Here is a 72089-nt window from a genome sequence, read left to right as displayed (position 1 = left end):
TTTAATTAAGCCAATGAGTTTTTCATATTACCCTAATGCCCGTAATAATTGTTATGTTTCTATTATTTTCTTTGTTAAACACACTTGTAGTTTTAAATGACAGCAAGTCAAGCTAGCAATTTGTAAAGATGTGTGAATAAGGAAATTGCTCTATTCATATGTTCATAATGAACAGGGAGATAACATAATAATGCTTTGTATTCTCTCACCCTCCAACAAGAGGAAAGGAAAGCAAAGGAGGTGGCCTGGATAATTTCCTGCAACCCTCCCTTTGTTCTTAAGCCTTTTTAGCAGTATTTATTGAGGAATGCAAAGGAAGAAAAATCATCCAAGCCAAGCTTTGAACATACCATTTTAGTGACACAGCTTCCAAGAACAAGAAAAAGCTCATTCATTAGAACAAAATGCTGGAAAAAAGCCAACGTACAACTGCACACATTACTGCAGTTGTTCTGTACCACATCATACCACTACTACTCCATTTAACATATTACTGCTAAAATGTGTGCAAACTTAAGTTGTTCCAGCCTTAAATTATACCTCTGTCAACAATGGAAGTAAAAACTATTTAAGACACTTCAGTGTTCAAGAAGCTCACTGTCTGGTTAAATAGCGGGAAAGCAAAGGGCTTAGGAGCTATTGAGAGTTGCTACCTCCTTTTGATTTTTAAAGACTTCATAGACGCACCTGACAGAGGTCAAGAGGGAGGGAAAAGAGAGCCTTAGTGACATTGGCACTGTCATCTTTCCTTTCCCAGGTTTCAGAGTAAGTTGCATACTCATAATCACAGAAGGGGTTCAGCTACTCCACTACCCTTCCATCGTCCCTCCCCACCTAATGAGTTAAATCTGCCCTTTCTGCCTTATTTTTCACAGATCCTTGAAACATCACTAAATGTACATATTCTGGGGGGGAGGGAGGGGGAATCACCTTTTAGTAGACAGCTTGTCAAATAAACAATGCTTACTTACTTATTTAAAGAGATTTTATAACTGCTTGTTGCTATTCAATCAAGTTTCTTGATTTTTTCCCCACTGTTTATAGGTAAACCATAATGGTCAAACATTGATAGTAATTATGCATAAAATTCTGAACAGCAGATACATGAACATATATTCACGCCAATTTGCTCACTTTACCTGTTATTAATCTTCCAAGTTCTGTCAAAATTTCTATTCCAACCTGAAGAAATTTTCAAAGATAATCCTACATTTACATGGATAAGATTAAAAGTCAGGACATAAACAAAATAAAGAAGAGCAACACATCAGAAGTAAGACTCCTCACTCCACCCAGGTTTCCTGGAATTGAATATGTCTCAGAGATCTACTCCTTATAATTTTATGCCACCCAGCTTTTCTACCTGCTACCTCCCCTTGCCCCCAGTTATTTATTCTATTTGAGTTCACTTTTGCAAAACAGGTAATTTATTAAAGGGCTTTGGCAATTTGACCCTTTATCATGTCAGGAATGTCTTAGGCCTAGCTTAGCTTTTCTTGATGGCATTTCTTTCCAATTATAGCATCTAACTTTCACAATTTTCAAGTGCCTTCAATTACCATTTGAAATGAAAAGTTGTATTTTATGTTTAGGGCTATTCTATAATTACATGCTTTGTGAGAACTTTATTACAATGTCCTAAATACTAAAATGAAGTCGTTCACTTCACAATTTTATGCAATTGAAAATGCCTGCAAAATGCTAACAGGAAGCTTTATGTCAGTTTAAAAGCTAAGGGAGGCAGCATAAACTTTCTATTACATCACGAAGTTTTTTTATTTCTTTCACAGCTTTTAATTCACTTTAAAATACATTTATGGTGCACAAACCAAACGCACTCCCCCACCTTCAAAGTGTAAAAGGTATTTATATTGAAAATATTTATCACGTCATTTCAGTAACATGATTCATCAGAAGATATGAATGAACCTGACATATCCCAATGAGGCATATCACAAAACAATGCATCGCCCAGAGCTAGTTTGAAATTTCATAGAATTTTGGGTGTAAAATTGGTTTAAATACAACATACAGTTTGTTATAAAACACTATCAAAATTTTGATTATTAAGATTTGTTCTCTTAAGGGAATTACGCACTTAACAGGCTGACAGCACTCTGATAGTATAAATATATTCCATTTAAAATATGGTGGGATTTTTGTATGTTTGAGGACTTGCTAAATTTGGCAGTACTTTTGGATAGCTTAATTGTTTGTGTTGCCAACAGGTCCAAGCAGTTTGGTTTTCATTTGTTTGCTGATGCTGGTATTTTGCTTCATTTCTGGGTTTAAATTAAGTCTTTTCTTTGGTTTTGGTTTGCAGGTTTATTTTTGAAGCCTTAAAACATAGTAGTTTGAATTTAACGTCCCTGTCCTGGTTTGAGGAAACCACACCACCTTTCTTTTGCTTATAAACCTATTTTACACCCCTTCTTAAATCCTGTAATTCAAAACCTGTAATTCAAAACCAATTCAAACCAAATTGGGTACATTGGTACCCATGTACCAATACCAGGCTTTTAAATTACAAACCATTTACAATACATTTAAAGCAAAATTTTCAAAGTTCTGTGTGTGGACTTCAGGCCCACTTCAAAATTTTAAAGGTATAATTTGGATTTATTTGAAATAGGGATGTTAATATATGGAGCTAATGTTAATACAAGGAGGTAAGAAACTTTTCAGAAAAGTGTTCAACTAAATGCTTTTATTTGAGGGGACAAAGCTGACATATTCATCGCAAAACTTCTTTGATGTATGTAGCTCTTCTATAGCTTAACATGTTTTGTGTACTGAATTAAATCTGCTTGTTCTATTTTCACCACCAGAAAGTATGCACAAGCACTCATAGGGGAAGGGGGAGTCTAGAAAGGTTGGTGTCAGTGTGACTCATGATTTTAGTAAGAAACTATGGATCTCACACTAACAGGTCTAAAATTAAAATTAAATCACCAGTCAATTGCCTGAATCTCCTAATGAAAGGAAAATATACACATTTGTTCTATTTTAAAGCATAATTTCGACAGTTGTATGTACATCTATATGCAACAGTCTTTTCTACAGTAAGAAGTTCAAGGAAATATACTGCTGATACTGAGATAGCTAAACCTTTATATTTACTTAGAATAAAATAAACAATGTTTTCTTATTTACAAGTATTTTAGCTTAAGTTTTACCAATGCAAGCAATTGTTCTGCTTTGCATGGTAAATACACAGTGATGTATTTGACCTTAGCAAAAATAACCAAAAGTAGCAATAAAAAAAAATACACTATACGTGGTAAAGTCCCAGAGCTATTGAACTTCAATATGGTTATTAAAACCATTGTGTTTTTCATTACTTAGAAATATTAGCCTCTTCTTACTCTCACCAATACATTTGGGGGTACACATTCTCTGGCAGGCTTAGCACTGCTTTAGCAAGTGCTGCATGTTTTCTGTGATTATGTCCTGAAACATCCCTTGAGTGTTCATAGCATGACGTAGCCCCAGGCACAAGCTGTACTGATACATTTTATTTACTTCCATTAGAGGTCTTGGGAAAGACAGCAATGTCTCAATAGACCGTTGAAGACAGCATAATCATTCAAAATACTGGTGATTTACTTTGATTAAACATTTCATCCCTGAACTCAATTCCAGAATTCAGAGTCACAACTGTGAGCCTCATCGACAAGTGAACAGGTGGTTGGGATGTTCTCTTCCTATCAGTCTTAAAGCTAGAACAATGTCTGGGTTTTAGTTGTGATTCTAAGTGCTATTGCAACACTATCAACCCCTTTACTTCACTGAACTCATAGCTGAGCAGTTTTAGCATCCTCTCCTTAAATTACTTTTAATGGTCTTTTACCGATCTGTTCCGCCAGGATGGTGATTTTCCTGAGGTGTCTGGGAAAGAAACGGTAGTGCTACTGAGGTACATGTCATCACTGGATAGTCCTTGTAAGTCAGTTTTTAAAGATTAAGGAATAGCAAATCACAGGTACGCTTAAGTTAAACATATTAATAACTTCACTAACCAATACTGTGCCAATACTTTGCCAAATTTGGGCCGTTGTCTTCACTTGCAGATTTTGTTTACCTATCTATCTATATAGTTGCCCTTACTGCAATATCGGAGTATCTTCATATAATGTAGTATTTCCCCATAACTACCTTATCAACTAAGAGAGACAGATCTTAAAGAGTATTTATAATATGCATTATCCACAATCCTCATTAACTAGACCTAATATCTTCTCACAGTATTGTGCAAAACCTTGCAGAAATACTGAGCTGACTTCTGCAGTAGAGCTGCCTTCTTTTCAAGGGACAGCTTGGAGCGGCTGACACCACGTTGGATCCGACCATCCCACATTCCCCAGTGGGCTGTCTGAGCTGCAGGCTAAATCCCATACACAGGCGTTTTCCAAACTGCGTACAGAAATGAAATTGTGGTCACGAAATTGTGGTCAAAACCACAAATGTAAACAGCTTAGACACATTTGAAGCTATTTACGGAAGTACCCTCTAAATTTATAGCCTATTTATCTCATGTCTGTCTTTTCAAAACACAAGCTGGCACTTGGCTTTAGTTAAGGTAGCAGTGTTATTAAATGCTGCCCACCCAGCAAGGACAGGACAGTTCCCCAGCAGTGGCAATCCTTGGGACCCCTGCCTGCCAACTGACAAGGGAGGGGCTCAGCTGAAAGCTCAGGGTGTACAAAGTCACTACGTGTCGCAGCAGCAGGAAGGTAGAACCTCTTCTGCCTGCCTGAGTTGCCTCTGCAGACACGGAAAATCTAAGTTTTTATCTCTATGTCATTATTGCTGTGTTGTAAAATAAACTAAAAGATCTACATCACATTAAGACAGAATTATTTCTGATAACTGAACTGAATGCAGAATAGGCATGCAGAATAGGCTGAAGAGAATTTATAAAAATCTTGTTTTGAGTGAAATGTTGCTGTCCACTAATAGATAATCAAGACTAACTCCTGCAGGAAATAAGATCTGAGATTTTCGTCCTTATACACAGAGGACAAAGTGAAATGTTCAGACTGAGTTTAGTATTCTGTGTGCTCCCTTTACAGGGGAGCAGAGAATAGAATTAAATGGGATTAAGACCCAGAAGCAAGCTTAGAAACATCTGACTATTTATGACTTCTATGATGGAAGCCCTCTTACCTGCTCTGGACATAATTAAATTTCTGGTATCCTAGAGTTACCAATGTAAATATCTTTTCCTATTGTTGAGTTCATTGACTCCACAATCCACACTGAAGTCTATAGCTCTATGCAGCATCTCATTCATCGTCATGGTTCAATTCAGTAATTTCCTATTGAGCAATTGTTGAGTACATATCTAAACCTATAAGCAATCTACTTGTTATTTCATCCCTTTTCTATCAGAACATCTTTCAATTTTTTTAACTTCTACATTTATGAAAGTCAGAGATAGATTTCCATGCTAATAAACAGGGATTTTTCTATCAATCCCATTACGTTCCTCTGTAGCCACCTTTTTGGCAACTATATATGCAAAAAATGATCACAACTATTTACCTTAATAGACTTATCAGTTATGGTATTTTCTGCTTCACAATAAATAGTGAAAGGATTTTTCCTCATCTGTATCATTGAATGGGAAGTTTGTAATAGCTATATGGACTAGTATTTTTCCCAAGAGTAACATACATTCAGGTTCTCAGTTGTCTTTTTTTTTTTTTTTAAAAATACTTTTCCCTATCTAAGAACTTCTTGGCAAACAGTAAAATCCCAGTAAAAGCAGCAATTCCACAAATTCATTTCTCCAGAATATCAGCATACTATAAGCAGTAGTCCATAAGTTGTCCCGCTATCAACACTGAAACTCAGAAATTCATTTGTCCAGTCCTATAATACAGCTGATAAGCAAGTAAGTTCAAAGTTTAACAAAGGTTTGTTGGTCTAGAACTAGAATTCAAGTTCTGAAGCATCTGTAGACAGAACTTCAACAGTGCAGAGTTTACTACATTTTTGAAACTTCATAAGCATTTTTTAGACAAATTAAATATGGCCTTGTATATTTTCAAATGTCATGTTTTTTCTTCTTGCTACTATTCTACTTTAGCTACAATCAAAGCAGCATTATTCAAATTTATCTTACTGTTTATTTAGCTAGTTTATATCTCAGCTTCCTAGTATCTAAATTTACTTCCGGTACCCTACTTCAGCAAGTTACTTAAATAACAACAGGTAAATGATTTATATATTTGCATATATTTAAGAAGCATCTGTATTGTCAGGAGCACATACCCACAAGAAACATCATCACTAAGTGTAGTCATCATTGCACATGCTCTACTCATATTAGTTCTCTTGTGTTAAGAGGAATCCAACACCATCAAAGAAGTACTTCCCTCTCTTGATGGATTGCTAGTATTCCAAGAGACCTTTCCATTTTAACCCATCATTACTAGAACACAGACTGCATTTTTTGCATTCCAAACATAAACATGGCATAAATTTTACTGGAATACATCTTAGTAACGTTATATGGGTCACAAATAAAAGTCCTGAGACGACAGCTAAAGGAGGAAGGGATAATGAACTGCTTGATGAACATGCAAAACCATGTAAGAAGATGACATTTCAGCAAGGAACTTTTTCTTTGGCTATAGGAAAAAACAAAACAAAACAAACCAGAATATTTTTGAAATTTCTGCAACAGACTCCACAGCTTGAATGGTGTCTCCAACTTTGAATACAATTTCCTACATCCTCCAGATTTTTGCAACCACACCTTACTTTGTGTTTGTATAGCTTACGTGTACAAAGACTATCAGTAACTATGGTGTAAGAATGCTTAATGGAATGGGCAATAAGAAGTGTCTCTGTCAGGCACTGTCCTGCAAATAATCCACTAGAGGAAAGAAATGTGCTACAGTATTCAAATCACCTATTTCCCCTCCTTCAAGCTATTTAAGATCACTAAGGGATTGCTAGGATTAACAACTGACCACTAAAACGAGAAGGCATTTTTTTATTTTATACTTTTGTTTTGATATTACACTAGCTTTAGCATTTATCTCCCTCTTTGATACATTAAATTATAATGGATTAGTATGTAGTACAATACATTTAGGCAAAAAGAACCAGCACTCCTAGATACCAAGAGGTACAGTTCTATGAATTAATATTCTTCTATTATGGTATTTTCACTATTCATACTGACTTTATTAGACACCAGCATCTGGAGAACTATTAAAAATGGCAAATTATAAACAGCACCAAATTACTCTGCAAAGCAGTTGTCAGCAGGCACTGGAATATACTCTGAAAAGACCTCATTTTTTTCCCACCTTCCTAACTATGTTAAATAGAAACCAGAGAATATTTCATATCATTTGTTCCTTAATGCCTGTTTCTGTTCTGACTCCATACTTTCTCTCCGCCTCACTGTCTGAGTGCGTACATATTGACACCATTCTTCTTGATTCATAAGGACGATACATAATCAGAGTGCAATAAACCACTGCTCATTCAACTCATAGGAGGAACCATTTTTAAAAAATTTTACTTATATACTATATATATATGGAGGCTATAAAAAATCTACTCTGTTGTAAGCAATTCAGGCTAAGTTAGCAACAACTGTGAAATATAACTCTTAACTGTTAATAGCACTACTTTTTCCTTCCAGCCTTTACTTCCGTCATCACCTGTATCAATCTCTGCCTTGATCTGTGATTTCCAATGATTAAGCCAGAGCATTAAGTGGAAAGTATTTCCTCTTTTGTTGAGATAGCAGCAGCAACAACATAATTTTTTCATTAATGCCACAACACAATTTCACGACTCAGAATTATACTTAAGTGCAACTAAGCTGATTGTAAATTGACCATTTAAAAGAACATTTATTGGAATACCAAACACAGCAAAAATCAGTCATTTTCAAGGTAATTGCTCATTAAATCATAGGTATGAAAAGAGAAAATTTCAGTACTGAGCAAACAAGTTGAGAAGAATTTTCATTCTTTCACAAAAGAAGAATTCCATCATTGCAAGCACCTGTCCTTTACCACTTCTCTCATACTTGCTTGTAATTCAGTGCTGGCAGCTTCAGCTGCCAAAAGGCTTTTGTTAGTCTGGAAGGGACTACTTGATTTAAAATTGAGGTTGTATCAGCTTTTAAGTGATGTTGAAAACAGGGACAGATATACTTAGTATAGTACTGGTCGAGAAGCACTGCTATTACATTAATGGTCACTGAACAAGTGTTTTTATAACTAAATTTCAATCAAGCCGTTGAGTATTACACTTCCTATGGATTTCAACAGGTTAATGAATCAACATCCTGGAAACAACATGTGACAATATATACATTTGTCAGCATACATACTGAATCACAGAGTCATCTTTAACCAGCTCTATTTTAAGGCAATCACAATAGTAACCTACTACTTTAGTGACTTCTCACAGTGTTGGCCTATGACAATGTGCATTTTTCATGCCTGATGATTCGTTACAGAAATGTCACAGAATATGTGGAAAGACTATGTTTACAAAAAGCCACACTGACTGGATCGTGAATCATAAGAGCTTTGTTGGAAGTACTGCAGAAGAAAGCATGGTGTTAGATTTAAAGATGGATTTACACAAGTTGTTGATTATTTTCTGCAGTAGCTGCTTTCTCCTAAGTCTAGTTAGACATATGGTTAAGATGAAGACAATGCAACCTGGTATGCAATAGCATGAATATAATAAAATTTGATTCTGTCTCCTGGGAAAGCATTCTAATTTTTGCAATGTGAAGCATCTCTGAAGGTAAGCAGTGAAAGAGACTTGCCCGATGTCAGAATTTTATTTTGATGTTTGTTCTGAAGAGGTTTTCTTCTAATAAAAGGTGTTTCTAATAAGTGAAATGCATCAAAATGCCCTTTCATGATGCACTATATTTCCCTGTCCATTACATCATATTCAACAGAAATCCTTATTAAAACTACAGTTGAACTGCTAGGAAATTCAAATTCCCATATTTGTCATGCAGAGGCAAAGTAAAAAATGAATTTATTTCATCACTTCTCTTGCCTTAATTCCCTTAATTTTCAACACCTGATATATTGTCTACAGAAGAGTTGAACTAAGTGCACAAGCACATTTCTATTAAGGATATCCTTTTGCTAAAGGGCAGTTATAAGCCGTAAAGCTATTATTTCTCCTCTGAAAATGAAAGTAGCGTGCTCTCTCTCTCTCTAGATGAAAAAAAATTTTAAGCCCAGATCCTTAGAACTCACTGCTGATGCTATAATGAAAGCAGCACGTCTATACCCAGAGAAGATACAATAAATAATAAAATAATGCTGCTCAGTTCTTTGCCAGTGTTTTGTAGATCTGTACTGCTTCGCAATGGACAGGTTTGTCAAGAGGACACAATGAATAACAGGTAAACTCATTATCAGACAAACAGATGAGTTTCCTTATACAGGTTAAAGTTCAGCTGTATCCTTTAATTCCTTCATAGTGTATTTGTAAGAGAGTTGAGAAATAGGATTTTTACTTTATTTAACCTAATGAAAAGAATGTATCAATTATATCAGATACTTCTGCTAAAGTACCTATGTACTTTTCCTACATCCGGTGTCAATATTGAGTATATGTTTACTTCTTCAAGTGTACTTGCAAACTTTCTTTTTTTTTTTTTGCAGAAGATTCAACATAGTGTCTATCAGACAGAGTAAAGATTGCTCAGAGGCACTGCGGACACTAGAGAAAAAGAGTTTGGAATAAGCAGAAGAGGGCAGCATCTTACCATGTTTTAAAGTCTATAGGCTTCTTAAAGCTGAGACATTATAGGAGGCATATTTTGTTGAAAGCTAATTTTGTTCAAAGATGACCTACATTCGTTAAAAATTTCCCTTCCGTTAACACACAATATATCACCTTGCTAGTTAGGCATTTAAAAAAAACTAACTCCATAAGCTAATTGCTACTAACAGCTGATAACATTTGCAAAAGCAAAGCAACTTACCTTTGTACATCCAACCACAGCTTCCATTTAACTGTGTTAAAAAGGAAATTTCTAAATGGAAGAAGCAATAGTAATGCTGGAGCTCAAAAACAGAGTCCAAACAAAGCACTAGGTCTGAATTCTACGAAGTTTTATTGCACAGCTCTTTCTAATATTTAAGCAATTGTTTAAAATCCTAAGTGGAGAACGCATTAAGACCATACGTGACAAGTATAACTATAATATTCAAATGTTTCTGCACAATGCAACCTATATGACACTAGTGCTCCTAATAATCATAGTTATATGTTCATAAATATCATATAGGAAATGCATGTCTATGAATGTTTATATTTGTTACATATTGCATGAAATGTACAGGGGTTGAAACAAACTTTGTTAGCTACTGAGATTAATACGTAAAATGAGATTTTTGCCAACTAGCAACAGAATATCAAATAATGGATTAGAGAAATTATACTGTCAAAAGTATTTTTCTAAAGAAAAACATTCACTAATCTTTGTAACACTTCTAAGACTGCATCCACTTTTCTGTGCTATATGGCCGTATTCCTCACAAACCCTGAATTGCCTATAAACTCATTCTCTTAGAATTTTAGCTTCAGATGCACACAGTTGTGCTCCCTTATAAGAATATTCCTTGCATTTTTTTGCAAAAGTCTCTCATCTAATTTTATTTGCTCAATCCACATGCCTAGAGCTGTCTTACTATAGGAAGCCAATTAGCAAATGAATATTTTCAAAAGCAGTAATAGTAAATGAACTTTTATAATACATTTGAGGAAATCAGAACAATAATTTTATGTTTATAAATATTTCTAAAAACAAGCAGTACATTAATGCCTTATATGCTGATGAATTTGTTTACTTGGTAAGTTTATGAAAGTGCTGTTTGTTTAAAAACATGAAGTATGACAAAACTTATGAATCTGCACAAATGACCTCCCATATGTCACATGAAATAACTTCCGCAGTGATAGGTTGTGCAGTGAGGTTTTACATTGAAATTGCTAGAACTGCATTTGAGACAGCTTCTTGCAGGGATTGTTTAAAACAACTGAATTAACGTTGAACAATTCAAGCATTCTTAAAAACATAGGCACATATATGTATTTTAATTTGTTTAATTAAAGATTTCTATTTAATGAATATGTCACGATGTCACAGAATGCTACATAGTCCTTCACCATTATTGTAGAAATCAGCTTAAGACAGATAAGCCTTCACAGATTAAAATAGCTCTCACTTGAAATGGGAAGGTTTTGCTGGTGAAGACTCTTGCCCTCGGAAGCTGCTCACATGGACTTTTGGCCATTGCATTCCATTTTGCCCAGCAGAAAGCAGTAAGAAAAAAAAATGGTGAAAGCATGAGCTGATTCTGTGCCTTGTTATTCTGGAGCAAGGCTGGCCACGTGATGCCACTGGAAGTCTTAGCCCCATGAACAGAATGCAAGACAAGAACTAACATTATGTCTATGTGTAACATTTACCCTTCGTGTTAATGTGATGTTCACTTATTCTCCACACCTATGTCATTTTTTCCTCTGCTTGAGCACTGCTTTTGGTTTTCTTTAAATTCATTGCGTTAAAAATGATAAATTGATTGTTTCATCCACGTAAGTTATTTGATTTTTATATACAACAGCAACATAAAATCATTATAAAGACATATATTCAAACTGTTTTTTAAATAACATTAATGCCTTGTCAACTGTCTGTCATAACATTTAAGTACCTTCCACTCCTTATTGGCATCAGATGAGAAAAGCTATACATCAGCCCACGATGTATTTCATACACCATCTGCAAAGCACTGCCAGTGCTACATGCCCTAGCATGTATTTTCCCTAGCTGGTAAGTCAGGCAGCTTCCAGTCACACCGTGTAGTCTCATGGTTCAGTCAGCTCCTGAAGCAGTAGAGAAGTCATAGTAAGTAACTGAGGTAACAATCCCAGTCTGACGGGTGCCTGCAGCACTTCCCAGGCCCCTTCTTGAGAGCTAACTCAGGCAGAACTAGCCTTGTCCCTCTGTCCCTGAAGGGAAAACATGCTGAGAACTGAAAAAAATTTAGGTCCATACCATAAGAGCCTGGCACCAATATCTTCTGGTTAGCTTTTTTTCTGTTTGTGCTTCCCCCACCCAAAAAGTGATTTTTCCTCTCCTTTTTTCATCATATTCTCCAGTTCTATATATTTCTCTTTCAAAGCTAAAACCAGAGCCTGCAGTCTCTTCTGCCCTGCCACACCTAAACAGTTCCCATTTATGTTCATTGTGGCCATGCAAAAATCAAGAGAAATTTTGTAGTGTCTGCTGAGAAAATCTCCAGATAGATGGACCGGGCACAGAGAGCCTGAGAGGGAGAGGGTAGGAGTCGCACAGAACAAAATCCACCCATGGCAACAGAGGCAAAGCTCCATTACGCGTTTTCAGCGGTGAAGAGCGTGGCCCTGCTGGTGACCAGCCTGTAATAGCTTGCCTTGGGCTTTTTTTGCAGACTTCATATTTATGCTATTTTAAGGTAATTGCAATGCATTATTTATCTTGCTTGAAACTTTTCTAAAATTTACTTAACCAAGCCGTCCAGTACGAATCACTTTTCCTTCTTCCAACATTCATCTTTAATACACTCCCCTAATCAAATAATCAGTAAGGACACAAAACTTTCAAGTAGAATAACCTAATTTGTTTGAATAACAGACAAATTAAAACAAATACAATTGGAAAATGAGGTAACATTAATAGAATCTAAATTATAAACCTGCATTTCCCTACACAAAAAAAATAAATAAATTGAAGACTAAATTCTTCTGTTTAGTACAGAATTTCTTCTTAGCATTTAAGCCATGCATTTACCCTAAAGGATAATTGATTAATTGCTTCAAGAAGCAAAAATTTAAAAGTAATGAAGATGCGATTCTTATTGAGAAACAACCACGAGATATTTCAGTTACAGTGAAATATTGTTTTAACAACTACTTTGTTATTTGAAAACATTGATCTCTACAGACAGGTGGTCTTGGAAGATACGAATTTATCTTAAAATTCCATACCTGAGATCAAGCAAGGTAGAAACAGGTGGTTTCCATAATGAACTACCTTATTATCTATTATTCATTTATTCTATGCTAAAATGCTTACATCTATCACTTGCTTAGTTTGTGGTATCCTTCCACATTCTGAATTTCTGCTAACAATACCATTTTCTCCTATCTCATTTAGGAAGAAAGCTGTGTGCTGCTTTTTGTGTGTAAAACAGATGAGTGAGGCACTAGACCAGTTCATCTCATGACTACACTTAATCGTGTCCCAGAGCTTTAAGGAATATCAAATAGTCTGGGTTGTTGTCAATATACTAAGAGAGTTTGATAATTCCTTTTCATTCATTTCCAGTCACTGAACCATTTTAAACACTCAACAGCCAGAGGACTCGTTATCACAGTACTTAATAGCCTCACTAACGTTATGTGATGACTAGGTATTGACCTTTCCAGTGCCATTTAAGGGACATTCCCAGATGAAGGACTCTAATAAATGGTTCAGTTGGGATGAAATAGGAAAATAAACTAAAGGATCAGAGAGAGCTGTATCTAGTCTCCCAGGACCTGCATAGCTAATAACCATCACATGATTCTGTATTGAAAATTTGCTGATTTTGGTTTTCCACTTGGCATTCAAAATTCAGTATATGCTAAAAGCCTATTTATTGCTGTTAATAGAAAAGTTTTTCCTTGTTTTTTGTTGATGCTGTTTTAAATGTCTTCTATATTTTAGTTTGGTTTCAAGTTGATTGCATAATGTTCATAAATTTGTCATGGCTTAATGAGTGCAATTACAATAGGGGCATTTTAGGTTTTAATACCCCTCTTGCTAGAGGCAGCGTATGTACTTTTTTCACCATATTTTATTTATTTCTTTTGTGTCCGACATGTCTGGCGGATATTATGGTTAGAATTAAAAAAATAAAATATTAAGTAGGAAAGAGGATAAATAGTGGCTTAATTAAAAATAAAGGAAAGAAAACAGTACCTTAAGATGATTATTGCTTCCAGCAGATTTATAAATTATCATATAACTGGTAATTATATATGCTATAAGCTCTTGGTTAGAGCTTAAAAAGCTGTATTGGTTAAACGTCTATTGAACATGGCTCTCTGGCTCTGCACTGGAGTACGACGCAATTTGCACGGTCACCCTAGGAAAGAACAGGCAGTCTAAACGCACATAATTTACATTTAGTTTGGGGGTTTTGTTTTGGGGTCTTTTGGGGGGTTTTTTTGGGGGTGGTGGTTTGTTTTGTTTGTTTGTTTGTTTTTTAAATCACTCGTTTTGTCCAAAGAATTAGATAAGTCTGGAACACAAGAATTACCACAAAACTCAGAGCACAAGTAACAGATTTAAAGAGACAGAAAAACACTTTATATTGCCTCATTCCACTGTTACAAGGACTCCCCAAAAAACACAAGAGACTGGGAAAATTATGCAACATTAACATACGGTAGAAAAAGAGACAACTAGTTAATGAGCTCTCATCTCATGTGAAAAATATTCTTGACCATACATGCTGCTCTAATTTCTTGTTTACAAAACCACAGTATTCATCAGCGCTTGAATCTTGCCATTTTCAAGGACTTTTCAAACACCACAAAAATGCCAAATTTGCAAGAATGCAAGAATTATGTCAAGTAGACCATGCACTGTCTCTGTTTGGATGAGTTTTATTTCAGATAAGCTAACAGGAGACTTTGAAATCAGTATGGCAAAAATGTTCTTCTCCCAACAATTTTGCATGGTAGGAAATTGTAGTCAGATGGCTTTTTAGTGTAGTATCAGTTTTTAAATCTTTAATGAAATTACCCTTACAAGCATCCTGTAAAACTGTGAAGTGTTATCTATTCTATTTGAGTAACAGAGGTACTAAAACCTAAATGACTTTGAGAAAAACTGGTGAAAAAAAGCTTAAGCCGAAATTTCTTAAGCCCTAGTCTAGTGGCTTATTTACCATGCTTTCTCTGGGAAATGTGATTAAATAAAAAAATCAATAAAGATTTAGGTTTGCCAGATAAAACACAAAAGCTTGCAAGTCTGCTGACAAGAATTCAGGGCATGAGGCCAAGTTTTTTCAGCTACTTTGAGTGGATCAGTTAATAGCATGAAAACAACATAATAAGGAGAAAATTAGACATCTGCTTCAGGTGTAGTCATGAGGTATGTCCTCAAGGACTTCACTTTTACTTCTCCCAGTGCTAAGAGCACATGAAGAATTCCTGACCCCATTAACAGGAATGGTGAAACTCCCTTTACTTCAGACTGGCTACAGGTTCCCCCATACTCCAGTAGGGGTAGTGTAGAACACTGAACATGAAATTCACATCTCACTCTCTAGCAGACTCCCTCACCCACTGGTTTTAAACGCTGCAAAGAGAGACAAGTTTGAACACTAAAATTCTGGGCTGCACAGAGGCCCCTGAAACATTTGGTGTCTTCTAGGTCAGCATAATAACCTAATAATGCTTCAGAATTAGCAACGACAGTAACTCTGTCTAAATGTCTGTAGTCTATTTATATTTTACTTATCAGTGGTAAATAAAAACTTCATTATCACCATTGGGGTTTTCTGACGGTATAGTTTTTTGTGTCTGTTTCTGTTTTTAAGCAGACAGGGCATAGTGAACTACCATTATTCTGCATAAAAAACAATTAGTGACTGGTTTAAATGTAATTAATCCTAATTTATAGCTGGCTATACATGTTTCCCCTTCAGCCTAGTAATTATGGATTGGTTTACAAGAACAACTAATTGTTTATTTTTTAATGTACCTTTACCATACATATGTACATTCCAAATCAGTGTAATGGTATAGAATGAACAATTAAAAACTATTAGAAAAATATGAGTTACCTATGAATGGAATTCCCTGCAGTATAAAAAGAGTATTAGGAATAGCTTAATGCAAGAGTTGCGTAATGATTAAAGATCAGATCTGAAAGAGCATCGGAATTTGCTATCCTATAACCCTCTCTAGGAATTCCTATATCTATGTAATATTACAAATGACTTGCAGAGAATGAGCCAGGACTGACTGCTCATCATGTCTTCAGATAGACGAATAAGGTGTCAGCAAAGACGCTAGTAGATGGGAAATTCCGACCAGACAAAATTCACATGATGTGTAGTTCAGCTGTGGACTGCCCTGTCACAAAACGTGATGGACACAAAATATTAACCTCTCTGGTCTCTGGCTTGAAGCCTGAGAATGGGAGGGAAATCCACTGAGGGTTACTGTATAAACCAAAACTACCTCTGGCTCAGGAAGTCTCTGCTCCACAAATTCTTACTTGTCCCTTGACATCCACTTTTGGCCACTGTCAGAAACAAGAGAATTAAATGGGTCTTTAGAGTGATCCAATGCTGTCACTTTTTTTACCTCTATTAGGCTTAGGCGACACTTTTATATTGGGGAACCAATAACGTATGTGAACTCACTTAAGCGACCCTGTGAAAGGGTGTCTTCTCCTTACATTATTTCCAACCTCTGCTTCAGGAAGACAATGATTGCCAGATAAGGTAAAAAAAAAAAAAAAAAAGAGCAATCTTTATATGATCAAAAAAGATAGCTGAACAGCTGTGTTAAAGACAACTATGTAACAATAGAGTATGTGAAAATACAAGTATAGCCCCTATATTTTGAAAACCAAAAATTCATCAAATAGAAGTTCCTAGGAAGAGAGAGACAGAAAAAAAATCAAGGTTTCTAGCAATAGCAGTAATTATTGAAAGTATGCTGCTGTTATATTTCTTCAGTCAGATATATCATCTAATATATTACTGATTTAGCCTAAACAGTTTAATCCAAAAAGGTGCTCTGATCTGAAATAAGGCTCTGTGTGGCAGCCTGATGCATTGCAGCTATACATATGTCTGTGACTGCTTGGTTATTAGTAGTGCCACCAGCAGAACAGCACTACATTTAGATTTTTAATACCCTGTTGCTATGGCTTACTTTAGAAAGAGCATGATATATCAGCCAAGGCACATTTTAACCTTCTTTAGCAGCCAACTCTTTTAGACCAAGCCAAACAATGAACTGCAATCTTTTAGCCTTGGTTTGGATTTTGGCCAAGGACAGGTTCATTTAAATCATGGTGCAGTTATCCAACTAAAACAAGGGTTTACACACCACTTTGATTTATGTACTACCTCACTTTTTCAGTGGTGCTGACACCTCTGAAATTTTCATATATTTGGAATGCTAAATTGCATTTATTAACTTTTTCTTAATCACCTTTTGAGGACTTGTAGAAGTAGCCTATTGACTACAAAGTTGAAAAACACCAGAGTATAAGACCGTGTGGGCTCGGACTATGGCTTGTGCATCTCCCCCAAATCCCGAATCACTACAGAAAAGTTTCTAGGGAGAGAGATACAGGTATGAAGGAATCCAGATGCATACAGCATTATTTAAGCATTTTGATGCTATCTTCATTTAAATATATTAGCAATTACTTCCAGTCTCATGCCAATATTTGGCATAATCTGCATGCTAATTACAATGCTATTCTAACAGTATTAGAATAAGAAGCATTTCAAAAATAAATAATAAAAAAAAAGACTAAGATGACAAATATACTCAATACTTAGTTTAACAAACCCGTGAACTACTGCCACATATCTCTGTGGCAGACACTTTATCAGCATGCGTTTGTCCTTGCTTTACCTACACCAGGATGACGCTTCTCCCACAAGAATGTAACCAACCTTGGAGTAAAGGTGCAAATAACACTGTTTCGTTATGTCATCTGCTGCTTATTAACAGGCAGAGCCCTGACACCCACTTACACCATAATTATAACCATAGGGCAAACCTGATTTGCTGCCTCATATCACATTTGCAACTTAAATTCTTCCACATTTGAAAAGGCTGACATTCTGCTTGCCTCAAAGTGGCAACATGCAAGCACATACCCAGTTTTCTATTTTAAGGAAAAACAATATGACATTTGGTCAGACTTCTACGATAAGCACAAGCTTCTGAACTCTGTGTACTACATTTCATTCAGGTGCTGTATCTATAGCAAAATAGTAGGACAAATACAACTATCAACCTGCTGGCACAGAGTTCATGTTTTTAAGGTATTTATCAAAAAAGGATTAACATTTGATTTCCCATTGGTCACAAAGCCCTAAGAGTATTTTACTCAAAACACTAAAGCAAACCTCTACAAAACCTTAACTTAGAATTAACCTTGAAGACAAAACCAGCACCACTTTATACAACATTTTATACTTTTTTTCTGACCAAAGCAATTCTGTCTTCTAGCTGAATAAAGTGAACTTCAACATCATAGATGTGTGTGATCAGCATGATGCTTTTTAATAATAAATAAAAGAAAGATTTATGAATGGCCAGCCACTGTTGACAATTCACTTTTCTTTACTGATTTTGCTTTCAAGCGAAATTGCCCAAACAAGATCTTTCTTGTTATTTTAAATATATTATTTTTATACAGTTACACTGAAAGCTAACTCATAAAATAGCTTTACAGATGAATAAAGTTATTTTTAAGAGTAAATCGGCAAATTAGATACTCCATTTCAGAGCATTCAGTTTTTCACTGATACAATACTAAGTTTCGTGTTTGCTTTACTCAACCCCCCACTTTTTCCAAGAGATTTACAATATTTCTCTATAAACTGTGTTAGCCCAGAAGACAGTTTCAATCTTTCAGAGGAACATAAATTATAACTTTCTGTAGCAGTTTTCCTTTATGCAGGAAAAGATTCTTTTTAAAATCTGGCCAGGCCTTCAAACCAGTCACTTACTCATGAATAATTTTATATCACCAAGCACACAAATCCCACTGAACAATATACTAAGCAATTGTCATAACTTTTTTCCTGCCTTCATTTAGAGAAAAGGCACTATCAAGAAAGTTATTTGTAAACCATGGCTTTGTATATTTTATTTTTTTGTTTTGCTACAGGTTAAGGTTTTCTTGGCATTTTGAGAAAAATCATGAAAGATAGAGATAAAAGGGTTCCCTACAGCTTAAATATCTAAATAACTTACATGATACCTGCAATATACAGGACATGCTGAGTCTGAAATTCTTCTGTGTGTGTATATATATTTACAACTTAGAGGGCAAGAATGCGTTAGTATAAAATAAATCCTGGGCAGACACTCAGAAGTACTGAGCACACGACATCAACAATTACGAAATATTACCTCTGAGTCCAGACTAAAAAAATACTGAAAACTTTCAAGATGCAATGAAATTTCCTAGCAATTTCAAAAGATGCTTTATAAGGGAAACAAATCCTAAACGTAAAAATACTAACTTAATAACTCTGATCCATCATTTTCCTGTACATTAAAAAAAATTAAAACATCCTATTTTGTTTTTACAATATTGTGTCTGGACAGTGCTTTCTAATATTATAGTAAGCCGTAGCTTCAGAGCTGAGACAAAGAGTCAAAATGTTAGAAACATTTATTTTTTTCCAAGCAGCCCATAAAGATTGCTCTTTAAAATTTTAAATGCAAATTTTTTCATAGATGTTTATTGGTTGTCCCTAGGTTTAAGCATAATGATTTACTGTCTTTGCAACAGTGCTGTAAATGTAAATTTATCACAGTTATTTTGTTGCCTGTCTCAGTTAAGTTTAACAGCTTATTTTATGAGGTTTTGGATGAAAGTGGAAAAATTAGATATTAGAATGCATGGCATACAATGTAATTATTCAAACTGTTATTTTAATATTTCTTGAACATTGTATGTCATAATTTACAGTTGCATTACAAGGACTATCTGGTTAGATATCTCTAGAATTTGAGTTTCAAATGTTTGTTCCTCTCAAATGGGTGGAGAAGGGGAGGAGGGAAAGGGACTACTGAATATAGGTGTTATACAATCACCTGTGGTGACCTAAAAGCTCTTTTTAGAATGTATGTATTTTATCACCATTTTATGTGTTTCTAGACCAACAAATTTTTTTTTGGATGTGCGTGGAGCTCCAGTTCCTCCTGTTTGTTCCCCAGGCTGTGTGCATTGGTATACATACACTTGAGGTGGTTGGTCTTCTGGTTCTCATCTTGAGAGGCAGCTAAGGGACATTTGTCTCCGCTCTGTATGCTGCTACTGTATGCTTACACATGAAGGATCTTTATAGTTTAACTAAATGTACAAGATAAGCTACATTAAGTATGCATTTTAGAGTATGAAAATGTAGATAACTGAGGAATTGACAAATACATCCACCCAAAATCCATTCCGTGCCTAAACTAAGTCAAAATTAGAGAAGGTCAAATAACCATTTTCACCATGTTTTTTTAACTTTGCACATTTCTATGGTAAAGCTGGTTAAACAGTTCATAGATGTGAACTCATTAAAATTTTAATTTTCTTTTGCTTTGCTATTCTTTTAATTACTCATCAAATAACTTCCAGAAGAGAAAGAATAAAAGACCAAAACCAAAAAACCGTACTAGATGTTTCTTTTTATGAAAAAACAGCAATAGGCCCAAACTGAATATCTGTATTTGTGGTCTTAAAATTAAATTGTATAAACTTTCACATGTTTCCCAGTTTGTTATGAGGCAGACCAATCTCAAAGAGACAGAAAACAGAAACAAACACCCCAACTTTTTGCATATTGTCTCACTCTAGTGATAATATAAACCACAAATTACGTTATCAGATGACTTTCTGAAATGAATGTGCAACTGACATTCTGAATTTAGTGTGCAATTCTAGTCACTGATATACAGATTAACACATTAATATTAACAGATCTGCAGTAATTAGTACCAATTAATGTAAAGGATAAGTTAATTTACAAAGCATATCATTCAATATACAAGCCAATGTGTGCCAAACAGTATTATACTAATTCGATAGCCCTTATTTTAAAAGTCTTATTAACCGTGGTTGTGTAATCTGACTGTTTAGGGGCTAAGATCACTTGAAATATGTTTTTCAAATCCAGGCAGCTGCAACTACAGTTCAGTTATAGATCTAATTTCATTTTTACTGTATTATGAGAAGCTTTACATAGGAGACAAATGACTACGAAGAGAAATATTTCTTGACAGTTTCTTTCCAAGTTTAAACTCTTTCTGTTATAGATTTCAAGCCAGTAGACATTATCAAACTTAAATTCTTTACAAAAGTAAATATTTTTGCTTCAGTAGTCTTTGATCTTATTTCAATAAGAATTACTACAGAGCCTCAAGTGCTTTGAGTTGACTCAGAATAAACTCAGAAGTAGTTGCTGCAAGTCTTCACATAGCAGGTTTTGTTCTTGTTGCAATATAAATATTACCAAATACACTTATTTTCCCCACAACTTATTAATATGAGCCAAATATTTGTAAGATGATATACAAATGTTGTATGTGATTCCTTAAATAACTAATGATGAGTACATTTTATTTGTAAACTAGCATAAATCCAGAATATAACCATATAACTAGAATATAGTGACTAAAACCTAGGGACGGTGTTCTAAAATTGGAGTTTTGCAGTAACATCAAAGGATTGGACCCAATTGTAGAGAACACATACAGGAAATAATAGTAGTGGGTGATGTAATTTATGACTCATCTAGGGTGTAACTGTTCTTGATTGTCAACATTTGTTTGGACATTAAACACTGCAAAAGTAGAAAGAGAATTTACCGACATTGAACAGACGTAGCATATACAAAATAACTGCATTTGTGCACTAGGAAGATTTGTTCCAACACACTGACCTTCTAAAATTGTCAACAGAGAGTTAAGACTATATTCTTATAAAAGTGTCAACAAAATTTTTTTTCTTTTCCTCCACACCAAGATATTAGTCATTGTGGTTCAGGTTTTAAGACACCTAGCAGTGTGGTAATTTCAGGAGAGTTGATAATTCCCTCATCAAGAAAGTACTGAATATGCAAGATTTTCTTTTCTGCAGCGTGAATAGGAGGCTTCCTGCGAGTGCCGAGCACCAGATATCTATTCTGCAAATAGACGTTTCCAGGTCTATTGGCATCTTACAACACCATTGCATTTCTCCGTGGCACCTTCATTTATGCCAATTCTATGCAGAATGACACCACCCCCTCAAGCAAGACTGCAGACTGACAGTGGTCTTAACGGAAAAGTATGACTCAGGACAACTTTGCTGCTTGTATTACGACTGTTCGTTGACCAAAAAGAGACCTGCTGGATAAAGAAAAGCAGGTATGGATGTTTACATGCACATTAAGACAGGGGTTAAAATCCTCAAGCAAAAATTCGTTCAAAAAAAGTGCAGCAGTTGTTACTACTGTTTGAACTGGAGGAATTTCCATTTGTGATTTGTTCTGAGCCAATTGCTACTTGGTGCAGTACTTCACTGCTCTTGCCTGGATCATTTAAATGTTTCCTGCACACATGAACAATGCTTACGTGAAATCTAAAATGGCTTCCAGGAGACAAAGCTGTGGAGAGGAAAAATATAGTGCCTTTTTTTCTTTTTTTTTTTTTTTCTTTCTTGCTTCCCATTCCTGAGTATGAGAAATATAGCTGATCACTTTGAGCTTGAAAATAAATAGCAAACGCTGTTACACTTGGAATAACTGCTGGACAATTCCCTGCCTTACTTATATCTCTGTGATGCACAAAAGGGTTCCTTGGAGTGAATTACATTGTCCATTGTATCGTCCCCAGGAACACAATTAAGATTATTCACGCTAAGAAGATCACATTATATTGCATGATATCAGAGACTGTATTATGTGCCTGAGAATGTCAAACTCAAGTATTAAAAGAAAATATTATGATTCACTTATTTTCAAAACAGTGGATCCCAGTTTCTGGAAAATCTTATCTCAATATTTTTCACGCATGCTTGAAATTTTTGCTTTATACTGGAAGAAAGATGACATAAACCAGCATGAAACAGATGGATGATATATGTTGAAAAAAGCAATACCATAGCACCTGAAAGGTTTGTCTTAATTAACAAAGAGGAAGCAAGGGTAGTACAGGTTATTTGAAATTATCTATTATTTCTTTTCTTTCCCTATATACATATGTGTGTGTGTGTATACACACACACACACACACACACAAACACTTCTTTATTATCATTCTATCTAATGCTACTGCTCTACCTTACTGTGAACTAACCAACACTAAACCTTCCTTGTGATCTTCCACTTGCTGATTTTGATGCCATTCAGGATTTGATTCAATATTGGAAACCTTTTTGGTTTGAAATTGTCAGCATTATGGAGGCGTTCTCAGAAGTAAGGAATGTTTCAAAATGAACCATTGTGTTTTATAAAGCAACTTCAAGAATAATTTGACAGAAAAAGTAAACAGAACACAGAATTTTAAAAATATGTATGAGTCAGAAGATAAGAAGAAGAAGGAAGACTGGAAAAAATATCATGAGCGACTGGCTGCTTGAGCTAAATACAAGCTATTTTATTTTCCTAAACTGTAATTTCATTTGTTAAAACTTGAAAGCTGAGCTTGCTATGTTGCAATGCTGTATTGTGTGGCCCTGAGCAACTGCTGGGTTTACTGTATTGGTTGCAGGGCCCTTGTAATTATATACCTGTATGTGAGCATTAACATGCCAGACTGCCACATTTAGAACTAAGTTTACTCAGTAAAAAACAAAAGAAAGCTCATTGCCACCGGGCTTGCGGGAGTGGTGTAAGAAATACTCCTGAGAACACATCCCTGAAGGCAAGGTCTTATCAGTCCAGAACTGCTATCATTCTCCAAGTGAGCCTGAGAAGTTCATAAGGAATAGGAATTAAATGATCACAACCTGCCCTGCTCAACAATACACAATCACTTCTCTGCAATCTGTTCAGAAGCTTCAGCTTAAAAGAGAAAGACAGAGTGGCAGGAGTGAAAAAGAAAGTCTACTCGGTACTACTAGACTTCTAGCACACACACAAAATCCTTAATATTTTTATAAGAGCAACATTAATAAAAAGAACAACTAGTTTTAGTTGCATTCATTCAGGTGGAAGCATCTGTAATATGTAAAAACTCATAAAAGATATATGCTTAAATGAAAGTCACAAAATGCTGACAGTATCTTAGAAATATATGAGTATTATAGACAATAAAATGTAATTTGCTGGGTGTTATATGCTTTGCTAGAAAGGAGATGTCCAGGTTGCTTACAGCTTTATCCTAGTAGCTGTGCTAAGTCTGAAACAGTTTACCTTCGAAGCAAGAGTATACAGTGCATGTACATTTGTACAGGGTAAGAACCCAGGCTATCTCCTAGGAGGAACTCCTAAGCCTAAGTAAAAGCCTAAGCTTAAGTAAAAACTAAGCAGTTAACAGTCATTCAAATAAAACATGTTAGTTAAAACTGAAACTTTACCCTTATATCAATACAGCTTTAGGCAGTAGCACACATTAGTGATTCTTATCTTCATAGCCTGTGTTTGGCTGTATATAAAATACTAGCCAGTATTACCCTCCATATTTAATCTAAGTCACTAGGGAATTAAATAGATGCGAGTCTGAAGATAGAGTTAAATTTAATTAGAATTACCTTTATAACTACCATTTCCTCATTTCATACTGTATCATATTGATGAATAATTCCATGAAAAAAAATATTTTCTTTCTCTTTTAAATAATCATCTTTGCAACTTTCAGGACCTTCAAAAAGTTACCAAAAGAGGCTGTTTCTTAAAAATCCAAACAAAAAAAAAACCAACAAGAACAAAAAAAGCCTTAAGATACTATATAGCTTTAGACCAAAATTGTGCTTAAAAATTACTATTTGCAGACACAGTATCTGACAAATTCTGTGTTTAAAGCTGAAATCAGTTTCCTGGAGTTATGTATCTCTGTGTGTAGTCTCATAACTCTTTGTTTTAAGCAGGAGAAAAGAATTTGTGCATTGAGTTAAGAAAAGAGTATCTGTTTACTCCTACAAGTTCAAGCCTGCAGCAAAAAGCAGCATTAAAAAGCACACCAGTTAAATACTCTCTCCTACAGCTTTGTTCTTGGAGCCACCACAGTGTCCATAAAAGGCTCCCCCCCACCTTACTAAGGCTAACTGATCCCATTTTCCCAGTTTCCAGTATTTTAAAGGCACATTAAAACTGACTCAAAAATTCAATTTTTGCCTCAGCCATTTATGCATTTAATCTGGTACCTTTATGCGTACCAAAATAAAGATTTGTCTCTTACACAACAAATTCCCTCACTAATATTTCCTGATTAAGAGGCCTATTTATACCCTAACCTTATGAGAAATTCCACCTTTGCCTTTTGTTCATTCCTTCCCTACCGACCCCATGTTACGAGAGGACCCATGCACTACCTTAAAGAAAGCAGGGGATTTTCCACACGAATCAAGCAATGTTTCTGAAATGGGTATCTTCACTTCTTTATAAATGTTCTATGTAATATTCAAGGTTTTCTGACAAACAATTCGCAATCCAATCAACTGTAAGTTATTAAGTTTCATAACCTCTTTGTTACAGTGATGGCCATTAGAAAGGAAAAATTACAGGAGAGAAGACTTAAAACATGGAAGTACCTAGCATTCTGACTTTTTCCTTTGCGGCAACACAATACCCAGTAGTTGCTTTGATAGTTCACACTGATGTGGTGGCATTCAGAGGGACCTTGGCAGGCTGGAAAATGGGCTAACAGGAACCTCATGAGGTTCAACAAAGGGGAGTGCAAAGCCGGGAGGAAAAACCCCATGCACCAACACAGGCTGGGGCTGCCTGGCTGGAAAGCGGCTTTGCAGAGAAGGACCCGGGGGTTGTGGTGGGCACCAAGTTGACTGTGAGCCAGCAACGTGTCCTTGCAGCCAACAGCACCATGGGCTGTGGTAGGGGGAGCATTGCCAGCAGGTGTAGCGAGGTGATCCCTCTGATCAACACTGGTGGGACACATCTGGAATGCTACGTCCAATGCTGGGCTCCCTAGTAAGAGACATGGGTATACTGGAGCAAGTCCAGCAAAGAGATACAAAGATGATTAAAGAGTGTGTGGGTCTTACAAATACGATTAGGAACATGACGGGTGAAGTAAATACGACAGAGCCATACTCAGCGGTGTTCAGTGACAGGACAGGAGGCAACAAGCACAAACTGAAGCACAGGAAATTAAATCTAATTATAAGAAAAAAAATTTTTTTTTTTTTTAACTGTGAGGGCAGTCAAACACTGAAACAGATTGCCCAGGGAGGATGTAGAGCCTCTATCCTCCAAAACATTTAAAACTTGACTGGACTCAGCTCTAGGCAACCTGCTCCAGGTGACCCTGCTTAAGCAGGTGTTTCAACTAGGCAATCCCCAGAGGTCCCTGCCAACCTCATCCAGCCTGTGCAAAGATTAAAATCTATGTAATGCATTTCAAGGTGAGGCAAAGGATCTGTAGACACTGAAGGGGATATCAGTGCATGTGGTACTGTGGCTAGAGAGCTTCCTTTCTCCAATCTAATTTACTTAAAGCTCTTCTATTAACACTTGCAATATGGTTTCCAGTGGGCACAGAAGCATTCTCTGAAGGTCTGAGTTAAGATGCTACAACAAAAGAATTCAACTGTTGTGGGATCACTCACAATCTAACCTGGCAAGAATTCAGAGAACAGAAAAAGCCTATGCTCAACCTCTTCTGAAAATCCAGAATTACATGTTGTTCTGTACTGTGAAGCCATTATTAATCAAATTCATCTAAAAGACACCTTTGCTGCTTTTTGAATACATGGAAGAACCAGTGAAAATCTTAAGCTGCAGGGAACATCAGGATTTGTCTTCAGAAATCATGCTGATCTTTGATTTGAAGAAAAATCACTTGTATCTTGGATAAAACTTTTGCTCAGAACATTTATAACATAGATTGTTTCTAGTTTTAATTTTCTAACTATTTGAAATTTTTTATATTCCTTTAGAATCAGTTAAATTTATGATTAGGAGTCTTATGATTTTATAGTAAACAAAAAAAAATTCATTTTCTTTTGATTAGATTTGTTTACTTTCCTCTGCAGAAGTCTGATTAATGAACACCACTCCCTGTCACAACTGAGTGGTAATTTCTTTAGTGTAATTTACTTTCATTATCTGTAATTAATTAAACAGACCAAATAATATAAAGAGATTTGGGCGGAGCAATTATGAGGCTTTATTCTTTGCTGAGCTGAACCTCATTTTGAGTGCGGGGCTTTAACACTGAACAATGCTTACTGTTGGAAGGTTTCATAAATAAGAAAAGTTGTACCAAATTTTCAGTAAAATTTGTAAGCATTCCAATAGGAATGCTGGAGACTAAACAGGTGCACAGGACAGATAGTCACACAATACACTATGCGCATTCTGAACTTGGTTTTAGGCTAAAATTTAAAGATCATAAAGCTCTATGAAAAGGGATATAGGCCTAGAAATGAATGAAAAAGGTAATTTATCCATCTTTTCATTATTATACCTAATCTATACTTAAAAACACACTGACAGCAAACCCACAACTTCTCTAAGTTACTTATTCTAACACTTATCATCCCTGAGGTATAAGTACTTTACTACTCACTATTCTAAAAGTCAGTTAATGTAAATTCTACTCTTGAACATCATGAAGCACACTTGATTTTCCTTCTTTATTAAAATACTTAAATATTCTGGAAGAATTATCAGCTTACTTCTGTCTTGTGTTTTCTACAATAAATAAACTGTTATTCAAAGCTCTACTTAGAGGGCTCTGGACTAATGTCTCTTAGATACAGCTGAACACAATATTCATTCTTGTTGTGTTCAGTTTATGACTCTGATTCCTACATCCTTCCCTACGCTTAGCATTGCCTACTCAATACTCCCTCATGTTGTATTTCTGCTTTTCATTTCTCCTTGCCAAATGTGGTACTTCACACTTCTATTTACTGAACGTTATCTGTGTGATTCGTATCATTTCTCCAATTTATGAAGGTTAATTTAAATTGTAACCTTGTCCTCCAAATTGTTTGCAGGCCCTTCCAGGTCATTGTCATCCACAGATTTGGTAAGTTTATTTTTTCCTTCCATCATTCAAGGTTAAAAGTATAAAAGAACTGAATCCAGACTAACTCCCTCAGGCTCTACATAGGAGTAAATGTGGAAATTTAGGGAAAAGTCATTCCAAGTGAATGATTTTGTTTTATTTTTAACATGCAAGCATGTAGCACTGAAAATACCAAGTAAAATAGCAAAACATTTAATTTCAGAAGTATTTCAACAGTGTTGACGTTCCAATTTTTCCTTACAAATTAAGCTTGCGGGGGGGGGAGGAGGGGAAATCAGTATAATTGTACATAGTATTTTAACTTTGAAAGCTAAACTTACTGATTAATAAGGAGAGTCTAACAACTTTATAGTATTGTATGTATTATACAGCTAATTTTCTAACTTAACCTCAAAATAAGTTATAAGAAAAGATGGACACTATGATGCACTTGAAACTTTTTCTGTATTTTCCTTATTTTACACTGTAACCTTGCCAGGGTACTGCTTTTGTTTTGTAAGCAGAAAAGAGAAACATCTATTTAGTTACAGTATATTGATTTTTGGAAATCAAATTGTAGAGGATATATATAATAGGCATGAAAGGGTCTCAAACTGGTAATATAGGAATCAATAAATATTCAAGAGAACTGAGTATAAAGCAAATCAGAGAAAATGACAGGTATACGCAGTATTCATTTCACTGTTCAGAAAAGATCTTTTCTTATTGGAAACTATAAAGCTAAATGAGAAACTGCTGAGCACTGATGTTACTGGGCAAACGTCCCAGAACTCCTTATTCCACTCTCCTCAAGCCTTTCCTTTACATAGGTTCATGGACTCTCTCTAGACAGCAATGAGAAACATTTTAGGCCATAAGTAGGGAAGAACAACCGAAAATTAAATCTAATTGCTTGGGAGCAAATTTTTTTTTCAGTTGCAAACAATGAGGGAAATGCTGTTACCAATGAATGATTGCTCCTGGATTGCTGAACTGCTGAATAGTTAGTCCCAATCATTTAAAGCATTTCTAAAGCATGATGCAAGAGGAAAACATATACCAAAGAATCTCATATGTATACATTGTGGCAATGGTATGTGTTATTCACATTCACAGATTATTCACATATATTTTTCTGATAGTTTATTAGATACTAGAAATAACATTGTCTGCAGCTTTTTTCTTAGAGCTTCTCTATGTCTTTGTATTTCCTTAAAGAAGTTTTTCATGCTCCGGACTAGCCACACTAAGATTCAACATGCTACCAGACAAAGATTAAAGTTTATTCTAAGAAATTTAAAATAGTATAATTTCCACTTTAGAAAAGATTTTTTCAAAAAAGAATTTCAAAAACTACCTCTTACAGAAGAACTGTTAGTTATCTTATGTCATCTTTTATGCCAAGGAACCCTATTCCAAATCCTTAACCAAAGTTGATATGCAAAGCACATTAAAAATAATGTATCTACCTCTTCTACTCCCTGATATTTTCCTTCCCCACCACCAAAGTCATCTAACTTGCTGGTTTGTAACAGTTTTCCCCCACCACACACACTTTTGAAATGGGGAATATAACTCTCTTGATGTTCCAGCCCTTATCTTCAGTGGTTGGTTTTGGTTATAAAAAGGTGCAAATGTGTTTAGGTGAGTTATCTGTGGCCTTCTGAGTACAGAAGGGTTCCTTTCTTTCAAATGCAGCTTTCGATTTAGATTTTTTTTTTCATTCACTGCAAATCTTTATAAACCTGTCTAGATTTTTCCCTCAATCTTGTTCTCTTTATTTTCTTTGCTTTGTAATGAGCTTTCTCACCATACTGAGAAAGTTCTTTCCATTAGTGTCAGTATTGTTCTTAAGTTATCTCAGTTTAGAACAAGAAAACACAGGTTTTGAGAATGTTGCCCTCATTATACTGCCATTTTCTTATTGTAGCTTTTAACACTAATCAAAGTTTGCTTTTTTGGAAATCCAGTGCAAAAGCAGTAAGCCTCTGATGCTACTATTTTTCTTTAAAAAGAACAAAACAAAAGTTTTCTGTACATTCATGCACAGGTAACCTTTGAAGTTGATGAAATTCTGCTGCTACTGGAAATGGGACCACTCAAAATGAAGCATTAGAGACTAATAGCAAGCCATAAGAAGGAGGAAAGAGAAAGAGGAACATTTAACCAAAATCACGGTACAAAGACTTGACTTTGCCGCTTGTTGTTCGTGCAGGGTTTTATTTATTTTATGACAATACTTTAGTATTTTTCACTGTTAACATGAGGAGACACCCACAAAAGTATATCATATATACACTTAGTTTAGTAACACCAGTTAGAACAAAAAAGAAAGGATGTTTAAACAAACTTCACTATGTCCACTTTCTCCTTTCCTACTAAAACATAAGAAATGATTAAGGTAGAATTTGGAAAAATGTTTTGCTTCCCCCCCAAAATGTCAGTTGGTAGCCCACAATAAGAGCGATGTTTCATTACATAAAGTTCAACTCCAGTATTTTTTATTTATTTATACCTTTATGAATTCTACCCAAGCCATTCAAATAAAAACAAAGTACACCTGTGCAGCCAAGTCCTTTGAGGAAGTACGATAGCATTGACTTTTCAGAATTATTTACGTTGATTTTGATATTACTATGTTGAAATAGAAATAAATAAAGGGAGGCATTTTTCATAACATTTACTGGGTAAAAATGTTAGAACTGGTGGATTAGGGCATGATAATCCAAAAGCTGGACAATATTAAGCAATCCTATCTTGTAACATAAAGCAAAATATGTAAGAGTGAAGAGTGCACACCAGTCAGAACAGGAGACAAGTGACTTTAAAGAATTCCATTAAACTCGGTAGAGCTTAAGGTCCTAAAATTTGGGAATTCCATTGATAAATGAAACATTGTTGTATAAGGACATATATTTATATTAATACCACATTGATTCATCACTGATAACATTATTTTGGAGAAAATAAATATTTAAAAAGAGATTATTTGAGTGATCAACACTACCAAATCTCCTATTGCTCCCGCTGCAACTGACAGCGGCTTCAAATAGAAGTGTTGAGCCCTGAAACTTAAACATTCTCTAATTAGCCTTTCTAACACCTGAAACAAATTCTGAGGACATGTTTAAATGCCCTTATGATCCCAATGCTTGGCATAAAGTAAAACTCTTTATCCTGGTCAACAGACAGACTAAAAGTTTCAGTTTGCATTAATGCAGAAATAATGCAAGTCCCTACAATCCTTCCCCAATGGTCCCAATCTTTCTTTCATTTCATAATTGTGTAAACTGAATAACATCCAATGACAAACTATTCCACCATTCATTAACTACCATTTACGGATAACTAATCAGTTTCACTCTTGACACCTGATCAGTCTTTTTATCTTGCAGCAAGCTCTTCACTGCAAATTGCATTTTGCATGATCATGCATATCTCAAATGTACAGAACTATAGCTGATATTTCTACTTAAATATATCGCTTAAACTTAAATACATTGCTTTTGAGGAATTCTAACACATTCCTCAAAATTATTAATTTCCAAAAAAAGGTTGAACGACACCACATGAACTACAGTTTCATTATTTGCCTGCTGCTATTAACATAGTCAAGATTTGCAAATGCTGTTCATTCCCAGCAAGATCAAATAACTGATGACACATTTTGAGTTATATTAGTACTTCAGTAATACTTGTATCTACATCTGACAAATCTGAATAGCTAAAATACATCTCTAAATAACCCCAATATGTAAAGGTTTACCAATATATGATTTTTCCAAATCTTTTAGTAAAAACCAAAGTATAAATTAATAAATTCTTTAAATTAAGAGTGAAATATTTGAGGTAAACATAGTTTGCCTTTTGCTCTCAAGGAAAACTACATCTAACTGATCATAAGAATGTTATAACAACTAATGAAAAGGCAAAATTTTCTATATCTTCAAAAATAGTACTGACTTGGACTCAGTACATTAAAAACTTTCAAGACTATTTTTGAAACCTGGTTCATCAGCAGAATTAGCAAAATAGATATACTTTACAAGCTTAAATGTCCAAACCATCAGCTGTCATCCTTGTGAAACTCATGACAAGACTACATACGTTAAGATGGCAATCTCTTCGAACATTTCTGATAGTTAACCAAGCTACACAGAACAGGAGAGATGATCATCATTGTTCAAATACTCCCTATACCCAGGGGCAAGAGTAGTATGCATAACACTGATGCTCAGTTTTAGAAACTGGCACTATTAACTGCCTGGCTTGTATTCCATTTAGTTTCTGATGCCCTCAGGAAGACGCCAAATTCAGGAGTCTTTATGACAAAGCAACCAAGAAAGCCATAATAACTGTAGCAAGCTCCTCATCCTCATCTAAAAAATTGTGGTAACCACTTTGAAGAATTAAGGAAGTAGAGGCTTTTTGTAAAAAAAAAAAAAAAAAAAAAAAAAAAAAAAAAAAAAAAAAGACAAACCACCCCAAACAACAACAAATAAAAACACAAACCAACAAAATACACAACAATGCCACAGGCTCCAAAAACCTGAGCAACAAGGAAATACTCCAAATAAGGAGAGAACAATGAGAAATCAAAGCAGCTTCCCTTCATATGTTTGATTTCATTGCTTCGGTCAACTTTTCAATTTTCATTATTTGTTCTTATTGTCAGAATGAGAATTACAGAGGCATGAGAAGACTATAATAGATATATTAGGAAAAGGGTAAAATAGTGAATTGGATGAGGATTTAAGCAAAAATGTTTTATTCCACTAGGATTTAGGAACACAATTCCTTTGAACTTTATATTTCTGGGTTAATACAATTTGAAATTTATGTTTTCAAGTATGAACCAACCCCCCACTCATAAGAATTATACAGTGGCAACTGGGAGGGAGTATGTGTCGAACAAATACCCCCACTTGGGAGTAGGTGGTATGAAGCAGGAAGAATTACCCAGAGCAGTGACTAGGTACCAAGGATTAACTACGCTACCTACTTTGCAAACTTGAGAACTTTCTCCTCTCAGGGTCAGTCCTTTTGCCCAGTGCCTGCTCTGACTGGTGGTGGAAAAGCTACCTGTGTTTCTTTTCTATGGATAAAAATAGTTTGTATATTCCCTCTGTGTCCTTCAAATATGTTTATTTTTCCTGAGGGACAGGAAAGTGAAGATATACATTTTCAAACCTGGTTTGAGAAATGAACTCTTTAAGATGGTGTGGTTCTACAAGTCTTTTTCACCACAGTGAAAAAGATTACAGATTTTTATTACCTCTTTTCACATTAAATCCACATTAAAATTCCAAATGGAGACAAATTGTTCTGCCTTCATATACCCTGCAAGCTATACTTGTAGCAAACTTAGGCCAATTTTAACCTGTTATATACTTGAGGCTACGCATTCGGTTGATGCTTCCCTTGTATTATTATGATCAATTAACCATACCTCCTAATACAAAATAGCCAAAATGTTTACTCAAACATATGTGCCACTGAATTGATTAAAATAAAAAAATAAGAACAACACTTGTTAAATAGATCTCAAATATAACACAACTGTCTGAGCAACTGGTATTGTCCAGTCCCCAGTTACTACAGGATGGCAAACAATATGTGCATCTATTTCTAATGCACCAACCGAACATATGTCTGTCAGAGAAAGATGGAAATACAATGAGGCTAGGATAATTTAAATAAACAGCTGTCACTTTATGCAAGATTGCCTTTGGTGAGCTTTGATTTGTGCACGGACAAAAAAAGGAAAAGCAGAATTATAGAACTAAACAGAATTACAAAACTAAAACTTTGTAAGTGGGAAGGTCAGCATACTTGTCTCCCATTTTTCTGTAATCCACAAACAACTCCAAGCCACAATCAAAGAAAAACTTATTCAGCTGTGTTATCTGTTCCTTCATTATACTACTTGCTGTCAAAGATTTCATTGCTCTGCCCTAGGCCTATTAAGATTCATACAGAATGCATCTCTGAACTGTGTTTGTGCTTTCAAGAGAGGAAAGAAAGGCTTAAAATCATCCTTTCTTTTTAAGGTGAGACATACTTAGTCAATGAGTTTTACATTGCTTACATAGGTCTTTCTCAGGGGACCATCGTTGCATTTTTGTATTTGGCATTTTAGAATGTATACATGGTTGTATAATAGATACAAATTAAATTCACACTCACTTTTTTGTTCTTACTGGGTGATTCCACTGAAGAATGTGGTTCAAAAACCCATTAAAATAGAAAATTTCCATGCCAATAATGCGTACTCTTTGAAGCTCGGTTTGCCAGAGTGAATAAGCAAAGTTAAAAAACCAAGATTTCAAACCTTTTAAGGTCTCAAAGCACAGGAGAGTTTCTTTCATTTTAAGTGTATATGTAAGCCCTGATGTGAACATAAATGTCAGAGCCTGAAAAATGACTATCAATAATGTAAAAAGAAAGCAAGAGGCAACCCCATAGGGAAGTACTACATAGGGATTTTTTCCACTTTGGAATGGAGATGAGAAAATGTGCAACATTCCAAACTATCTGACTTTGAAAATTTTTTCCTGGATCTAAACCTCAGAGCAACATCTTCCTTTGGAGTTATGTATAGTTGAGGCAGAAACTGGTCTTTAGAAGCCTTTGGTGCACATGATTTTTCGTTCCTTTTTCTTCCTTCACTAACGTTGGAGAATGACCTGTTGAAGTGTCATAAAACCTCTGTAACTCAGGGTCTTTTAAGCAAAACAGAAAAAATACCAGCATAGGAACACATGGCTAAGAAACAGTTTGAATCAGAAACAAGGCCACTGAAAAGTGTCAGGAACATTATTTATCACTAGGAAATGATGGACTAAAGAGGAGAGAAAATGGAAGAGGTTTATCAATTATGAGCTTTTAATGACAGCTATGGTTATCAATACTTACAACAAATTTCAGGAAAAAAAAAATCACTATTTTTAGATCTGTGATGTCCAAAAATTCCTACTCCCCCTACTTTAAAGCACCATGCCCTGTCTCAGTTTTTCTCACCTCTTTTTCTGTACACCCAGATGAAGCCTGCAGTGAACATAGTGTATGGTTCCAAGGCCTACTTCATCTATATTCTTGATGAAGCAGAATCTCAATGCTGTGTCTACATGTTATGTCTTAAAACCACTGAAAGGGTTTTAAAGAGCAACAACTTCAGAGAAATAATTTGAACAACATCTAAACAGCAACTAGCATTGCCCTGCATCATTTGCCTCAGTACTGGGGGAAACAGAAGACTAGATCTAATATCCTGTTTATTACCAGTTTCACTACAGAAGGATGTTTAAGGAGATTTTATCTGTGAAAGTGAAGCAGATTGGTATACATTAATATTGTTTATATTAGCAAATGGAACCAGTAACTTCTTTGCTGCAAGGACACAGTGGCACTGAAGTAATATGAAGGGTAATGTAGACAGTGCTTTTCATTTCCCTTCCAATGGGTTTCAGAGACATACTGAAAGAAATTACAAAGCTATTTCTCTTCACATTCCCCAGGATTTCTTTCAAAATGGGAATATTTTACCTTAGTTATAAATATTGACAGCATCATGACTTAAACTTGGATAATGTTGAAATCAAGAGAATTTACAGCAATACTGCTTGCAAACTAGCAAGATAAAATCTACTGCTGATAAAATTGACTTCTGTAAGGCAAGCCTTAACTTCAGGTTCTGCAAGCATTTTTGGTGTGAACCAGGGAAAAGTATCAAAATCTATTTGTTTGCATTATTGGATAAACAGTCATATACTTCATTAATGAAGTTCTGCAAAAAGAGCTGTAAATAAGTAACAAAATACCATGTCTATTTATCAAACCATACCTAACAAAGCCAGTGATATTATATAGTATGAAGAAGAATATTAATTCAGGAGAGAAAAAGAATACTTACTATAAGCTTCAGCTAAATTTGTATTATACTAAAGGAAGAGAAACTGTTTCAAATAATCATATTAAAGAAGAAATTAAAAATCAGCGGTAGAATGAAAACAAAGTAAAATATTCAGATAGATAATGAAGCACGCAAGAGGTTGTGATGCTATTTCTAGCATATTTTATGGAAGAAAAAATGAGAACGAAAGAGGATTTCTGTCGACATCATACGGTAATTTTAGGGTTATGAACAACATCAGAGTTAATCTGTTTGCATGAGAACTCCCATTTCTTGGCACTGCATCTTTTGCTGACAATAAACACAAATATACCTCCAGATGTCACAGACTATACTGGGATTTGATCGTGAAAGGCAAACCAGGTATAATAAATAAATCAGAGTAGTAGTGTGAGTTAACTCAATAGATAGGGCGTGTGATAGCAAACTAGTAGTTTTAGGGATTTTAGATTAAAGCTCATGTCTACGCTAGACTTTAAGCAATCAACAAAATGACACTTTCCCGAAGAAGCAGTATACATAGACATCTCCTGCCCTCCATGAATTCTTTGTACAGGAGTCCTAACAAGCCCACATTATTAAATCTATCATGCTTCAGGAAACCTTACTTGAACTCAGAAATAGAAACTGCTATTACAAAATGTGATGCTGATTTTCTACATCTGTGCTTTATGGGACCAGCACCTTCAATAATTAGCAGCCTTAATGATCTGGAAAACTGATATTAGGACAGACTTGCATAATCCAGTTTATTTCTGTTTATTTTGTGATTATCAACGGACCAGATAGCAACAAAACAGATCTGATAAATTCACAAAATTCTACAGTTATGTTTACTGCATGAGCAGTCAGTGATATACACTTTAACCCTTATGATTACACTCTGGTATCATCAATACACGTGAGTTATGTTGAGAGGAACATGAACTGACCATATCAAACAGAAAATTAGGGCAGAGATTCCATCATATGAGCCAAAGCAACTACATAAAAGCAGCACACAGAACTCTTAATCAAGACAATGGGGAGATACTGAGCTATATCTTTCCAAATAATGACAGATATTGAGGTTATAGAACTGGCTCATAAATTTTAAGTTCGTGTTTCTGAAAAACAACACAGGTTGAAAATGTTACTGTTTGAAAGCTAAGTCCAACTTTCCTGTAGACACAGGAATTTACCCATCAAAATTAAAGGAAGATTATACTAAAAAAAAAAATAAAAATTGAACTTGTTTGATGACAAGTAATAGTCTCATTGCAGACGAAGTTCAAACTGCTGGTGAGGAAAAAAAGAATGCTATAGAGAGTTTCTACAAAGCTCTATAAAAATAGAATTGCTATATTCTTTGAGCCCATGGTTAGATTTTTAATCTGCTACCCAGGTGCTCTAGATTGTATTTAATTTGATTACTGGATAAACAAACAGATACTCAGTGTGATTTTATATTAAAGAGTTTGATTTCTAAATTTTTAATCAAAGTGATTTATATGCAAGATTACTGTTAGCTATGAACCAACAACAAAAAACCCCACAAGCTTCTCAATAAGCACATTAAAATTTCTATGATTCAGTTAAGGCTTGGTAGAAAAGTAGGAAAGTATAATTGTACATCATATTAAGAATAAAACTGTATCCTTGACTTTGTTAGATGTTTACTATTAATATCTATGTGCAAGGTAACTCCTTGAATCTGAGAATTATGTTTTCATCATACAAATTTGAGCACACAAGAAAGTGCTGACATATGGATGAAGAGGAATAAGGAATAAGAATTATGAAAATTATCTGAAATTTATCTAGGTCAATTAAATATCCTCCACCTTGCCCAGAAATGCAGTCTGATAGAATCCCAGCAGCTTAACATCAGAATGCATGAGAGGGGACTCCAAAATTTAGGTCTGCCTGAAAGCTTGGAGTGAAATTGTCAGCTTGCAGAGAAATACAGACCTGACATTTGCAACCAAGCCCATCTGTGTGATACCCTTTAAAAAGAAGAGAATAGGTTGGCATTGCTCTGAAGGAAAAGCAATAGAAAAATTCATTAAGATATATTTAAGCATGTATTCTGAGTTGAGCTGAGTGTAGTCCAGTCTACTGCACTAGGTTTTAAACTGCAGAAGCAAGGAGTGCTTTCCAGTAAGGTACATCTCAGACATGCTCTGCTCTACAATGAAAGCACACATTTTTAAGCCACCCTTACAGCCTCCAAAAGAAGGTACCTATGCTATAGGAGGCTAAGTATGAGCTGGACAATCAATCTGACCATTGTATCCCACAAAGGTCTTAGAACCTTTTGACCAAAGGTGTTTATGTCTATTGCATCTATATAAACAGAATATGGACACCAGCCTGTATTGTTTGTTTCTTTGGGTTTGTTTGGGGATTTTTTTCCCTTTATTTTTTTCCCCCAAGACCTTTCTTTTCCCCAGTAAACCACAATCTGTGCAAATAAGCTTTCTCTGGAAAACCCTTTTGATCTTCAAAATTCTTTTTCCTCACAATCAACATTCCCATTGGACGTGTACATCATCCTAGTATCTTTACCTTACTTTAAGTATGGGCCTTTAAACCTGCAGATATCCTCACCTATGATGGTGAAGGATTTCTATCATGTTTTTCTAATAGGCAATAAAGAAAAAAAGAATACACATTTCCCAGCATTATAAACCAGCTAGTTTCCTACTTGTAACTCAATGGCAGTGAGGCAGAAAACAGTCACGCTCTTATAGATTACTGATAAACTTCAGCCAAGTTGAGAGTCCATCCCTCACCTAAGTGTTCTCTTTTTGGTTTGTAGAAGGACGGCTGTATATTCACAAGGTCATGTGGACATCACCAAAAGCATTGCTTTTTCCTACCAGGTCTTACTGGTGATTCTACAGCTGAAGTTTTAAAGAAAAGAAAGTTAATTATATTTTTCTTAATATTTAATAGTATTTCACAGTTGTATATGGTTTTTGTATAAAAGGGAATTAAAAAACAGTTTAAATGTATAAGTATTCAACTGTACCATAAGTTAATCTATTATCCTTTTTTCACATTTCCTTACAAAACTGCTATTTACAGTATTTGGATGTCTCTTTCATCTTCATGATCATCTTTATTTAGAGGTTATCCCATACATCTTTCTAGAAATATTGGACGGTTTATTGTCCAAGAAAGGAAGTCGCTCCTCTTTGCACTGCCTGTGGCAGGTTACATGCCCAGCCAGTCTCTCTAAGTAGCTGCTCTTTACAAACCATAGCAACCTTTCCTTGAAAGCAGGGAAATGGCCTCACAGCTACTGTGTCAGAGACCTGCTTTAACAGTCCACCAGCAAGAAGGAGGTGCAGCCTTCACTCACCAACAGATGAGAAGGCGGCTGAGACAAAGGTATTACAATACGTAAAACCACAGTCTTCCTTCCACTTAAGAATCTCCTCCAATGTGTGAAACAGCACATTGTATTAAAGGTTAAGGATAACCACTGAAAACACAGGAGTACAAAGAAAAATTAAAATGTATTTGTAACCATACTTCAAAAGCCTTAGTGCAAAGCAATGAATAATTGAGGTATATTGATATGTAAACATTTATACCCCAAGGACCTTCAGGGACATTATATCTTGATACTGACAAGTTGATTCACTGTAGCAGACTCCTTTCCACACTGCACTTTGTGTAGTCAACTCATAGCACAGCAAAGAAGGTATAAAATGGTAGCAGTTTGTTTTGTTTTGTTTTATAAACAGAAACTTTCATTTCGTAATGGTAGAAAACAGCAGTTCTCATCTCCATAGTTTTGATGTTTCATAGTATTAATTCCTCACCTTCATACAAGAGCTCTCACAGCCCAGAGCACTCCCTGCCACGTTGCTTTGGGAAACACCCGGCAGCCACAGAGGGATCAACAGCCCCTGGCCCCCTTCTGTGAACTCCTTCACTCAGGGGCAGCTCACCAGCAGGCGAGCCACAGCTTCTATCGAAAAGGAATTGTAAATATGCCCTGCTTGGACATATGACCTACAAAAATATGTCCTCCCTGCCTGTTTTTTTTTAAATCCTACTCCTGCAATCTACTTAGAAAAAGACCTATTACTAACGATTTCAGGAAGTGAGAGAATTCTCTAATTCCTTATGATCCATTTAATTCACCTGAATGAATATATCCAATAGAACATGAACGAGCAGTGATCTACTGTACTTACTGGAAGTTACCTCTAAAAGCCTAAGATGTTTATACTGTTGTTTTCCTTTCAATTTCATTATTTCATCACCAATGTTGCTAAAGCAGACATCAAATAGGCATAAAGAAATAAAACAAAGAGAAGTAAATTATTAATGCATGACAATAATTATCAACAATTTAATCAGTTTACCAACAAAAATTACCTTGTTGATGCAAAAAGAAAACAAAAGATTTCCTTAGCAGATTCACACTGCTAAATAAATATTACATTCCCATAAAGTAAACCTCAATATTCTTCTGATATAAAGCCCTAATTTTTTCAAAACCTGTGTGTTGGAAAATTTTGGCATACTTCTTACAAGGAAAATACATTTTTTTTTTTTTTACAGACATGAAATAGACAATTTTGCTACTTTAATAAAAGAAGTGAACCTATGAATTAAAGTTTTACATTTTCAGCAATATGACCTTTTTAAATTGTCTCTCTTTTTAACAAGGTTTGTACCTTTCCATAAAACAATTCACTATTTCTCTACAGGTGGATTTAGTTTCTAAACTGTTGCAATTTTAATGGTTTCCTGTCTTCAGAGAATCAAAAGGCGCTGTGTTTAGATTTTTCTGATAGTAAATTTACTATACAGATGAAAGCAAAATATGAAAGCATTTAAACTCTGTTTTCAAATTAAATTGAGAAACAATTTCTTTTAATACCTTCACGAAAGAAGGGCATAGGTTGCATTTAAACATACATATAAGTACAGCATCCAATGTAGGATTTTAATATAGGGCAGGTGGATGTGCAGCTTCACTATTAAAATAGTTTAAAAACAGAAGTTACAATTCCATTTCAATATAAGCTGTACTAAAATATAAAAGATTTATCATAATATGGAGCATATAAAGAAAAAGCGAGACTTTCATTGCAGTTATCTTTCAATTATAGATTTTTATTCCAAAAGGAGTTCTGCTTTAAACAAATCTGTACATACAGGAACACCATGCAAAAAATTAGAAACATAATTCACCTACACACCGGTGGTGGGTAAGTCTCACTTATTTCTATATATTGATACAGAATATGCCTGCAAACAGAGCCACCCTTGTGCAGAAGGTATGGTACACTAGAGCTGTAAAATCATGACCTTGCTGGTGATCACGCCTGTAAAATTACCAATCTGGGCTATATAAAGGTGTTCAGATCTACGGATCTTTACCTCTGTCATGCAAGCAATAATTCCCACCCTTGCTCCCTCCTTATACTCATGTAAAACAAATTTCTGAAGCTCCATTTCTTGTGCACCTTAATGGAAACTATTTTTCCTCACCATTGTCAATATACCAAAAAAAGAGATACACTTGTAAAGGAATTCTTAAACTGAATGTGTATTTTTTTGATAGCTAACCTTGTTATTTGATATGATTAATCACATTTAATAGAAATATTCTATTATTTATTAATATTTTGGGAGTAGTATATATGAATTCTTTCCTCTTCTCCCGAGGAAGGAAAAACAACAAACAACATAATTATTACTACTTTTAGTTTGCTAGACAGCAATTCCTTGACACTGTACTCCTGGAAGCAGCAATGGCCATTTACTAGAAATCCAGACTTTTATGCTTGCCTGGGACAGATAAATGAATGCTAGTGGTACATTTTATACATGATTAAATAATCCTCATTATAGCAGCAGTCCTCCCACCTTAGATTTAGGCTGAAATGTTAAAGTAACTTGAGCTGGTTTGTATTCCAGCATTGTGATTTTAAATTCATTTTGAATCAAGTCTATAACTATCAATCAAATACAACATAAAAGGAGATTGCCCAAGAGTAGATGCTATGACAGCCCAGATGTATAATTACTAATGTATTTAGCAACACCCTGCAAATCTGTAATAAAGATCAATGGCTTACAGAATAATTTGGCATCTAAAGCACAGAACTCTGATTGTATTGTGTTTGTAAACATGTTTTAAGCTGTTGATAAGATAAGGTCTGTCAAGCAGAGGAAATTGAAGTCACTGTGGTAAAGATCCCTGAGATAGTTAGCATCAGAAGAGAAAACGATATGCCAACTTCTCAGAGCATTCCTGCCATTTGCGACATATGCAGCTGTACAAAACTGGCTTATGGGAGATCTCTGAACTAGTCAGGGTAGACAGTGCCACTCAAAACAAAAATCCCAGAGGTGAGGTTGCTGATAACAGCGGGATCATTCTAGATGTAGGAAAAATCCACATTACTAAAAGCAATAGTTATTATCTTGTCACGAGGCCGCTGCAATAGTAAATTAGACATTTAGTTTACAGCTATGACCACAAGTCATTCATTTCAATTTACTAGCAGTAGTTTGATTATCACATAGTACTGAAGAGCTGTAGAAATCCCCATGTGTACCACATTAGAAATTACTTATCAGTGTGGATTCCTCTGCTGCTGTCTCCTCTTGGTGGCAAATTACCAACATTGGAAATATTTGGAAATCTTTCAGCAACAGGGAACATTTTCATCTGGGCCCCAAGCCACAGCTATAAGAGAGCATTGTGACTGATCAGTCTTAGGCAACAACTACGGAAAGTTACTGTCATTTATAGACAGCTTTACCACAGAAGAAAAGTTTCCAGAAAACCCAGGAGGTGCTGGCTATTTCTCATAGGAAAAGCAATATAACAAAATGAAGCAGTGACATTGCCAAGCTGATTTCAAGACGTCCAAATTCCACCTATTTTGTCTTTCATTTTGTAAATACAACAGAAATCGATGTTTTCCTAATACTACCATTGCAATTCACAGAGTAAATTTACAAATGTGTTTCTAGATAAACAGAAAATAAAGTTTACAGAACAGTGTCATAACAAAGGGGGAATAGGGTAACAAGTGTTTGAAAATTGGGAAAATCCTCATTCTTCTGAGGAGTGCTCATTATTAGTAAAATAATTATTTCCATCAATGGTTGTCATGGTTTAGTCCCAGCCGGCAACTAGGACTACACAGCTGCTTGCTCACTTCCCTGATTGGGATGAGGAAGAGAAACAGAAGAGTAAAAGTGAGGAAAAACTCGTGGGCTGAGATAAAGACAGTTTAATAGGTAAAGTAAAAGCCGTGCATGCAAGCAAAGCAAACCAAGGAATTGATTTCCTGCTTCCCATGGGCAGGCAGGTGTTCAGCCATCTCCAGGAAAGCAGGCCTCCATCACATGTAACAGTTACTTGGGAAGACAAACACCTTCACTCCAAATGTCCCCCTGCTTTGTCCTTCTTCCCCCAGCTTTATATGCTGAGCATGATGTCACGTGGCATGGAATATCCCAAAGCCAAACACGCTCATTTTGAAGATGGAGTTTTGACACAATCCTGGGATCATGCTGACAAAAACACCCCAAACATCGTTTACCCAGATGTTGCCAGAAAATGAAGACACTTATTTAGCCAAAAAAAAAAAAATTGTCAACAAATTATCATAAGGTCCCCCAAGATGTCACAGCAACTTCGGTGAGGTTATTTCTTACAGTAGCAAGAGTAAGTAGACAAACACCAGCTGGTGCTGAGAACGCTGAACTTCTGGGAAGCCACGATAAATTAAATGTAACATTGCTTGTGCTAGTTTGCCTGGCCTAGGGACAACCTAGCCACAGGTCAGATCTGCCGAGACAGAATCTTTTCTGTAAGGAGCATGTAGGTTAGCTACAAACCCTATCCATTTAATTATGTTTCTATAGCCTTCACGACAATATTATTTGAACACCTATGAAGTCTGCCAGTGGTGGAACATGCCTGTGGTGGAGCTGTCAGGATCAGAACAGAATGCTGAATTAACTAGGTTTTAAAACTGATAGGAGGAGAAAGGCACCTGAAGGTCTATTGCTTTTCACTAATTCCCTTAGATCTTAACAAACTCATTCTTTGGCATAATTCTCATTCTGTTTGACAGTAACTGACCTGGCAGCTATTCCACCTCTTGAATTCATCAATCAGATTCCTTTGCTTCTCAATGGTCACTAATCCTATCTCATACTTCAGTTCCTGTACTGTCTGACCCACTCTGAATTTAAAAGCTTACAGATAGGTCATAAACCATCAGGTTCTGCAAGAGGTTGACTCATTCTTTGCATATGAAAAGCCTTCAACCAGCATGGGGAAATGCTCCTCTTTCAAATGCAAGGAAAGAGAGAGAAAAAAAATAATTTATTAGAGTGCAAACTAAGATACCTGTTAACAACTATTCAGCATAGACACATCAGGTTTGGGGTTCTATGGCTAGAAATGACAAATTCTCCATGTACCCACTGATCCCAATCTGGAACCAAATCTTCAAATATTTGTATTTGGATAAAACATAACACTTCTATATCACACTTCTACAACTTTATCAGCTTTGAATAACAGTTTCTTCTATTTTGTGGTCTATTCAATTTTGTTGTTCACAGGCACTGAATATTTACCTTGCAAGAGACAAACAAAATAGCCTATATGTCTGGTAACAAGTTAGGTGCTATCAGAATACAAGCCTGGTAGATCACTTTTAACTCTGAACATCAGGTCTTCACACAAGTGAATGTAGAAAAGGAAAACTAGAAGTCTGTCCTCTTGTTGACACTTGAAAGAAATTCCATGGTGCAGATGGTGCAGTCTGAATACTAAGGAAAGCAGACAAGGACAAACATACCCTTCTACATCCTAATCCCATGACCACGAAATGCTGGAGGGCAGGAGAGATCTGGATCACAAGGAGTGCCCAGGCTCATGTGCTCCCCCCTTAACAGCATCTCATTCTGCCACTGTTAAGAGCAGCATAATGGTGTACACAAACCATTGATCTCATCAAGCAGACCACTTCTTGTGTCTTCCAGTCAATTGGTACAACTATTTATGCCCCTGTCCCATAATGAAACAGTAAACAATGCATAAGAGCAATCACCATAGCTAACCATTTGTTATTGAAAAACTGCCTTAAACTGTCAGATTACTTAGTACAGAACAATTCAAGAACTAGTAGAACTTTGTCAACTCATCAACTAGAAAAAGCCTTTCAAAAGCATCTTCTGCTTTGGCATCTACAATTTCATGATCCTCCCTAAATGACAAGGCTAAACATCAGGGTTCTGAGATTAGTTTGCATCTATAAATACATTCTATTTATTAATATCTTCACCCGCGCTACCAAAGGGTAGATCTCCTAACTGGTGAAATTAGCTTTTTTACTGTGTTCAAATAAAAGCAAATTCGTACATAGAGAATAAATTCATTCATAGAAATAAAATCCAGTTTTTCTCACAAGCAAGTAATTCACGTTCTTCTACTGAGTCATTATAGCATTCTGCAGCTCTTCTCTGGCTATGGGCAAAGAAATGGACATGTCCAACAATGCAGAGCTTCTTTACTGTCTCTGCTATAAGCTTTACCTCTCCCTTTGGTAACATGGAAGACTTTCCCTAAGTGTTTTTCCTAAGCTCTTTATATTTGATTGTTCTTTCCACTTTTTAAAATTCCCTGTCTGATCTTAATTGACAACACAGGTTGTGTCAGTGGGAAAAGAGAGAAACATATAATTATATTAAGAAAGGAAAGAACACCACAACTTAGGGAAATAAAAACAGATATAATTTCTTGTTGATCCTTGCCAAATGGAGGATATCTTAGGAGAGGTAAACACAACTGCGGTACAAAATTAGATCCATGATATCACTTCTAACAGATCAAATAAAGCATATGACCTGGGATTCAAATTAACACATCTACCCAATTTATCTACCCAATTAGTCTATTTGAACATACAGAGTGTTTATCCAGTTTTCAGTGTGTAGCAAATAAAAATTTGAATAAATAGAAGATTTTTTAAGTGTAAATTTTTCTTTTTATTCTAATTTTAAACTGATTAGTCAATCATCAATAAAGATTTTAGATCGTTTCAGGAAGATGCAGCTGATTAGCATTTTTCAGAAATTCTGCAGTCGTTTCCCCTACAGCACCTTCCTTTTACACCAGGAGTAAATTACTTTTGGTGTTGTTACTAACGATATGTGTGGTAAATCACATTAAGACAATATACCTTCATAGTAGAAATCATTGTATTCCAAAGAAGACTAAAGTAATATATCATTTTGAAAGAAATGCTATCATCATTATAGGTTTCAATTCAACACGACCACAAAAGACACTAGTATTAGCACCTCACAAGGCAAATTAAGGGCTGGGAGGGATTCTGCAGGCACATCCACATCAGTAAGTAGTGCAGTCCAACAGGAGATTTGTAGAAAAAAAACAGTGCTAAGGGCACTGACCCACAGACAAAGAAATCAAAATGAAATAGGTACATTCATAACGAAGTTTTGAACTTTGAATTACGACTAATAAAAAAAATAACAAACTATCTCAAGGATTGAATGTCCTTTTGTATTAGGAATGCACTAAGTCCATTCCTGGATCACATCTCTTATTTCGGTTGCATCCAAAACCCCCACAGTTCATGCACTCAGGCTGCTTCGCAACTTGCGTAAAAGCCCAGTTAAGTGGGGACAATCAGGAGAATCACTTCAAAAGGACATTCCCAATCCCACTGACAAGCTAATTTAGATGCAGCTACTCAGTCCATGAGACCAGACTACATTTAACAGAAAAAGCAGAAAAGCTGTCATTTCTTTGACACTGTCACTCCTGGGATCCAATCCTCCTACACAGCATCCCAAGGTGCACAGACAGCTGGATGCAAATGTTCTCTAATTACTCTTCGCAGAAGGTGCAGAAAACCATCATCAGTTAGCATCTCAGTTTAAGTACCACCAACTCTGGTAGTACACAGTGGAAGGAAACTATTGACTTCCTCAATGAATGTGCTTTTAATTTAAGCACAAATTTGCATGTTGCAAGTGTTATTTTAATCCTAACTGTGCTACAGACTTCTCACAAATTCTCTCTTTACATCTCAGTTTTTCTATGCACCAGGGTGCTACAAAAGATTATTTTGGTCAAGAGCTCTGAGGTAATGCAAAGCATTATTTTTATTGCAAATGATAAATGCTGAATTTGTATTTTGAATCTGTGCACATGAAGAGTATAGAAAGAATACAAAAATTCAAAGGAGTATCTAGTAGCATGCCAAAGCGCAGCTTCACAGGCAAACTACTGTCTTTCAGAGAAGAACTGTCAGATACATGTATAATAAACCACAATTGTGTTCAAAGCTAATGCTAATATGGCTCAGTGGGAGAGTGGTTTTAAATGTCATATTTTCAATCTCTTCTCTAAACTACCTTTCCTAGAAAATACTTCAAGGGAACTGGCATTATAATGAATTCCTTAGGCCTGGTTTTCAGAGATATTGAGTGCACCTGTGATCACAAGTGCGATAGGAGATACAGGCAGATATTCAGGCTTACCCTATCTAGATAGACAGGATGTATAAATACACTGTTTAAAGTATTCCCACCCAAGTAGAAAGGAAGGAAGACAAATCAGCTTGAATTAGGATGAAGGTGGCAGGATGACAACACGACTCCTTACCTACTTGAAGCAAGCTAGTCCAAAATTACTGTAAAAAAAAAATCTGCTTAGGCCCCTCACTACAAGAAAGACACTGAGGTGCTGCAGTGTGTCCAAAGAAGGGCAACAAAGCTGGTGAGGGGTCTGGAGCACAAGTCTCATGAGGAGCAGCTGAGGGAACTGGGGTTGTTCAGCCTGCAGAAAAGGAGGCTGACCTTATCACTCTCTACAACTACCTGAAAGGAAGTTGTAGCCAGGTGGGGGGGTCAGTCTCTTCTCCCAAGTAACAGGTGATAGGACAAGAGGAAATAGCCTCAAGTTGCACCAGGGGAAGTTTAGGATGGATATTAGGAAGAATTTCTTCACTGAAAGGGTTATCAAGCATTGGAAGAGGCTGCCCAGGGAAGTGGTTGAGTCATCACCCCTGGAGGCATTTAAAAGCTGTGTAGATGTGGTACTGAGGGACATGATTTAGTGGTGGATTTGGCAGTGTTAGGTTAATGGTTGGACTTGATGATCTTAAATGTATTTTCCAACCTAAATGACTCTATGATTTTTAAGATATGTACACCTTTATTCATTCAACTACTATAAACACATATTACCAAAGATAATAAGAATAACAAATAAGATAATGGGGTTTGGTTATAATGAAAGGACAAGCAATAAAGTAATTTTACAATAAGAAAATTAAAGTCATTAAGGCAAACTTATATCTACAATTACACATATTTTTGAAATGTTATGATTTTCGGTGGAACATAAATTCTCTACTGGAACTCAGACAACCTGCCTACTGCTGTACTAAAGCAAATATGCAATTTGGAATAATTTGTTCATTTTTGACATATCCATCCTGGTATTGCCTAGATAACATGCATACGAATTTAAAACCTTTTTGGCATAAAAGAGCTTCACCTGTATCTCTCACTATAATACGTGACATTGTTTTCTTTTGCAGGTTACCCTTTCTTTCTCTCCCGTAGGCCATTTGGTAGCTTCAACAGAGGAAAGGCTTGTACAAAGAAAAGATATCTGGCGCTTTGCACTGGGTAAGAAGACAATGCATCAGACTGAGATGCAAAAAGAGGGAGTTTCATAGCAGAGGAGCGGTAACTGAGAGCCCCTGGGCCCCAAGTGCTCTGATTTTCCTTTAAGTGGAGTTTGATGAAACAGAAATCCTGCTCAGAGCTGTTCATCACAGCTGGAGTAAACAATTGAACATGAGCCTCCTAGATGTTTAGTCAACAGGGAGCTGTCTGCCTAACGTGCTTTAGCTGAAAAATATGAGATCTCAGAGACCTAAATACATATCTATTCAGGATATGGGACATCAAGATGATTTGACATTTGATGAAGACAGAGTCCATAAAAGCTCATTATATAAGTGAAGACCTGTAGGTGTAAGGGCAATAATTAACCTATTTGGAGGCCTAAATGTTTTCTAAATATGAAAAATATAGATGTTGGTGTCCGACCCTGCCCCCAAATTTCTGCTAAAGAAAAACAAGAACTAAAGAACACTTAGAGAATGAGGAGACAGTGAGAATTAGCCTCCTAATTAAAGGATAACGATAAGCAAAAGGATAGGCTGCAAACCAAGTTATTCCTAGTAGGATATTCCCAGTTGTTCCTCAGTATAAATAAGACTGTTTTCACCTCAAATGTCACAGCATATTAAGTGCCAGGAGAGAATTATTTCAGCATATGATGAACAAAACAACACAACCCCAAGGAACTAAGTCACTATGTGACAAAGCTGTCTGTGAAGTGAATTTGCAGTTCAAATTCCAGATCATTCAGACTCAAGACTCCTACAGGACGAATACTACTGCAGAAGCAAAACAACCATGACATTTAATACCTTTCTCATTTGTTTTGATACACTCGAACTGTTGGTAAATGAAGGTCACAATAACTCTTTCAAGTATCCCAAGAAATGTAAGAAAACTGGGCATCTCCAAACGTTCTCAATCCAGGTTTGTAGCATAGAGTTTTCTTTCTGAGTGCAGCACCAGATATACAGACAAAAGGAAAGCCATTACTGCTAGTGCTGCCTGTTCTTGTGTTTCTCTTTTCAGGACACTACCATGAAATAAACCTCTTCCCATGTCTTACTCTGATAATAATGCAGCTAATTATCTCCATAGTCTTCCATCTTATTGATACTGTGCTTCAAGATGAAAGGTCCATGTCAACAAAAATTACAGACTTCCTCTACTGACAAACATTGCTTAACTATACAAGTTCCAGGATTTCATAGACTGCAGCTTACAAACTTATACACAAGTTTTGCAAAGAGAGATGGCATAAAAATAATTCCTGAATGGTTTGAAACTACCTTTAGCATTCTAATGTTCAATCTTCGTATTATTGTTGCACAGAACCTTATGAAAACTATTAGTTATAACATTTAACTTCTGTGTAAGAAGAAATTGAAATCGCTTTTTGGAGGAATGAAAAGGCTGTATAATGACTAAATGCCTAACTGTAACATTTTCTATATGCTTATTGACCTAGAAACAACAAACTAAAATTCACTTGACAGGCCATGCTTTATTTATTTATTTGAGAACACAGTTGTGTCACGATATTCAAAACACAAACTATTTGCAAAACATATTTCCAGACTTACTAATCTTTTCCATGAACATGATTAATGAGATGGCTAAGTCCTCAAGTAGTCTAATCAACAAATAAAGTATACTTTTGATGACAAATTATGAATAAAAGTCCTCTCTGTAATGTACCAAAATAGACCACAAGCACTGTTGTTTCTCTCACTGATCATTAATTCAGACCAAATTTAAGTATGAATGCTAATTAAAAATCTGTTGGTCTTCACTGCTTTATGACAAAAAAACAGAGCCAATGGTGGCACGGAACTAATTTTACTGACAAATGTTTGGCATCACAGTCTGCTGAAACTTCAGATTTAGTGAAAACCTAATAGTATTTTGATCAATTTTGAAATATGCCCAAACACTTAATTTTGTAAAGCATCTGTTACACACTGACTGTTCAAATGCTAAGTATTTCAATGCATTTTCTTCTTCTGTTGAGAAATATTTACAATATTCAAAAATCTTGCATGACATCCTGAGAAATACAGAAGACAGAGGCAAGATTTATCCTGCTAGATTATCTTTAAAGCTAAGTTTCTCTTGAAAACGAAAGTGCTTAGTTATCTTTTAATGCAGGTTACTTATCTGTCGTAAGAAAATGGAAATTACCGGATATTCCATAATTATTTATACATGAATAGTAAGTTACGAAGCTAATTGCACACTCATTTCACTATTTCAGTTCTCTGCTGTCAATTCCCAAGCAGAATTCTTAAGCAGCCTGTATTACAGTATTTGCACAGAAAAGTAACAGATGCTTTTTTACCTGCAGGCCTACGGAAAAATGAAAGGGCTCATGGATCATAAGTGGCAAGCACAAAGGCTGGCAGAAGAGGACATAACTCTCGCAGTTTACGTGTGCTATTACAATATGAGTTTGCAGAGACACTGTAGCAAATTTCATCGCTACACAGAAGAATTCTTACCAGAAGGCTAGGCTTTTACTTAAAAGTGAAGCTATAGCAACTTTTGAAGTTCTAAGGATAGCACCAATCCATGCCTTTCATATCACTTTAAACGTGCTTTGTTGAAGATAACAGAAGAAAGTCTCCTGAGACTATGTAGTCTCATGTGTGATTATTATTCAGCAGCATCTACTTGCCTAGATCCTACAGTGTGCTGTATTATAAATCAGTATTAGTATTCTGCTATCTGACACCTCCTGAAAACTGCGACTGGATCTTAGGGGACAGTGTTTGCTGTAAATGATTTATTCCGAGTTACACTGCTTGCTTTTCTGTTCTCAGAAAGAGCTAGAATGGCTAGACCCTTGAGGCATGTTGCTTGATTGGACTTAGATTTTTCAATCTCTTTTCTTTATACCTATTATCTTTGTCAGTACTCAAAACGTAGTTTTAAAAAAAGGAAAAAATTCTTAAAGCTTTTTTTACCTTACTTATTAATAACACCTTTGTAAAATTAACTTTTTAGATGCCAAAGTTTCACCTAACAAGAATATGCATCTTTTAAAGAGATTTAAAAAAATTATTTAAATAATATCTTAATTATTTTTCCATTCCTGGTTATATTGATTATATCCCGGTGTACTGGCATCTGTGATGAACTAACTTAGAAGTAATAAAAAAAGTTTGGTTCTGATCTTACTAAACTTATAGACAATTATACACCTCCTCTGGGCCAACCCTTATACAAATTCTTTTTATTTGTTGGCTTGGCTTCTGTTTTTCTGTTCTTTTCTTCAATTGAGTTTGAGAGACACCAAGAACTTCTGATAGAAACAGTTAAGCGGACAACTGAGGTCACCACTGAGCCTTTCACTCAACCTCACTGCCACGTTAGCCTGGTTCTCAGCTTGGTATTTGATCCTAACCTCCCTAGCAGTCACACTACCTACAAGATGGCTCAGTATCCCTAAATGAAGCAGGGAAAATTCCTTTAGTCTTAGTCCCCTATTTTCTGCTACTTTTTAGCCAACTTTGGATGGGAGGGGAGAAGAAATAGCACTCACATTGCCAGGCATTAAGTCTGCACCGGGAAAAGGCAACTACCGTCACAGCTGCCTACCAGCTGGAGGCAAGACCAGTGCTTTATGTGCATTGCTCTTCCAACCCATTTCACTACAGGATTCTGCTAACTGCTTCCACTTTCTGCTGGACAGGTGGAAGAGATGTTTAAACACAAATTTTAATACCTTAGTGTGTTTCTTGCTAGGAAAGAACAGACAGCAAGTCTCTGTCAGGCAGTAGCTGAGTTAGGAAGTACATTTGGTGCCTGCTCCTTAAAATGACTAGCTGTGTCCCAGACTGAATAGGCCATCTGTGGGCTTAAGTGAAATTCAATTCATTCTTGGGTCAGGCCACGTCTTGAACCCCATTTGCATTTTAGGACATAGTCTTAGAGCTTCCTCCTCCACCAGGACTGCCCCAACAATGACTGCCACCAACATACTTGAAGCTCCAGGAGTATAGGCAGTGTAGGCACAGTCATTACATTTGTTACCATTAAATTTCTTGCAGAATAGAAGAAAAATCTAAAATAACTGCCTTTACAACAGGCATTTTGAAAAGCTTGCACAGCAGTCCATAAACATGTTTCATATTAGTAAAACAAATTCATTTTTGCAGCCAGACGTGGCATTGCATACTGTTGTGAGATGGCCTTTACAAAGACAATAATAAATCACAAATACCCTTAATAGGATAATACTACCATGAATGTGAAAAGAAATAAGCATCTGTAACCCACAGATTAAAAGAGGCAGCATATTTAATATGAAACAATGTAATGTAATGCCAACATGAGACGAGAAGATTACAAATTTCTTCAATTAGTCATACAGCCAAACCATGAATACAAATATTCAGTATCAGCACTCTGATATATAAAGCACATCAGAAAATAGGTCAAAACAAAGTGTATCAGGAACGCTCAAACAAATGACAGTATTGTGAAGACAATGTTTTTTCTCTTTTTTTAAATACTATCAGGACATTAAATTCTGGCTGTATTTATCAAATAACTTCACTATTTGCTACATTCCTTTTATTATTATGCTGTTATGAGACTAATTCTTCCAAGACATCTAAAAGGCTAGTCCCCATTCATCTTTTTGTTTAGGGGTGGGTAAAGAATGGGATATATCCTGTCATAAACCAGCTAGCATTGCAAGATAGAAAGGACCTTCAGGAGATTAATATTTTCCTTGAATTATTAAACTTTGATTGGCCAGTACAAAAAAAGATGGCACAGTCAGAGCCTCATCTTATATAAGAAAACGCTCTCTTTACACATCATAATATATTTCTTCAGGTCCTTTGTGTTTCTCCTGTGGCCATTATTATGCAATAGCCATGTAAGAATCCCAAGGGTAAATATGTTTGATGCAGTAAACACACTGGTTGTGTCCATATTTTTGTGTCATCTCATTGACTTCCAGCTGTGTGTCACAGCTGTACACCTTACTTGTAGGGATCACAAATTTCCTGTACTTTAAGATGCATGCACAAATACAATTTTGTGAATCAAAAAATTGTCAAACATTCTTAACAAAATTGTTCAGTTGCATAAACAAAAAGAAAAAACCACACATCAAAGTCCACAGCAAAGCCCAAAGTACCACACCATGAAAGCAAACTGAATGAGTTTCTGTCGATTGATGCATCGCATGCATCAATTTGTCCTGCTCTTGTATTGAGCAGCTCAGAACCAATATTCTAAATGCAAAGTGAATGCAAGTGAGTGATTCTAATTGTAAGGAACACCACTTGAAAAGAAACTTCAAGCCCATGCCATCTATTGTCTATTAAACATTAAATCATCAGTAATTTTAAAAAATATTCTTGCACCAGGAGTTTGAACTCCAGCTGGTACTTATACTGACAATTGCTTATTATAAAACTTTGCCTTTCAATTATAATGACTTGAAGGTCTTTCCTGTACCAACAGAGCCAGCACCTGTCTGCTCACTCGGTAGCAGTACTGGCACTGGTGAAACAAAGAATTCTGTAATTTTTCACCCTCATTCTTCTCAGCAGTTGCTGCTAATGAAAATGATAATCAAGAGACCTATGTTAAGTTACAACGGGGAACCAAGATAATAGAAATTTCAATATTCAAGCTGTAAGAAATAGTTTTTATTTAATTCATTTGCAGATTATTATGCACTTCAGAAAAAAAATAATTATAACTTAAAATTCCTGGTGTCCCAAAAGATTCATCAGTGATCTTATGACATAAGTATGGAACCGGGGCCTTCACATTTAGTCTTGTTAAATTTTATCCCAATAGTACTTACATATATTCCAGACTATCTCTGTACTTATGCTTCAAAAGATAATGCTTTTAGAAAATTTATTTTGTATGTTTTCATTTGACCCCACCCAAGGTGATAAAGGAAACATTACATACAACAGGTCTTAAAAGTGTAAATTTCTTTCAGCCCAAAACATTGCCTTTTAATGCAAGCTATTGTTGTCTACCATATACTCAATCCTAATTTATGTATGCTTTGCCTTCTTCAGTTCAAATCATTTTCCACCCAAACGCCCGAGAGATGCATTTCTGAAGATCAGATAGATTAGATCTATTTCACTCTATTTGCTTAAAAATATACTTTTCATAACAAAGAAAAATAACATCAACTGGACACATTAACTTCTTGCAAACCCATCAATTTATCCCATTTCTCATTTATACATTTGCATTATGTAATTCCATCTTTCAGTTGTTTGTACTCAAATTTGACATGTGATTAGTAATTTCATAGGTCAAATCTCTGTATTTGGGAGATCCTTAGAATTTTGGGAGATAAATTTTCCAAGTCCCCTGACTTCAGCATATGAAGTTCCTGAGTAATGTTTCCGCATTACAGGTATTATAGTATCTGTTTCTGTGTCACACCAAATAGTCATTTTGTCTGTCTTAGTATTCAAAATCGCTATCCTTACTGAAAATTGAAATTTTTCCTATTTAATCTTTTTACATGTAGTACTGTATTCTCCAAATATCTCTAAGAGAGTCTAATAATCAGCATACATCAAAGCGTTGCTGGCTGTTACCAAAAATAGGGCTCCTTTCAACATGCTGAAGGCAACAGTTGCTGACAGAAATTAAGTAGCTGTTTAAATCTTTGTGATATCTTCCATATTTCAAGAGCTCCAGCGCAGTGGAGTTTTCAGTTGCCCTTTTCCAACCTTCCCCCTGCCCCCCCCCGATTCCTATTTAGGCTTGATTATAGGAGATGTTTCATACTCAGTCCTGATCAAAAGCCTTTGAAAGAAATTCCCTTAATTTAGTCTGCTTTTTTTTTTTGGTGGTGGTGGTTGTGGTTTTCTTTTCCTAACTAGTTTGAAATATCATACCACATGATTTAGCAATGTCTGGGAAGAAAAACTATATATAAATGTTATTACTAATAACACTCTGAAGTGCTGTTTTTGTCTTTAATTCTTGTAGTTCTCCAGCTGTGAAACAAATTTATTTTTCTAAAATATTATAGAGCCTCAAAACTACAAGTACGGAATAAAAGGCAGGTGCTAGCCTCAGTTCCCAGGCACCTTGCCATGGAATGCTATAATTACAAGATTCCCACATAACATGATTCAGTGTGTGTTTTCCAGGAAGAAAACAGAAGTAACTTGAGGTAGATCAGAATTACTGATTCTCTAAAGCGTTTTCTCTACCCCCTCCTTTGAGAAAAGGCTTATTTTAGCAAAGACTGAAGCCCACGTGCAAGAATAAGAGCAGCTTTTTCCTTTAAAGGAACTCATCCCCCAGCTAAACAGTAATACAAATTCATCCTGACTGCTACAAATGACCTCTCAGAATTGATTCACTGGCTGCTGACCATTTTATAAATTGGTCAGCTTAAATTCTGCAGACCAAGTTGTGAGGAAAAGTATTCTTAACTGGAGATGAATACTGACATGTATTTCTGTCATAAAACAGGGGAACACACTTAGTTTTTTATAAATTATCTCTAGATTATCCAAATTTGTGTCTTCTGATATTTCATCAGAAAACTTTATACAATGGACTCAGTGTTTCTGAAGAATGGTAGTTGTTCTTTTATTGAAACGTTGCCATCAGAAAGCATAGTTTGTTCCCATTCATAATTCAGAGTTCCCTTCAGAAAAGGCAGAAGCTGACTGTTCAAATATATTGAAACTATCATAGCCTGCAGCACCTGCTGCAATGCATTATTGATATTCAGTAGTGGCACTGATGCATTTCTATGAGCATATGCTTTCCTCTATATTGGAGAACTCTAAATGGAAAGACATTTCCTGTGGACTTTCTTTTTCTGATACTTTCCCAAGATGGATACTTGAAAAGAATGACCGCTGGACAATTGTAAGTTGAGGCGAGAGTATCTTGAGGAAGCCTCCACAGTGTTGGGGATTTATTATTACTATTATTTTATATACTTTTAAAATGTATTTATTTTTTCACAACCCATCTTTTCCTTTGCTCTGCAAGGGAAGGGAGCCAGGCCAGAGGGAGTCAGCAAGGCTGGCAGAGCTGTGCCCTCAGTTGATGCACTCGGGGATCTGGCAAAGCTCCATGTAATTCCACAATTAGTACGTACTGATGGGATGGTTTCTATAAACCCTATCCAGCTTCTCTGAGGTCTGGCCTAGCAGCTCCCATTTTTCATACAGTCAGTCAATTAAGTGTTTTCTTTTGGGACTAAAAGGAATTTTCCTTCTTCCTTTGAATACGGCAGGGTTTTCCTCTCAAGATGAAGCTCTGTTCATTGAGAACTACCTAGCCTGGTCAAAAAGCAGTTCAGGTTCCTGACAAAATATGAAGTGCTCCATAACAACTGGGTTTGGGTCTTATTAAGATTTCATTCAAAGAAAGTCTGCTGGCTACCCTCACTCCCTTAGATTACATCACTCATGACATCAACATTGCAACAGTAAAAGGCAAGAGTAGAAATGGAGAGGAATGAATCTACAATGTGTAATTTATTGCTGCAATTTTTAGATCCCAAGTGAGTTAATTTTAAAAAGCTGTGGGATAATTATTTTGTGTTTGCTTTTTTTCTTCTTGACTGGAACAATGAATCATTAAATAAGTGAGAGCTTGAAGACACCATGCTGAAGAGCATCAGTCTAGCATCAGTAAGCAGAGAAAAAAATCTGATTCTGATAGCAGCCTCATCAGTTACTACATAATTTAAATGGAAGTTGGATAATCCTAAAGGGTTTTAGAATCTCATCTAAACAGCACCATTACTCATTCTCAAAACACTTTATTGCAATTGAAGACTGCTTTTATGCTCTCAGATAAATTTAACAGGATCCCTGTAATTTTATTTTTATGTAAATATGTATACCCCATATATAATAAAATGGTTCACTGCTAAGAGTTTAAGGAGTCTAGACTTCTACGGTTCTTTTTGCATAGCACATGAGCCCTCAAATAAATCTTAGACCGATGGACTAGTTTTAATTTGAACAGATCCATTCCTCTCTCTCCTGCTTCCTAATCAATCAGCAATTACCATCTGAAAAACTCATACTCAGAGTTTAAAAAGCATTTAAAAAAATAATTTAAGCAGCTTCTGTTTTAACTTTCTACACTGGGAGACAATGACATTTCTAATGAATGACCCTTGTCTTCCTACCCTTGTGCCCACATCTCCTATACCCACTGTTTCCTTTCACTAGGCTTCCTCTTCACTGAAACCCTAATGGCTAATTGCCTGAAGTGAAAAGCAAACTCCTTGGGTGAATGGCAGCAAGCGCATCAGCTTGGAAAAGCTTATGGTACTCCCTTTGAAACCCAGGGAAATGACTATTTTGGTTGAAGCAATAAGCTATACGTTACTGCCAAATCAAAGCTAGTGACACGTTAAGTACACTGACATTTATTCAGAAAATCAGAATTTTAATAAGTCAATTGGAAAGTGTTCTAATTTAGCCTTGATTGTCACAGAATTCAAGACAGTAACACCACAGACAATTAAAATGCTTGTACACTCACAACCTAATGCACTGTTAGGCATCTCGTGACATTTGTTTAAGTTCTTAGCATATAAAAAAAGAAATAGTAAAGACAAGCTTCATTTCTTAAAAATATTCCAAATCCACCTAAAAATGGACATAGAACAGTGAATGATTATGAAGTACAAAGGTCTAATGACAGTAAAACCATGCAGGGCTAAAAAGGTTTAAAGCCTGATCAAGCTCACTCTTCAGCACTGTTATCAGCTTTGTGAATGGGAAAGAGGTACTGTTTTACTACTTGAGAAGGATGGCATAACCTCAAACCAAATTTAGTTTATAGTACATGCATTCAGTCTTTCAAGAAATACATGCATCCTGTTCTCTTTTTACTTCTGTGAAAAATTTCTGTTTTGAAGACAGTACTATTTTTGATTTACAGAGGCTTGCAAGAGAAATATAGTACAGTGGTATATATTTTTGACTATTGCACCCGTTGCAGAATACAAGTGACAGATGATATTCATCTAGGGCAGGTCAGATGCAACTAATCTAGTGCTAAATGTTTTAATGCTGTTACTACTTATTCTGCCACGATACAACTCTTACAGTTGTGTGCAAAAAAATGCCATCTGTGGTCCGTATAAGAAGTTGAACCAAAAAACAGTCAGAAGTGTTACATCACGGAAACATATTTTGATACAACGCCCAAATTAAAATCTACAACTAAAATGTGCATTACACAAAAAAAACCAAAACTGGCTAAGCACTGTTAAACATCAGCATTGGATTTTCTGTTCTCCACACCTCAGAAAGAAAATCTGAACCAAACAGAAGTGCATTTGTGGGTTATCCAATAATATCTCAGGAAAATTCTAAGCAACAGCTAAAGTTAAGAATTGATAAAACCTTTTTGAACACTATTTCTTGTAGAAGCGGATTATGAGACTGACCCAATACAAAGACCTCCATAGCAATTTGAGGTAGCTGAACCACAAATGCATCGCTGTCATAACAGACTTTTCAAATGACAGTCTGTTCAGTTATTACATTTACAAAAAGGTTTCTTAGTCAGGAAACATGAAGTACTTGGCTACAGCCTTGGCTGTAGGGTGGGTGTTTATTTGTGCAACTATGTCAAGCCTGCTGAGATACAGTGTTTTGGGTAGAAGAGGACTTCACAGGCTGCACTAACTCTCTCCTCTCGCTGGTTCAACCTTCCTACCAACAGCTACATTCACAAATCGTGAAGCGCACACACGCACCAGGAAAAATTTGTGAAACATCTCAAATGTACATAAGCTTTGGAGGTTTACTTTTTTTTTTTTTACGTGAAAAGTTCTGTTCAAATGAATAGCTCTTATGATTTATGCTGTTACCAAATTTTTGATCAAATGAGCTTGAACACTTGTCTTGAACCAATTTAAGATCTTCTAGGTTAAGTATAAATGGATTCAGTTCTTGTAGTTATCTCTTGTCTCTTTCTCATTCCCCTGAATTCTCATTTGTTTACATGTGAGAAGTTACAAAGAGTAAAAAGTCAACAGTATCTATGAAGACCTAACAGATTAACTAGAGAGATTTCTAGTTAGATTTTTGCCAGTAAAAATAAATTTACTTCACGTAGTCTTGCCTTTCAAATCACTTCTGTGTAAAACCCAGTCCTGAAAACAGTGAGTAAAGAAAATCTAACAGTCTTTTTTTGTTGTTTTTTTTGTTGTTGTTGTTTTTTTTAAATAGGGAAAAAATGCCTTAAAAAAAAAAAGGTCATTTTAAGTTATTGTCGACAAAGATTTATTTCCAATAACTGACTTATTATTCCAATTTCACCAAAAATCCCGACCAACTTAAAACCCGTGGACAAATCACCAGAGCCCTTAATTTAATAGCTTTGGATACAGAGCTAGTATAAAACTAAAATTGTGCAAGGGTGTCACTCACGAACATCTCAACTAGTTGAAAATTGGATGTTGATACCTAACCTACAGAACAGATGTTACCTTGCCTCTCAGTACTGCTTTTTCTCAGTACTGGAGTTTCCTCAGTACTACAAGTTAGTCTAAACATTCTTGATAAACCTAATCATCATTAAGCCTTTCCGAAATGTACTATTCTTTTAGCAGTGGGTTGGGTTTTTTTCTGCACCTCAGTTTTAACATACTAAAAGCTTATTCAGCTTTACCTAGCAGCGTAGTTTTATTCAATGATTTTTCCATAGATGACCCTATCCAAAACCGTCATAACTAAAGCACAAAAATGTGAGTCTGTTTTCATAAGTACGTAAAGTTAACAGTTAATTTCAGTGGAGGCATGAATTTGAAATCATGATAATAAATACATAGTCCCTCCTGCTGATCCAAAATACTGTTTCTTAAATACTTTAGTTTGAACCGCTAAACAGCTGTTACAGATCAGTTGTAATGGTTTCCAAAGGGAGGTTGAAGGTTTGGCCATATACAGTAAGTTGCGGATTCTGAATTCAGACTTATTCTCAGCTGTGTAACTGAGGCTAATTACTGGATGAAGGAGGAACATAAGCACTTGTCTGTTAACACTGGCTAGCACAGGGAATGATCCCTGCTGTTTTTAACTACTTCCTGGGAATACTCAGATACAAGTTCAAAGGACAAAATTAGAGAAACACCAGTGTTATTCCAAATTCCTCACCATTCGAAGCATTCTCCTGGGAGCTATGATATTAAACATGAGTTAAGGATGAAATAAAAACATCTTCTGAAATCAGGACTATATCTGGCCCAGAGCACTCATATATACACTATATACACAATATACACTATGGACTATAAATAAGGGGCAAGAAAGACAAAACAACATGAAACCATCACTTATTAAAAAAAAAATAATTACTGCAGTCAATCCCCAGCTCTCAGAAGTATACATTTTTCTCTTCTTTAGATGCGGCACATTGAAGAGAAGGTTCAAAAACAGTACACCTGCTTATGGATAGATCCCTTCCTCTGCTTTCTTTTCCCTCACTCTTACTTCCTTGCACCCATGCTGAAGTTACATTGATTGTGGGACTATTCACAAAAACATGTTAAAACACAAATTTATTCCTAGTCCTGGGCTGTAAGTGAACTTTCTTAAAATGAAGAAGGAATAAGTTCATCTCTTGTGAGCAGACTACATAAAATGTCATATCTATTATTACAGTTCGCTCACTCACAGATTTAAGAGAAATGAGTCATAGTTTTGAGTAAATGGAATTACAGGTGACTGTAGTGATTACAGGCTTATTACTGTTCGACCTATCAGCTTTCTGATTAGGATTCATCAGATCACTGGACTAAGAAATCTAATTATATATTACTCTCCTAAGCAGTTCATTTTTACAGCAAGGCATGATGTCTCAACCAGATGAAACCAAATAAGTGCAAAAAGGATTCTGCCTGGCAGAGTTCTGTTTCATTTTTCATTATGTAGCACAAAAAAGGTTTTCAATAAGCAGTTACACTACAGTATTATGCGGCATTAAGACGTCAGTGGCACAGAGTCAAAATCCAACAAGTATTAAGGTAAGTTCAGGGTAAAGATCTGTTCAAGGTAACACGATAAGGGAGCACTCTAAACAAAAGCGAGAAGAGTTGTATACCAGTTCCTGACACAATCATTAAATTCTCAAATGGTCATTTAATCCATTTAGTTCTTGCCATCACAGCGATGCCAAGAAACCTTCTTGGTGTCAGCAATCTGGTCAATGACTACAAACCAGATGCTTAGAATAAATCAGCAAAACAAAACATCTGTATAAAGCAGTCCTTCCAGAAACAAGTTAAGACAAAATAAAATTAATAGTGTAAAATTTCTCCATTTATATTTCCTAGACCCATTCTTTTTCAGAAATATCCACCAAACCACCTTCACACCTATTTATTATTATGCATGCATTTCCTGCTTATTTCCATAAAACTGCTCATTATTTTTCAGTAACAAACGGACCCGGAAACAAAGCACATTTAAAGCAGAGAGTTCATTTGTCTTATAGAAGCTGGCAATATAAAATGAAGCGACCTCTTATATACGTTAATCCTTTGGCTCAGGGCATTATGCCACATGTTAGGAAAATATGCTTAATATGGTGGTGTTTTAGCTACTACAAGTGTAGCTCAAGGCACAGTAGAATAATTAGGGAAACAGATTAAGTACTCAAATTACCTTTTCCCCCCCTCCATGATGCCAGGCCCCACCCCCACTCTTTTTGGGTTTTTAAATACCGTTAGAGTTGTACATGTGGTATGATTTTTGATCTAGTATTCAGATGTATTTATAAAGTGTCAAACTTCATTTATTTGGTTTTATGATTCAGGTAATTATTTCAGTAGCCTGTTTTCTTTCAGCTTTCCAGTCAAACACCAGGTTTTGTAAGACTCCGAATTCTAACTGGAAAACAAATCAATACAATATAAAACTGATATCAGATGGACAGAAAGAGAATATGGGGATTTATATCACAAGAGTAAGGAATATTTTTATTTGCCTTTTCCAACAACAGATTTTTGAATGAGTAAGCTTCGTTCAACTGCCTACTGTGGAACTCCCCAGCTATTTTCTCTAATGCCCTGTAATCCACTTTGTGCATAACATTTGGAATACCAGAATGGCAAACACAGAGCTCACAAGGATAAAAAAGAACCCTGAGAGATCAAAGTATTTTTCATCCAGATCCTCCCATGAAACATGGATAGCATCAACACAGCGACACATTCATTTTAGGATTATGCAACTGACTTAAAGCAACAAGAAGTTTGAAAGATGGGAGTTTAAAAAGTAATGTTGACACACTCATATATGAAACCATTTATGAAATATGGCATTTCATCAACTGCTGAAGTACTAATGACAAGACTGAAGATTAGAGTATGGTTGGAGAAGTATGTTTTGTTACGCACAATGTAAGTACAACTTCTAAATCAATCTAAATCTCCACCTGTATGTCCTTTTAAACTTACAGAAATGCCAGACAGAAAAAGAATGTTCTGAAAGCTAAGAAAAAAAACAACCCACAAATACTGCTGGAATGCAAAAGGACTCATCCATATAGTCTACTTCTACTTTGTTTGTTAAAAAAACAACAAACAAACAAACAAACAAAAAAACCCAAAACAAACCCACAAGATGGAGATTGGGAGGATGAAGCTGCAAGTTTTTCACCACAGGACACAGATTCCTGTCAATAACATCAGTGATGTTAATCAAAAGAAATAATGTGAGACTAATTGCTTCTAAGAGTTACTAACCACATTCTGCCTTTTACCAGGACTTAAAAAGCCAAAGTTACATAAAACCTAAATTCTGAAACAGAACATAAAAACTTTGAAAGTAAAAATGGCATTCTGAACACTGAAAGTACACATTCAGAAGTATACAGACAACAGGTAAAAATTAGTTTTGCAGAATGCATACCTGCTGCACAAGCACTCGCACAACAGAAGATACCAGCCCCAGCTACTTTTGCATGATTAAAGAATTCTACCTACGTCTGGCAAGTATTTCAGTTTGTATTCATTTCGTCTGTAACTCTAGCAAGCCAAAGCATATTCCATTTCCTGAATTAGGTCTTTCATTTACAGGGAGGTGAGAAACCAAGTACAAAACTTTCTCCTCTTATGAGATGGGAGCTGCCGCACTGCCATTCTGGAACCAACCCTACAACCGAAGCATGAAGTGTCCAAGGAATGGGGTGAGGGGGCAGGAAGGAGTTGTGCTTATTTAAAGTCAGGACAGCCACTGAAAACTGGCTGTGAAACTAGAAACATAAATTACCATTTTTTAGGCATCTTTCATCTTAGGTGTGTAATATTAATTGCTATTGATGTGAATTTACCCCTTTCCAAACAGGATTATATCTATTTCTTAATCTCACCACTACTCAGCTTCACACATTCTCCAATATTTACTGAAGGTACAGAAAACCTCCCAAACTTGAAGAGTTTAAAATGGAGTAATTAAAGCATTGACATCAGCTAAAAGAATAGTAGTAACTTGCACAACTATGTCAGTGAAAAAACTTGAAAGAATTGTTAACTCTTCCCTGAATGGTTGCAGAGGTGTGAGGAGCTATACTACATAACAAAATGAAGTATGTATTTGGAAGAGTTTCTATTCAAGTTCATAAAACCTAGAAAAAACCCAAATATTTTCTATGATAAAGACATCTGTGCCAGAGCAATCCACACATACAAACTAGGCGCTGCCCTGCAGACCTCTAAAACCTCTGCTATCTCCATTCTCCAAAAGTAATGCTAGCAACACAAAAGGGCAACGTCTGTGTTTCATTTTAGACTTCTGCTTCAGCAGTAGACTACATAGTGAACAGGTAGTCCCCAGGTTTCTATTTGTTTTTCTTAAAAAAATTGTTAATCGTTAATAATTCATTTCATAAATCATATTTGGATGGCATCATGAATGATGTCACCTTCAGAATCAAAAACGGCGAGTGGCTTCCATTACATACTTGGTAAGTCCTCATTCTGTCTCAGTTTACGCTTATCATGAGCTGTCAAACCTAATTTCCTGTCAGCTCCCTGTCAGAGCTCTGCTTGATGTCAGATATCAAACAATGCCCTTGAAGCTCACACAGCCGCCTTTTACTTCTCTGAGACAGCGCTCCCTCCACCTTCTGGAGAATGCAAGAAAAAGGGTGACATTCATGATTTTGCATCAAACAAAGCAAGCTAATCCACCAACTCATTTGTAAACAGTTTGTTTAAAAAGCAATCCCAAATGATTAAGTACTAAATAAATAAATATATCTGCAAACAGCAGAAATTTCTGCTCTTTCCGTCCTTGAACTACTTTCCACAAACTTGGTAATCAGCAGCAGCTTTGTTCTGATTATAAGTTATTGAATGTGATTGTTTTGCATATAAATTCATCTCTGCTGTTAAATTTAAGTTTACTTTAAATGGTATATTCCATGAAGCAACTCAAACGTTTGCCATCAGTACTGCTGATAAAAGACGTCTTTCAGAATAGCAATCTCTGACATAGTTATTTTCTAGAAAGTGAAAATGTACTTTTTATAAAGTGTAATTTCCATGAAGTATACCAACTCCCTTATAATATTCCAACTAATTATAGCCTCTCTTAAGTATGACCAAGATATATCACTAAAAAAATCACAGCAGCACTATTTTATATTAAAGATGTCCAAGGGTAGATATTAATATTGCAAACAAAAATACCCTGTACCTATAAAGCACTATTTTCAGTCCTATCTGTCTATGGAAGGCAAGGTTCCCGTATCAAAACGTAACACACACTATTCACGCATGTTCTACAAAGCACTATATCGCCTGTTTTCAGAAACCAATGAGATTTCTTCTGTTTTCAACTTCTAGGATATAATTTGTAACTGCTTTGTCTCTGCATTTACCTAAGCTTTGCATGGCAATGAGAATTTTAGTCACCTGAACCCAGTTACAGAAAAAAACCCACCTAGTTCATATGTGGCCGTTACTGTATGTCTTCATTTTCACTTCATGGTCACTTCTCTGTGATATTTTATATTTCTTCAAATCTGTCTGAGGTATTCTCGTGCTCTTCACTAACATCAAATCTGCGTTCTTTTGAAGTACAAGTATTTTTATGATGAAAAAATTTATAAAAATCTAAGAAAAAAGAGACATATTTCAAGTAAAAGAACAACTAAAAGATTATTTTGTGCACTCTCCCATTAAATGCTATTTTTAATGAAGAGTGAGATTAACTATAGAGTGTTACATTAATTCTAAGTGTATTTAGGGATTTTTTAAAAATCAAAACAATTAACTAGCTTCTACTACCATTGATTTACAAAAAATTGCAAGTTAAAAGCTTTTCAAATTCACAGAATTGACTGAAAGCAGACACCAGCTTCATATAGGTAGCTAAATACATCTTCAGAAAAGTTCTTAGGAATGAAATAAGAGTAGAGGCGTAGCTCCCCAAAAATTTCTGCAATTCTTAAAGTTATTAAAACTTTACATGTTGTCGATTTGATCACTTTTGCTTGCCCTGCTCCATGGGCCTATTGGTAACCAAAGAAAGGGAGTATACTCCTGTATAACTGTAGCAACCCCAAGGTCATGCTATACTTTAATCTATATCAGCTCCTAGCAGTTCCCAAAGAACCACCCCAATATCGACAAGAAAGAGAGAACAATTGTTTGGAACAGTGGACTGAGAACAACAATGTGAGGACACATCTTCCTGCAATGTGCAGCAGGAAAGCTCTGTAAGGAGACGGGCTGCAAACAGGCTGTGATAGGAACTTTGTTCTGTCCCTAAGACTCTAGTTCTTTTATTTGCACCTACATAGAAGTGAAGTGACTTTGACGACTACAAAAAAGTTATCAGAGAATAAGACTGTTTTAAATGAGGGGAGGAACTGAGCTCTTTGTGTTGGGACAAAGTCAGTCCTGACCCTAAGGCTCCTCTAGGTAGGGTTGATCCCTCAAGACATGGTAGAACAGCTGGAGAGAAGAGGAGAGGAGGAGGAGAGGAGAGGAAAAGTGCAAAAAGAAGGAAAGAACTAGGAATCAATGCATTTAGGTGAGTACCTTTCTTGATTCTACTGGCTGAAACAAAGGAGGCACTGTAAGAAACTTCATTCACAGAGGACCTCTTTGTAACACACTGCAGCAATGAAACTGGCCAAATATCTTGACAGTAATGTACTGTAACAGATCTGACAGCATAGAGCAGACTTGCAACTTTACTTCCAGCGAAGCTATACCAATTCATATTAGCTGATGATCTACCCCGTTTTTTATAAGTCTTTCAATGAATCTCTTCTAGTACAGTGCAAATGTATCTCTGCAGAATTTCAGATCAGACTTTGGGTATAGAGAATTAGTTACATCTCATAATGACATTATTTCCAGATGTCTGAAAGAGATCAGAAGAAAACTAACATGTGGTGAGGGACCGAAAATACTAGGTACTTTTAAATATGCATCAAGAAATTCATCAAGTTTCAGAAAAGGGAACATCTCCTAGGAAAGATATGGTAACAAAATACACAAGACTTTCAAGAGAGCATTTCTAGCATGAAGTTGTTCTACTCCTTCCCCCACTTGAGAAGCCAGTATATATTCTCCTCCTTCACAAATAAGGTTAGAGAATGATATCACATACAGGTCAAAATCCTAACAAAGAATCATCATTCTCTAGTTTTAAAATACAGAGAGGAACTGGTACCAAATCGCCATTTAAAAGTCACCAATGCTTTACTCATTAATCTGAACAGAGATAAATGATTAAAAATTGCTATCTGCTTTCCAAAAGCAAATATTTAGCATGCCACAGCGTAATGTTTCTCCCCACTATTTGCAAAACAGCTATCTTGCCATTGCAATCCTGATTCTCACAGTTTCAGTTCAGCTGCAGCTGCCAGTCATGTAAGCCACATCTCATAAGCTCTTAAGTTATATCTTAGTCTTGTTTACAAGTCCTGGGCTCCTGAACAAAGTTATTTTCATTTCAAAGAAACCGATATAACTGCCAATGAAGATGATTTTGACATATATACTGAAGGATCTGGTATACGTCCTTGTTTGTACAGTGCCACTGGCATTTTATAATACAAAAGAAACAGGCACCTATATAAGATTATTTCCTGAAACATATGGAATAAGACTAGAATACAACAGGACAAGGACATAAAAAATACCTTCTGCATCAATGAGAGGAAATTGTAGGCAAAGCCAAGACAACCACCTCCCGACCCAAATAACCAAGCAACATAATAGAGAGAATTTTGCTCTTCTCCATTGCACTGCTAGGATCATGTTCAGGTAGTTGATCATCCCACTTGTCTGAGACAACTGGCATTCAAAAAACATTTTGAAACTAAATAGGAAAACATAAAAAACCACAGAGAAGTCTAATTAGAAGGTAACAAGTACAATTCTCCTGGAATTCATTTATGGATAGATCCAAAGTCCTAAAAGATAGGCTTAGGCAAGTTTTCCTATGGAATAGAATCTTATTAAATTAATTATTAAGGACTCTGATTCTTCTGTGCCTACATTGTGCCAATAAGAATTGGTTCCAGGTACTAACTCCAAAGGGAGCCACTTGCTGACAAGAGATAAAAGCATTACAAATACGAGTTGTAACACTTCCTAGTTGTATTGTTAGATCCAAAATGGCTTACAAGTGCAGGAAAACCATGACAGACATGCACTTGGAAAATCTATGGATAAAATTAAAAAGAACTTTTTCACTGAGTGGGACTAATCAAGAGTCAAAGAATACTATATGCAGCTTCTGTGTTGTGGATAGCTTTACTGTGAATTACCTAAACAAAACCAAAGCAAGCTTTGTCCTTTTATTAATTATATTTCTAGGCGATGCTGAGCTGCTTCTGCATGGCTTTTGCTGGAGAGGTTTTGAGGTTTGAAAAGTTCTCCCAGGTTCTCCCAATATGAGTTTTAAGCAAATAACCAGCTGACACATTTTAAGATGTGACCTAATTTAAGATCCCTTGTGAACCATTAATTAATTCATCATGTTGATTTATTCCATCCATTGCCTGCTTTGTCTATTCCCATTACTTCCTAAGAAAATTAAAAATTCTTTTAATTATTAAAGACTAAAGAAGACTTATGAAGTCTTTAATTTATTAAACTATTTTTCATGGATTACAAATACATCATACACGACTGACTTCTCTATATTAGTTCCAATAGTAAGATAATTCATGCCCCCAGTGTTCTAGCATAATCCACTCAAAGACTGACTGGGCACACTACTAACTCACACCACTGTTCATGAGATGTCAGTTATAGCTTGTTCCTCTAACTACAATTGAGAAAAGGAAGCTTATTCAATGGACCTGTGATGTTTAAACGTATTTGTTTCCTGTTTTAAAATTTCATCCTATGTGTCATGTTTGTGTTTTTTTTTCTTGTGGCTAAACTTGATGATTTTGCAAAGATTATGTTTAACAGGAATGGTTACCGAGTGTTGCAATGTAGAGTAGCATGAGAGAAGCAGAAACCAAAGAGATCCGATACACGCTGCATGATCCCAAGAAGCTGAGGTTTCTCAAAACTTCCACTGCACAGAGACTGTAAAATACCCCAACATGTTTACTTTCAAAAAGTAGAGACACTTAAATTTAGAAACTTCTGTGTACAAAGGACCGTAAGAAAATTTAAGGAGTTAAATATGCTGTGATATTCAATTATCCTAAAGCCTTTGGAGAATGCCCCCATTAAAGAGCCTTGATAAGCTAACATGTTTGGCCTGGAAATTACTCAGGTTACATTCTCCCCTGTGCTGTCCTGAGTAGGAGTATCCACACTAATGTATTTTGTATTTTTCTGAATGCCTCTATGCAGACAAGCAATGCAAAAAAGACATAGGCTGAATTCTTTCCATTTACTTTTGTACCCAGTTATGAGAGTTCAGATCCCAAGATTTGTGAGATTTAACCTTAACGTAGTAGTTAGACATAGTATACAACTACCACATTTCATTAAATTTCTTTTTTGCTTGTTCAACATCATTTCTTGCCATATGGCATATATAACAACATCTAAGCTAAATTTCAGAACAAGGGTGATATGTCATCCTTTGCGGGTTTTTTTTCCTATTTTTTTTAAACCAAAATGCTCAATAGATTATATGATGGTCACCACTGACTACTCAATTTGGCTTTCCTCTGCTGCTTCACATTTGGATTCAGATACGTTTATTTTGGAAGCCACAGCAGACCAAAATTTGAGGTACCATTATAAACAGAAAGCTCAGACTATCATGAAATTAGGCAGAGTTTCTAGAGAACTGGTTCGGGTTTTCAGAAGAAACTCTGTAATTAGCTAATATTCATCAAAGACTTTATTTTAATACAAAACAAAGCTCACACAAGTGAGTTAAGCCTAGTGCACCTACCAAGACCTTGTTCCAATTTCTGAAGTTCTCCCTAGAGACTTTTTTCTTCCCCTTCAAACCATTGGTCTTTGTTCCTGCAGTTTTCATGGCAATAAAGGCTGAAAGTCCTTGAAACATTTGTGGACTTAAAATATTTAATGTGCAATGGATTTAAATAAAGTGTGCTAGATACTATTTCAATTTTTGATGATTTACATTTCTTAAAGGATGAAGGGAAAATAAAGTATTTTAAAGAAGCAAGTACAGCTTACTGAGCAGGTAACTCCAACAATAAGATTTTTCTAAGAACAGCTGCCTGGAAATGCTAGGGTGGGGATGGAGAGTGCTGGGGCTTGGGGTTTGTTTTTTGTTGGTGTTTGCATTTGTTGTTTTGGTAGGTTTTTTTCCCCCTCCTTTGGTGGGTTTGTTTTTTTGCATTTTCATCTTTGTTGCCTGAAATTACAAACACAAACTCTTCCTTCTTTTATATATACCCTGACATCTCTCCCTCCTCTTACATATCTATTTCTGCTCCAAGAGCACAGGGTCTAGTGCAGGCTTAAACAATAAGGTATCAGCAGTGCTGAAACAGACCGAGCAGCAATATGCCACAGCCAAAACAGTCCTTGCCCACTGTTACCAACAGTTGGAGTCAATGAGAAAGACATAAGTCTTTTGGATTTCAAAATAACATTAATTTCTACATATAACCTCTCTAATTTTAAATAACAAGTATTGCTTAGTGTTGGCATATTTAACCATTTTCCACTTTTTGCAAAAACTGACAGCTGCTAACAACAAATAAGTTTTTTTTCAAAATATACAGAACCAGGCGGATTACTTACGCACAGCCAACTTTGGTTTTGGTTTCAGATAGTTCTTGGTCATCTCCTGGATTTCTGGTAATATTATACAAGGGATGCATGGTAGAACAAATACTTATATGGCCCACAGCAGTCCCAAGTTTCTGGATTATCAATTTGCCACTGTGTTTGCGTCAGAGTAAATTTAATGATTTGCAATGCTACAGATGTGTTTTTTTCATTGTCGTATGCTGACACTCATTTCAATAACTTCAAAATTATACCCTTGTTTCTTAGGGAAAAAGAATAATGCTCCCTAGCCTTATCCAGTTATTGTTTAAATTAGAGCTGAAGTATATCTTTGTAGCATGTAAAAGTATCTGTATTTTTATTTTATTATGGATATTAAAAATGAAAATATCACGATCTGTTCCAAGATTTTATCTGGAACATCTTCAACATTCTGTTCGTTGGTGGAATTAGTCCTAAAGCTTTCCAATGACTTCAAGTTTGTTTTTCCCTTGCGTGCCATGTTGGCATGCTGCCATCCTTTTCCGTGTGGTTTTTCTCAGCTTTGCTTTTTCTAGCAAAATGGAGAGATGTTAATGTGAAAAAGCAAACAAACTATTTTTATCCAAAACTGCATTCTGAAGTACCTGAAAGAAGTTTAAGAAAAAAAATCATATCCCTGAACATAAATCAGTAACCATAGTGATATATACTAGTAGAGCTTAGCTTCATTGGCTTCAAAACCATCCTCCAAGTAGTTGCAGGCTGCCACTTTAATCACCCTTGGCCTTCTCTCTGCCAGATTGAGAGAAGTCAACCTCCCCCCAGAGAACACATGCCCACGAGTAACATCTATAGAGCCCTCCACAGGATCCGCTCAAATTTTTCAACATTTCTCTTGAACTAGATTCCAAGGGCCTCACCAGCACTCAGTGAAGGAGTGCAGCAAGTTCCCTCGGTCTTATTTTTCTCCGCTTTATCATCATTTTGTACATATTTTCTTTGCCACTCGTGATACAAGCTATACTAAAACCAAGCAAGTACAGGAGTTCTTCACAGGCAGTGTATCTTTTAGTCACAAATATTTGTAATAATTTAGCTGTCCAATGACACAGAAAAGTAGCAAAATTTCAATCCCAGTGGTGAATGTTTTCCAGTTCAGCTATAGTCTGGCAGCAGTTGAGGGACAAAAAGATATGTTCAGACTGAGAATACCTCAAATATGTTTTCCAGTTCAGCTATAGTCTGGCAGCAGTTGAGGGACAAAAAGATATGTTCAGACTGAGAATACCTCAAATACAGCATAAACAAAAAGAATTAAAACCC

The sequence above is a fragment of the Rissa tridactyla genome, chromosome 9, assembly GCF_028500815.1.
Source record: "Rissa tridactyla isolate bRisTri1 chromosome 9, bRisTri1.patW.cur.20221130, whole genome shotgun sequence".
NCBI classification, from domain to species: Eukaryota; Metazoa; Chordata; class Aves; order Charadriiformes; family Laridae; genus Rissa; species Rissa tridactyla.
This window is presented reverse-complemented; position numbering follows the sequence as displayed.